A 72,089-nucleotide genomic window follows, 5' to 3' on the forward strand; every position below is an offset into this window, starting at 1 on the left:
CCATTACCTCTGGAGTAGAATATAAACGATCCCCTCCAAGTGTGCAGAGTATGGCAAGGGGCCTGCAGGGGTCTAAAACTCTTCACTGCAAGCACAACATAATTCAAGGCCTGACTGATAAATAAACAATGGAAAGCATAGGATGTTGTTGAGCATTACCTCATATTCCCTGCCCTTGGAGCGCAGCCCCATATTGCAGTCCAATCATTAGAGGAAGTCTCCTGGCTGGAGTTGAAAAATGTCGACAAAGAAGGTAAGTTCAGAGCTTTTATCTTCTGTTTGGCAAGATACCAACGTATTATTGAGTGTGCAAGCTGCTTGAGCCCAATTTCTATATAAACATGTTGAACTCCCTGTAATTAAAACGTTTTATTGCAAAAGTAGGATTTTTAGTTGAACTTGAACTCATCTGTCTGCTCAATATGTTACTTCTGGAGTGATAGAAGTCTCGTACAGAATAAATATAAACGTACAATGCCATAACCCAGTGGGCAAGCAGTCAGAACTGAAGAACAAGTGGGACCTTTTCAAATCTGGGTCTAATTTTCCATGATGAAGATAAAAAAAAGTCTGATTTAGTATCCTTATACCACATGTGTCAAACTCAAGGCCCGGGGGCCAAATGTGGCCCGCCATGTTATTGTATGAGGCCCGCGTGAGCATAGACGTTTTTAATTTCTTAAAATAAAATGTTTCTTTAGTTGATTACATATTATTTATGTGTAGCTGTTGTTGTAATTATTCAATGTTTGCAGGTCTTAATGTGTGTATGCAGACAAATTGTTGTCATCAAACCACCAGTTTGATGGAAGGCTGTGTGCAGCCTTTTTTTGTCAAGTTTTACACATGTAATACATGTTCTTTCTAGCTCAGTAGTTTTGTGTTGTTTTTCTTTATTCATTTGGACAGTTTGAACCTTCATTAACGGAGTTATGTGGGTTTTAATAAATGGACAAAATTTGGACAAAATTTAAAAGGATTTATGCTAGAGTAACAAGCAAACATATGTTTTCAATGCAACTGTAATTGTCACTTTACAAAGTTAGAATAAATAAATAATGAGTTTTTTAACATTAAGCAGTACTTACATTTATATCACATTTAGTTACATGTACACGTTGTATCTGGCCCTTTGAGGACAGCCACTATGCTGATGTGGCCCTCGATGAAAATTAATTTGACACCTCTGCCTTATATCTTGTTTTCCCACTTTTACAGCAACAATCTTCATTTTTTCACCTCACACTTGTGTCCAGTTTACCTTAAATTAGACAGTAAGATGAGTGAATGGCTGTTTGGGGAGCAGTGTAACAAACATGAAACTGCAACCATGAAGTAGCAAGTAAAGACATGATTTTCTTTCACTATAATGGACTCACTATAGATTAAAAACTTAAGAAAGGTATTTGGTGCATGTCTTTGTGCATGACTTTTTAGGCAGAGTGATTTTGGGGAAATTTTCCAATGTCACGGTAGGGGTTGAGGGAGTACCCAGGTGCAGAGAGGAGGAGGCAGGAGGTTCCAGGGGAACAAGATAATAACTTAAAAAAAACAACTAAAAAACAAAACCACTGCTGAGGAGGCTTGAGAAACTCAAAAACACTTGAATGGGGAAGTAGCAAGCTATGGACCAGCACAGGAGGAAGGGAAAGACAGAACTTAGATACATACAGACAAACGAGACACAGGTGACAACAATTAGGTCAGAGGGAACCAAAAGTAAAACTCAATACTACAACAAAACAGGAAACCGTTCAAAATAAAACAGGAAACTGAAACTCAAAACATGACCGCATAAAAAAGAACAAAACACAAAAGCAAGAAAAGTAAACCGTAACATCCAATGTGAGTGAGTTGTAGCTAATGCCAACACCAGACTGTTAAAAAATTATTTTTTCTGAAACTAAGGATATTGCTTTGACAATCAGATTCATCCATTTTTAAACTCGCTCATTTAATCTGCAGGGCCTTTTAATAAACTGTGAAAGAGAGTGAACCTCTGCAATTTAAAGACTTTCAGGTACAAAATGAGGAAGATTTCCAAGAGGTACTATCATATTTTAAAGCGATGCCTGCATAAATAGGAAAAACATTTTTAGTCCATGTTGTTAAAAAGTAAATTATATTGCATCTTTCTTTCTTTACCATCCATATTCTTCCATTCTTCTGGGAATTCAGGTCACAGAGAAAACCACAGTTTTATTGGTAAATTGAAACATTCATCCTTTTACATTTTCTTTGCAGCATAGGCTGCTAAATAATTGCAACCAAAAGAGTTCAACTGTGCAGGCAGTGTGACCTTTACTTTCTTATGAGGAGTTATTAAAGCAACAAAATGGTTGCTCTGTCTCTTTCCCCGCATTTATCTACTCAAACAATTATTAAAAAATGTGTTTTCTTTACCTTGAATGCACTTACCATAATAAACATCTAAAGTTGAATCAAGAAGCAAATACATTTTATTTGAATGACACCGTTCGTACGCAAAGACAAGTGATGATACCTTATGGCTGCCTGAGAAGCTTGGTTAGAACCTAAGACATGACAAGAAAATAAAGACTTTTGTTTTCATTCTTACTATTTACATTTACAACAAAAAAACAGTTTTTATTAAGCTGTGTTAACCTTAACTTCTGTGTTTACATCAATACTGGCATTTCCAAGATGGAAAGCAGTGAGTGACACTGGTATTAATACTATCAGCCATGGCAATAGTTACCTTTGTGAGTTGAAAAACATTCTCTGGTTTAAATGTTTTTTTTTTTTTTCTTGAGGCCCTTAATCAACATTTTTTCTTTTTGCGTAAGTATATAAGACATTCATGTGTTTGACAATGACAGACTGTTTCCAAAAATCTTTAAAGTCCCACTCCAATAATTTTTTTATCTATTGTAAAATTGTTCCCAGATATCTATTAATGATGATTATGATGCCTTTAGCCAAAATGAATAATTTTTTAGGGCATAGCTTCTGCAGAGCAGCATTGGTTCATCCGAAATTTACCTCTGGGTTGTGGGCGAGACTGTTGGTGGGGAGAAAGCCTGTCCTCATTTCCCATCATCCCTTTGATAACACTGTCTTCTGCTAGCTCACAGTCCTCACACCCCCAACCTAACAGTAGCGTATGCAAGAAAAATGACAAGCGAGTATAGTTTTGAGCAAGATACCAGCTCAGACAAGGAAAACAGAGATGTGCATGAATCTATTTGTCTGTAAGTGGATGCATTGGAATGGAGCAGAGCTGGGAGGTTGTGGCTTATTGCCATAGTAGCTTCTGGGTCACATGTAAAAACTTTTTCAATTACATTTTTTTGTCTGTTCCATATTCACAACAATTTTTAATTAAAGAAATACAAAAAAAAATAGCATTTTAAGCTTAATTTTTTTTATTTCTGTTCTCCATTATGAGAAAAATGCAACAAGAACATTTTAGAAAAACCAAAAACCTGATTTTCATTGGAGTGGGTCTTTAATGTACATAGTGTTTGGTAAGCAATAAAAAACGTTTTTAACCTCTGTGGTAAAAAAACTTTTCTTTAAATGGAAAAGTTTTGGATATTGTTTAAAGAGGAATAAACTCTCTTAAAATAAGATGCTTTATTTGGAAACTCCTCTAAAGGCCGGTACACACCGGGACGAATGTTCGCCAGGCGTTATTCGCCAGCGTTTTTCGCCACGTTTTTTGTGTTCACACCCAGGCGATTTTCGCTGACGATGAGCCGAGCGAACATGCAATGTCATTCTCTGACATTAGATGGCGCTTAATGTAAAACAGAAATACCCCTGTACACAAGGTGGTGCTGAGCAACTTTGCGCTTCTTAAAGTCGCTTTTCACTCAGAAGAAGAGAGCAAGTTGAGAGCTTGGTTCGGGGATATTTTAGAATGTCCGTCATTATTTCTTCGTGGCAGTGTAGACGTTACTTGGCGTCTATCTTCTTCGCCGTGACGTATGTGTGCTGAGCAAGACAGTTTTGTGTTTGAGCGCCCCCAAGTTGTGTTTTACTGTAACTTCAGAAGCTCCAGACACGTGTGCAAAAGCGCCATTCTCATTGGTCGCATAGTTTTCGACGCGGCGCGTCAAACCAAAAAAACAAACCCGAGGCGTTTTTTAAAAAGTGACGCTTTGACGCATGGCGTTTTTTCGCGTTGGTGTGCACACTCACATTGGTGCCCTTTGTTTAGTCACGAGGCGTTAAACGTCGGCGAATATCGCGGGCGAAATTCGTCCCGGTGTGAACGGGCCTTAACTCCAACCTTTGTTTGAAACTTACTTTGATATAATCTGAATTAACATTTTCTATGTAAAACTTTCGAAGAGATTTTGAGAGCAGAAATTATTTTCCAGTTAGGCTTTTACACCTGAGCTTAAAACTGAAGAATCAAAAACCTCTTGGCTGAACTACTCTGCTAGTTGGGGTCTTTTTGTAGTATGTTCCTGTCAGCACTTGTCCATCAAAACCCATTTAAAGCCTCTGTGACAGCTTTTATCTCACAAATGAACTCATTCTTACACTAGAAATAATAGGTGGAAATGTATGACCATTATATTATAATAAAGGTATTTATGAACCTTCAATCTCTCAGCCTCACTATGAGATACCTTTGAAAATTTGAAATCAGCTCCTGAGGCTGGATGTGGGGGAGGGAGGGAAGGAGAAAAAGGAAGAGAAGAAGAGAAACTGAGAAATGGCAAGGGAGAGGTGTGGGAGTTGTTTCTTTTTTGCCATGGGTTACATTTATAATTATTTCGCGGGCAAAAAATAGTCAATAGTACTTTTTTTTGCAATTAAGGTAGGAGGAATGTGTAGTACAAAATACAGCACTGAAAAGCTAAAAAGAAAAGTTTGAAAAGAGCAATAAATGTAGTCAGAAATCCAGATGTTGTTGATGAAGAACTGACTGTTGGGGTCTGTAGAAGGGTGGTGATCTTGAGAGGGGGTGAGTGAGTCCATCCACTGACCTTCACTTATGATGAGTAAGCAGAGCCTGAGGAGTGGGCAAAGATGGCCAGGGCCACCTTCTCCAGGGCCTTCTCTGCCTTTTGATGACTCTGTCTAATCACTAGAGCAAGTGAAAAAGACGTGATCACAGCCACAACACTGAAGAGGGGAGGATCTCCAATTGCTTTATTCTCCTCCAAGTCTGTCCTTTAAAGTAGTGGAAATCAGTTTCTTAATGCTATTCATCTTTTATTCCAGCAGACTGTGTCCTGAGAGGAGAAAATCTCTAATTCCTTTTAAAGTTAGTCAAAAGTCGGGAAGTGAGAGGCGAGCAGGCTGGACAAGGTCTCATTATACTCAAGCTTTGCCTCAGGTTACACTGTTAAACAAGGTGCAAAAAAATATCTTGCTACTAAGTTAAAAACCAAATTTCTGTTAATACTCTGTGTGAAGCTACTAATAAGACTCATATTTTTCCAAACTTAAACCCACTCATCAGAAATTGAGATAGAATGAAAAAAAACAGCTCTAATCCTTGCATTTGCTTTGGTTTTTAGTTCATTATTGTAAAAAAAAAAAAGCAATTATATTTCGAACTTTCTTTTTGCAGACGTCATTGAATGTCTTCATAAAACATTGATTTCTGTCTCTTGTTTGTAACACATTTTTGTGGGAACAAAACTAATATTAATTAATTCTGTTCAGATGACAAAATGTATTTAGGTAAGTAGGATCCAAGCCATGGCAGTTTCCCTGAATTTTTGGACATCATTCTGTCCAAAACCAAAACTTTGCTATCTCTATGACCACATAAGAAACCTTTGTGCAGTCCTACAGTACCAACTTTCCCTTACTAATGTCTCTATTTACCCACACTGTGATTTTAATGGGAAAAAGTTTAATCTTAGACATTCAGGGTATATTCAGCCGGGAAAAGTCTGTTGGTCTGGACCAAACCCGCTTAATTTGATCCGGATCAAATCCTGAACTGCTTGGTCTGTATCCAGAATGCCTTTCAACCTGACATTTCTATTATGAACCAAAGCTTGCGAACAAAACTAACTGACTAAAGGTCTTTTCAGTCATTGGTCAGGAATTACGATGCCAAAGCATTAAGAGGCAGAAATAATGGAACTGCTACACTTTGCAATCCTTGTCAGTATAATTCACATATTTTATATCAATGTTGATATTATATCAACATCAGGTACAACATTTTTTACTTGCTACTTTGGACTTGCTACTGAGAAGACATCGAGAGGTACGCTGATGAGTGTTTATGACACATAGATTGTCGGAAAAACAGTATGAGAAGTGATGTGTATCACGTAGAAGGCTGTTTTAGTGAGCCTGTATTCATCCAACCCCCTTTCAACAAGTTGCTGTGTACCATTGTTGCTCCGTTACTCTGTTTACATCCCGTAATGCCCGGCTACACTGGCCGTTTTGGTTCAGTTGTTCCGCTCCGAGCACGGAGTGTGTTCAGACTAAGGAAACTCAGAGCGAACCGGGGCTCAGTTGAAACAAATCCAGAACACTTGGAAAGATGGGTCTCAGAGCGGTTCCTGTTCCCAGACCACGGTTTCCTTGAGTGTACTCAAACCGAACATTGGTTCTGGATGATCGGGGTGCATGAACTCTCATTCACTTTAACCCATCCAATAGTGTCCAGTCTGAATACACCTGTAGAAAGAAATGTGATACAAATTGGCAACTTTTCTTTTAATGTGTAAAATCCAAGGATGAACAAATTATTTAAAGACTAGAGAAGGATCCCTGTTGATGGCTACCAACTGTATCGCAAATGCCTAACAAAACAAAGAAAGGAATAATTGGTTATTCATGACAACAAAGGACTGGTGTGCGAGACTGCAGTTGCACCTCTGGTCTTTTAACTTTTAGCTTTAAAGGGAATCTGGGGCAAAGAGGCCCAAAAGGGAGACATATAGCATAAACGGCAGATAGCCAAAGAAAGTGGAGATTCTGCCAAAAGGAACGGAGACAAGATGACAGGGCTCTGTGTGGGATTTCACTTTGGATTTTGGCCCTGCAGGAATATGTGGAAACACAACTGACAGAACTTGCTTGGAGAAGTCAACTCCATTCAATATAAGCAGTGTCCTGTGTAGTCTCCGATGCACCAACATAAACCTCCAAGGTAGAACACCGCTTGATAGTTTGCTTTACTTCTCTGGTTAAAAAGAGCTAAGAAATACCAAGACGTGAAAAAATGTGATTTCACAAAGGTCAAACTGATAAAAAAATGTGAGAAATCCGGAAAGTCCCGCATCATTTTCACACCCTGTAGATGTATGGAAAGTCTGTGCAGCACAGTAAAAAGAGCAGATGACAATTTTAGCCGAGATTTATTTCACATTTTTTTTGCTACATTCCTCTTAAAACTAGGGAGCGTAGGCCAGTAATCTTAGAAATACTTTATATACGTCATATCAACTTGATCATCAGAGAAAAAAAAAAGCGATCTTGTGGTTGGGTAGAACAATAACTTTTAATCTGTTCAGTCATGTCTTAGGCAACAAATTAGCTTTAAAAAATGTAAAAAACACAAACACATATACAATGAAAATGTACAAGACTCAAGGTAAGGTTATGATCCAATTAAATAAGTCCCAATGTTGCACATGAAGTTGAGGTTCATACCCCCCAATGAGGCAAATGGTGTAAAACATTACAAAATAATATCTTTTACTGCCTTAATCAGGAATTTAAACTTTGATGAAACTATTATCTTTTTTTTATTTCATGGCACAAAACATTAAAATAATCTCAACTAATGCAAAACCACTTCATTTGTATCACAATATAAACAATATTAACTGGAAATTCTTTTTGAAATGCATCATTGAAATCAAATTTTTATGACAATTGCAACACTATTTTATTTTAGATTAAATACTTGAAAACCAATTGGGCCAGTTTGTCGGTTTGACAACCAAATCAATCCACCAATAACAACCTAGTCAACGTACAACATCAGCAATAAAAGACTTAATTTATGTTTGTAAATTAGAAATTATATTCAACCTAATGTAGGCTCCAAGTTTTAAAATAAACTTTGTTTGGGTATCCAGCTCTTATAAATCCTTCGGAATTGGTTTAATGGGGGCTAGACAATCACAAATGTCCTTGCAATCTCAAACTTCTCAAATGTCTTGTATCTTCTCATGTCAAAAATCTCCTCTTGCACTTTATTGTTATTCCCTAGATGGTTCTTAAGTTTAAGAAAACTAGAACATCAACAAGGAAATGAAGAAAAATAGTCCACAGAGGTCTGTAGCGTCATACGTTTGACCGCGACAGAAGAGTCTAGTGCCTCCTACAGCTCGGGAGGGTTTTAGTCCAGCTGCTCCTGCTTTATCCTGTTTGAATTAGGGCCTCGCTGATTTGTTCTCCTCAGTTCCCTCCGCAGGACGTACTCGCTGAATTGGGATGAGTCCACGCCTCCACCGCAGGAGCCGGCGATCTCAAAGCCACGTTGTTGGAGACGCTCTAGAACCTGAGGATGAGACAGAAGGGAGAACCTGTGAGTAGGAAATAAAAGGAGGAGCAGAAGCCACTGCAACAAACCATACTTTCTTCTTCTGTTGCATGCATTGATTGTCACCGTTTTACTAAAATGATGACTCTGAAGGATAACCTTTTGTTTAGCATCTCCAGACTGGGAAACTGGGGATTGTACCAAACACCTCCAACACATGCTGTGGCTTGAGTGCTATGTCTGGAGCTGGAAACAGCTTTGAATGTAAGCTGCAGCAGCATATGCTTACTGTGTGATGGGATTTTGGATACGATTTTCACAAGACTTCCACGAAACCAAGAGGCTCTCACGCAGGTGAATGCTCTGTTCTCGTTGTTTTTTTGGGTGTACATGTGTGTTTTTCCATGTGCGTGTCTAGCTGTTCCTGATCTTGCAGCCTTGCAGACATCTACTAACGTGTCTGGGGGGGCTGTAGGATCACATTCCATCGAAGAGGCCCCAGGGAGCAGTGAGGCTTTTCTTTCTGCCACTTGGCTCAATATGGGCTGCTCTGCGAACACCCCTCTCCACAGATTCCCCCCGGGGTCCAAGCCTCCACCAAAACTACAAAGGTCCCCCAACTGCTGGCAGCTCTCTATGCTCCCCTTCCTTCTCTCAAACTCCCCCCGTCCTGCCTCCATTAGCCGCAGATACAGCATTCACCGGCGGCGTGCTTTAATAACCAAACAGGATTATGGGCTCTGCCTGAGGACAACCTGCCAGGGAGCATGCTCACTCTTTGCTTGCTCTCCACGACTCACACACTTCAGAGGCCGGTTTTGTTTGTGTGTTTTTGGGAAGGAGGTGGAAATTTGACTTCAGATGGCAACACAATCCAAATCATTGTGAAATCTTTCTAAACAGGGTCTCTCCTAATCAGTTATTGATAGCTGTCTGAGGTTATTAACATCACTGAATTAGCAAAATATCAATATATTAACCAAAGTAGGGTCATTGCCAAAATGCATGCTGCTCAGAGCCTGGTTTAAGAGCCAGAGAGTGTTTATTGGTACAACACAATTTCTAGATAGTCATCAAGGAAAATTTTGCTGAAGGTACTCCCTTAAATGTTTGCTAATTTTCATTTAGGTGCAAATTACTGTTGATCATTTGGATTTTATGAAGATAGGAAGCAATAGATAAGAATAAGCATAAAGAAGTTTGATGTTATTCTAAATAATCATCGATTCAAAGACCCCTCGGGAGGCAGTATCTGTTTTTTTCACATTTTGTAGGGGTCCTTGTGGCTCATGTAGACTTCATTCACTCAATTCTCATCAACAGTGCATGAGCTAGGGACAAAACCAGCCCTTGCAGCTTATTTTGAGGACTGAAGCTTAGTGCGGACACACAGGCATGTGACGCACTTTAAGAACGCGCTATACGTGGGTTCTTTAAAGTGCGAGTAGCCCACTGTATTCACATTGGACAAGCAGGGAGGGGCTAGCACATGTCCTTCACCTACAGTTAGTAAAGGCTTGGTGAGAAATGTCAAAGTGGTGCAAATCTCGCAAATCTTTCTCCAGGCTTTTTCTTTCACAGCTCTATTCCGACATATAAAAGACTTGGTGTCATAATTTCACCCGGGCACAGACCGCAATTATTAATTTCTCCTCCGTGATCAATTTAATGAATTAATAGGGACACCATTCATACGTCACTACCAAATACTAGTCTCTGGTTGGTGAAAGATCACCCAACCTGCGTTCAGTGAATGCAAGAGCTTTGAATGCAGAACCCCGAAATGCACAAAGTGTTACATCCAATTTTCATTGGAAGTGGTTGCTTGAACATGAGTTGCTGAAGGCAGTGTGAACGTAACTTTACAAGATCTACTGCAATATATAGGCTGCTAAACTAGTTGTTAAAAATTCTGATCTTTCAGGACTCTGAGAACCTCTGTTTTCGCTTCAGACTTAGAAGACTGACAGACAATAAATGCAGGAGTCATCTGCAGGATCCTCAACACAGGAGAGAAAAAGCACAATCAATTACATAGTTTCAAAGGCATGTAAGTGATTTTGCAAATGGGACAATTTTTCTTTTTTCATAACCCACCTGGTAATTTCCCCTTAGTTAACATTCATGTCATCTTCCAAAATGGATTCAGGGCAACATAAACCCACAACTAAAAATGTTAGCACACATTTTTGCAATCATAAATGCCCACAAAAGAGAATAAAACAATGTTTACGCGCATGGATGAAAAAAAAAAAAAGAATCCAACGTCTGAGGCTGACCATCCATCAACTCTGATGTCAGAGTCTGAATTACTATTGCAGTCAGATCACAGGGAAGAAGTAAAAAGTGTGGTCGACTTGTGCGTTGATGCCTTGCTAAAGTGTTGCTTTGATGAACTTATCAAAGAGCTTCTACTCCTGCAGGGCTTTTCTGATGATTTTTGTTCATTTAAAAAAAAAATAAATAAATAAATAAAAAGACTGGAATCAGACGCAAGATCTCTGAAGACCATCACAAAACAGCAGATGAAAGACGCAAGATGAACAGATTACCAACCCTGTCAAACGACTTTGTGGATACATTTAACATATAAAAAGAGAGTAAAAATACACACTGTATACTTGTGTTCATAACTGGACACTTTCAGATTAAAGCTGCCGTGTGCATCCATTACCTGGACTGAGTTGAGATGGCAATAACCATTCAGAGGGAAGCGGATGACGTGTGTGGAGTCATGGTTCCAGCCTGCATTCACTGAGTTACACATGACATCTCCGATCTCTGGAAAAACATCTTCAATGAGGGCCTTGTCCCCGCTAAGTGTGATCCTCTCGCCCAGGTCGGGTGCAACACGCACCACCAAGCACTCGCAAGGACGGGACACCCGGCCCAGCTCCTGATCCTGACGCCAGCGCTCCAGCTCAGCCAGCATGGGCTGCAGCTGGAAGTATCGAGCCTCTTCGTACAACAGGCTGTAGTCCTGGAGAAAACGGTTCAGAAATGGTTTTACAACGCAAATAACACTTTGAAATAAATGTTCAGTGATGTATAATATATCAAATGTGTTAGTAACTATTAATTCATCCTTTTTCTAGAAAAAAGTTTTTCTTCCTCCAGTTTATTTACCGGTAACTGAAAGACAGGGTAATCAATTGTCATAGACCAGTGGACAAAGTGACTGGAATATAAAGGTGACATTTAAAAAGTCAAATGTTAACCTTTCTGTTGCCCCCTCAAAAAATATACAACTGGGACTAAAAAGTAGGCCTGCACAATAAATCACACACTTATCGTTAATGATTGCAATAAATAGTTACGTCAAATGTTTACATGTTAAAACAGTCTCTTGGCAGCTTTAAGTATTTAACGAATCACATAGAGCCCTTAACACATTGGATCAATCGAAAGAAGCCTTTTTATGTTAGTTACCCACCTCCTATGTAGACAAGGGTCATTTGGTGCATAATTTAAGTGATGCTGACTTTTGTTTTAATAAAACTGTTGCGCTGTAATGGAAACTATGTATTTGTTGTTTTTTGGTTGGCTATTTGCTCTTCTATCCCAAGTCACATTGTCATCACAACGTTGATCATTAATATTGCACATTGCAAGTTTTCCTCATATCGCCCTGCTAAAAAGTCAAACTATCCAACCTAAAACAAAAAGGCTTGAATTAAAACACTATTTAGTAAAACCTAAAAAAGTGAAATTGAAAAGGAGATTTATTTAAGTTGAAAGCATTTTTTTTTATTTGCAGACCAGCAACTTTACCATTTTCTTATACTTCTCTCAAAACCTACCAAAGTGAAAAATGGCTTCAAGTTGAGCCTGCGCTTATTTTAACTGGCATACTTTCCACTGATTGAGTTGTGCTGGACAGTCCATCAGATAATGCAGATGTTTGTTTTCTCCAAGGGTAAGTCATTACTGACTCAATGACACATACAAAATATAATAGAGAATGGCTAATGCAGTAAAAAACCATCGTGGACAGACATGGGGGCCAAAAACTGTGCATAGATGCATCAAAAATATATGTTTTTAGTAATGTCATATATCTAAATTTAGCATCTGGGAAACAATGGCAGGTAGGAACCGTAATTGCACACCCTGGTATCGTGTTATTAGTTTATAGTGCACAGACATGGTAACTGCTTTGGGTAACTTGAGGACATCTAGTGACCAAAGGCATTCCACGGCCTCAGCATTCATTGTGAGAGACGAGTTACAGGACTGCTGACTGCTGAGGAGACTTCACAGTTTCTGGGGATTCTCCTACTCACTTTGAAGTCCTCTGGAATGAGGAGCTTGGACGTCCTGAGGAAGTTGAGGATGTAACGGAACATGTGTCCATCCCTGTCAATGAAGTAGTGCTGCTTCAGGCTGTCCAGGACTATTGGTTCTGTGCCATCAAAGAGACGCCCGATTCTAGACAGAGAGAGCAGGGGTGGCAGGTCAAGCATGGGGGGAGAGGTATTGGAGGATAAATAATCCTTAAATGTTAAGTTTTATCTACTCTGCAAATGGCAGAAGTTTATGATGGATCTATGCTTTTTTTATTGTTTTACATCAAAGTCTGACATTGTAATTGAAAACATAAAAACAGACAATATTATTCAGCAGCCTATTTTAATTGGGCATGTTTGCAGCTCCTGACAGAAGCAGAAGACCCTTCTGCTGCTGTAATCTTTGCACCTCTAAACATTAGACTGATTACATTTTTCAACGACCATCCTTCTTCTGAAAATCTTAAAAGAAAAAAGAAACTATTTCACAGAATTTCTAGTCGCTTAAAATTACTTTCCTTTTTATTCTTCCAGATTCAAAGAAAGAAACAAAGGAATGAGACGCAGTGTTGGTCTGGAGAGGTCAAGGCAGCTGGTGCACGTTGCCTGAGGCAGGCTGCCATCACCCCCAGGCCTGAGCTGGGAGCGACAGTGCAGCCTCCCAGCCTCCAGATGGCTCCATGCCCTTCGGCACTTTACTGCTGCTGTGACATCTGTCAGAATAACCAAGTTGCTTTTGTCTGCGCGCTCTGCATTCTGCGGTTGCAGCTCCTACAAACAGTTTGGCCCCTAAAAATAACTGATCTTTTTATTTCATGGGGAATTGTCTTGTGACACACCTGAATGATTAGAAACCAACCTGACAACACTATCTAAAAAGTACATCAAAATTTCTTAATCACATGTGATGTGAAGAGTTGTGACATTTGACTGTTGCTTGATGACATTAAATGTTAAAGAGGTTGACATTAAACTATGAGAAAATCCTCATCAGCCAAGCGCTTCAGCCACAAAATGAAAAGACGGACTTACCTCGACTCTGGAAATTTTGTCAAGGTGGCCAGACTGCTGGTGTACATGTGCCCGCCTACATCAATGTGCACGGGGGCGTTGGACTTGGTGAGCTGTGCAGGTGCAGGGATGCCCTGGTTACTCAAGGGGGACACTGGTGACCGTGTGATCATGGGCCTGGACATGCTGGAGCGGTTATCCTAAAGACATAAAGGTATGGTTCACAGACAGGAAAGATACTGTGCTGCTTCTTCCGTGAATTAAAAAAAAAAGATGAAAACAAAAGAAAACAAATGAAAATGTAAAAATTTATATCTGCCAAGAAAGCCCAGAGTAAAAACTATATTTCCTGCAGGATGGAGCAGCCTGACCTTGACCTGGATGTTGCCACAATCCATAAGCATCTACTCCTGTGGGCCATGATCTCCGAAACCAAATTAATTTGGGGCATCAATCTCTCTTGGAGACGAGCAATAATGACTCTTGATTTGAATACCTTAATAGGATTTTTTTTGGGGGGGTAAGCTACATCATGTTAACCTACAAACACCATTAGGAGACAATTTTCGGAAGAAAACTACTGCATTCCCAAAAGTTTTAGCCCCCTACATGACTGGGATCGTGGAGAGAACTAACCCCTGACAGAGCTACGAGCTTCGACCACATATTCGACACAAATGATTGAGTTTAACAATAAAATAAAAGCTGTAGAAGGCTGTGCGCATTTGGGTTAAATGACGCAGGCGGATAATGTTTCTTTCTTTGGAAGTTCTTTGCGCTCCTTACCTGAGCCGGCATGACTGCGGTAGGAGAGGAATTCACCGAGTGGTCGTTCTGCTTCAGGGATGCTGCGGGGAGAGGCTCTCCTCTGACCGCAAACATCAGCGCGGGCTCCCTGCACTCCGCTGCCCGCATCGGCAGCCGTTTGAGGGACGCGTGCACGGACTCGTCCACAGAACTGACCGGACGCGGGCGCTTCTTCGCTTTCTGATGCGTTAAGTCCATGATATCCGTTTCCTCCATCGCGGCTCAGACGCTGATAAGAGATCGGACGAGGTCTGGGGTTGTTTCGTGAGAGATAAATAGACGCGAATAGGCGCGAGGAGCAGCGAGCGAGCACCGGGAGGAAGAGCGCCGGCGCCGTGGCTGTCACACGGAGCAGTTCCTTTGCAGTGGCGGGGAGAAGTCAAAGCCCCCGACAACATTAGCATTGTAGCGCCTGCGGCTCTTCTGGGCTGTCGCTGCTTCAGTGGCAGGTATGTGTGCCGCATTTTCGGAATAAAACGGATCCTGTCCTACAGTATAGTATGAGATGGTGGGAGTCGGACGCACATCTGGACCCTGCGCAGCTGGCCCTTTGGCCCCTTGGAACGGCGCGGTCACCCCCTCCTCTAATTTCTGCTCCCATTGTTCAGCAGCGTTTTTTTTTTTAATTCAGCCCTACTCTCAGTCAAGATTTCTAAAAAACAAACAGACCCCAAAGCTCAAACAATGATATCACTGTGTTTGACATGCTCAACTACATGGACATGAACGCACCATTTCACTCCCAACCTACTCACCTGATGCTTTCAGGAGCACAACCTTCCTCAGAAATTACAATATCCTTTGCCCCAGTACAATTTGAAATCTGCTTTGCAGTTGAAAGGGATTTAAAAATAAAGTGTATGCTTAAAAAAAACGTGTTTCAGACATCAAAATAATCTTTGTCAAATTTGTGACCCATATCCACATTTTCTTTGTCCTAATTTTGGCAGTTTTCTGAGCCTCTGGGCAAAACCGAGCCCTTCTGACACTTGCCACAACCCATGTCAGACCCCATTGGTCAAAGCTGGTACATGACAGTGAGACTAGGTTAGGCCCAGCTGTTGATTTCCGGACATAGCAGGTGAACACAACAGTCACCACCACGTGTCACATTTTGCCCAGGTTAGGCCAAAATTAGTCTTTTAGTACAAAAAGGTATACCTCAAGACATAGATCACTTTCAGTAACTTTTGTGGGTTTCTAGAAGAAGTAAGTTTAAAAATATTTTATTTTTTTCAAAGTAGTTGTGTAGAATTACACAAAAGCAGCACCTCCGGCGACTTGTGTATATGCATGAGGGTATAAAAACAGACCACAACACGTCCAACTGCACTTAAGACTACTTTCGCTGTGCTCTTCCGGGATAATTTTTCAGAAGAAAATGCAGGGAATCCACAAATTTTAATAACATTCAGATTAAAATTAATTAGTTCAACCACTGGCCTTAAAACATCCACATTTCTGCTTCTCATTGGCAGTGTTGGTTTCACACCTAGACACCCAATTAGCAATTAAGCTTGCCTTTGAGTGTAGGCCTCCAATGCAGTGTGTGATCCTGGTTTGATTTGCATGCCACTTGTGCACGCGCTGATAAGCACAGGCAGCAGCCATACATAGTTTTAAAATTCAACTCCAGAATCCCTCGCAGAAGGCAAAGGGGCCTGCAGGGCATAAGAGAGAGAAATCACATGGCTGCTCTTCAAAAGGGGACCTGTGTAAGGCAGCCGGCAAAGTGCGTGGGATCACACTCAGAATGCAGGTAATTTGTTCCCTGACTAATTTGTAGAGATGGTAGTGTGTGTGTGTGTGCGGAAGTGTGTGCCTGTGGAGAGAAAGTTCTGAAAACAGCTTGGTGGAATTGGATTTCCTCAAAGCCTTGTCATCGCAAAGGTGGATTGGGTGTAAAATCTGTCAGGCATTATGGAAAATTGCAAGAGAGAAAGAAGAGGAAGTGAGAAAGGACAGGTGGTTAGGTGGGCGTCATGTGGGTGTTGAGGGAATGATCTCTTCCATCACAACATCATTCAGAGCTGGTAGAAGTAGGAAAACATTTTCTTACGCTGGTGTCCACATCCTATAAGTGCTAACATTTGGAGAAGTCAGAACTTCAGCTGCATGTGTATGTGCAAACCCTCGCTGAAACGCCAGCAGGAGCCAGTCTGTCTGGTCTATTCCTGCTAAATTATCACCTGATCTCCTTGTTCATGTGCGGTGGCCCCGAAGTGCAAATCACTTAGCCCAAAAACATATATTAAAGATCACAATGACAGTTAAAAAAGGAAAAAAAAATGGTAACAAAACAAAAATTTCATTTCTGAAATTAGACAAGTTTTAGAAACAAAACTCAAGAGAGGGACATGGCTGCAGACAAGATGGAGTCTGACATCATCGGCCGGAAGTGGAAATTATACAATTGACCCTAATCGTAACCCCAACTGTGACCTTAACCTAAAAGAATGGTACAGGAAACTTGTATTAAAGCTTAAAACAGGAAAAGCTGTGACTGTTAGGGTTTCCAGTAAAAAAGTTTTTTTTTTTGAGAATTTTCTGCACCCAGGTCCTCTCGAGACACAAGAAACAAAATATAAATGAAATGGGGGTAAACTTGATGCAGAGAGCAGTTTATGTCTGATCGGAAGATCGCATGTTCGGTTCCGCCCATGTATAGAGGGGTCCTTGGGCAAGACACTGAACCCCATGTTGCTCCAGCTGCTTACAGGTTGGTGCCACTCTGTGAATGTGTGTGTGCATGGCTGAACTTTAGGTCTTCCAAAAAGGTATTAAAGTGCGAATGGGTCTTGAATATCAATATTTATAAAAGTTTTACGATTAGTACAGAGCAAATCCAGTATTGCTTCATGCCAATAACTTTCAGTTAAAATATGGACAAACGTCATTATCCAATCAGCGATGTCTCATGGTACCTATACCATTTCTTGTCTCTTCTTTAGTATTGTTTTAAACAATTTGTGTTTGTTTTGTTTTTTTTAAATGGCGGCATCTTTAATATGTTTTTGCGTCAAGTGATATATGTTGGTCTGATTTGCACTTCGGGGCCACAAATGCCTCGTGTGGCATTTTCCTTTCACTGAAGAACACAAATCTAAACCAGATATTAAGGCTGTTGAAGTCACTCCTTACATCCTTCTCCCCCCCCCCCCCCCCCCCCATGTTTTTTTAAACAAAGATCACAAATTTAAAATTTCAATGAAAAAAATCTAGAAATGCAAGACCACAATCCTGAAAAAAATAATGAATCAGTCTATGGAAGCAACTAAAAGTTGCACAGTAACTTTTCAGTTGTCTCTCCCACAATTCAGCTCTTTGGTGCTTTCAATACATCCTACAACATGGAATTAGCATTTTAGATCAGTGCATTAACATTCAGTTTTCAGGCAAGCAGACTGGTATTTACATAATCTGGATGGGCTGTCTCTGCTCTATTGCCTGTGGCTATTTGTTTCAAATGTCCCCACGCAGGCAGCCACAGACTTTGGCGAACTTCAGTCATCTCCTGTTGTAAAGGCTACAAAATAACAGGTAGTTTAGTGTCACCACAATCTGGCCTGAGGAGGTTTTCAAGGCTGGTTTACCGGACATTTAGGAGTCGGGAAATTGAGTTGAAGTTTCTCCAAAGCCAGAATATCTAAGGCAAAAAACAAAAAACACTCCTAAAAAGTCCCAAAGTTTCTGTTGAATCTGAATTATATTTTATGTAAAAAAAGTGCATTTTAAATGATAGACACATTTAAAAGGCTTAGCGATACCATAAGTTCAACTTTAAAAAAAAACTATTTACACCAGGACTAAAAAAAAGCAGAGGACTGTCCCTTACTTTTTTTTTCTGGTTGAGACTGTTTCAAAATAATCTTGTGGGGCTTCTGCAGCTGTGCATCAGCATGACATCACAGATAAGGAAGTGCGATTCGCTTGGAAGTTTTTTTTTATCCACTTGGAAACTGCTGCAGGCCGTTGGACACAGTGCTGAATGCTTACTGGCACACACCAAAACTGTCCCAAGGCGCGGGAGTGGTGGGACCCCGATATGAAATATAATAACAGCGTTTGGCCTCGAGCGGTCCGGGTTTATAAGTGCTGGCTGTATGCGAAAAACACCCCCTCCCTCTCCCCTCCTTCCCTTCTTTTTAAGTTGTCCTTCATCAGTGGTTTGACGTGGGAACAAGAGCGGCAGCTTTCACACCGTCGAGTCGAGACGAGATGGTTTTTGTTACAGCGCCATCAGGTGATCAGAGCATAAAAACCAACATCCATGCTGACCTTTTTTTTATTCTGCTCGGAGGGGAGGATTGCACTAGATGACCCAAACTTTGCCATTATTTTATAACAGTTTAAAATTTGAGACTAAAAAAAAAAATTAAAAAAAACTAAACTAAACGACAGGACAAAAACAGAAAGTTTGAAATGTGAACTGGAGTGGGATTCTTCCACAGTTGAGTCCATGTTGTAACTCTGAGGCGCATAAGACAAGTCCATCCATCCTGACTTTCTACTAGATTGCGCATCGTGCGTCCAAGAGGCAGAGCGCGGAGAACTAACTCCTATTCCAGCCTCACATAAATACAAAACTGTTAAACACGTCGCTTACATTTAAGGATGATTCACAAATTCTGCATTGACGTGCGTATCCTGTCATACAGACGAAGAAATACGCCCGCGGCGAAATGACTCCACAATCAATGGCGTCTTTCAGTAGATGATCCGGGCCAGCCAGGAAATGGAAATTGTTCACGAGAGTTAAAATAAATACATACATAAAACCCAACAGAAACGACTAACGCACGTTTAAGTAAGTTCTAACAAAGTTAAAAAAGCAACGGAGACTGTGGCGTTTCTCGCAGCTTCTACGCGCCAGGAGCGAATTCACGCGGGGCATGTGGAGTGCCTGCTCGAAGACATCGCAGTCTAATCCGCTGGTCTCGTAACGCAGAGACACCACCGACCACTCCATCCGTGCCGCGCGTACATTTGTACTGTAACCCCGTTACAATAGTCAGGAAATGGTTAATATTTTTAAAGAACTGAGCCGCTCGAACCGCTTGGCACATGCGTAAAAGCTGCTGCGCCTTGATGTCCCAGTCCATCCAACCTCGGAAACGAGAGCCAAACCGAATAAATCTTTTCTTACCTGAAACATGGAGCGTCCTAAAGTGTTTTTTGTCCACCTTTTGCCTCCGATTTGGCCCACGATCTGCTTCTGCTCCCAAACCAGAGAGAAATGCAATAGCTTGGCTAAGGTAGACAGAACAAAATACAGAGAATACTTGCTCCAGGGCTCCGAAACCCCTCAAGGCAAAGATCAGGATACAATTAGCTCATGTCTCTGCCCGAGTCTAAACCAATCTGCAGCAAACAACTGCGAACGAAAGAGGAGATCTTAGTGGCAGAGCTTCAGATTTAGAGTTCATGTATTTTTTTGTATAAAATCAAAGAAATATATTTTTCTTATTTCCCCCCTCACTTGCCTCTTGCCTCCTTGCAGAGAAGCAGATTTTAATCGTTATGATTAGTTTTGATGTAACGTTACCCCAGGCGATTTCTACAAATGGATGGAGTGTTTCTTTGCAAGGGAGGAAAGGCGGCAGATGATGATAATTATATAGATTGTTGGTGGAGTCTTTTGACCCCCCCCCCCCTTTTTTTTACTTGTCCTCTCAGACATCAAACCTGTCTAGTCTGCTCATTTTGCCGCACACAACGTGCGCAACGGACAACTTGTTGATGAAAGTTATTAAACAAATGTATATAGCGACATTTGCCCTGTTTCTTTGCAGTCTTTTCAGCCTCTTTTCTCCCTCTGGACAACCTACAAAGTGACGTAGTTGTATAAATAAGCACTTGCAGCTTGCCTTGCCTCAATCAAGTCTGAATCAGTGCCTGAGGGTGATGTGCGAGCTCATTTCAAATGTTCAACCATGCATGATTTTAGAAAGATTGAGGCACTTCTGAGGCTTTTAGTGTTACTTGGGGACGCGCATAGTACCAAATCTAATCTTAAAAGTTCTTGTTTCTTTTCAGCACTTGCTGTAGAGTTTGCTTAGCCAAACTTTACACCAGAATTTTCCACTCACTGCAAAACTGACGGTTATATTACTTTACATTCTTAACAGTCAGTGAACCCCTGCCAAAGAAACGGTAGGGATAGGCTGAAAATGCTCTCCCGCCCCCTACTGTTGAGAGGATCAAGTTGTAAGCAATAATGTAATTTTACCCGACATGAAAGGCAGAGGTGCATGTGAAAGAGATGAAAAACATTCATGTGAAACAAACATTCACCAACAGATTCTGTGTAAATAAATAAGTGTTTTTTTTAAGCAGGAATGTTTCAGCAGGAGACCGCTGAGTGATGCATGCCATCACACAAAATCTGTCTCTTCATCAAAGCAATGTGCATATCTGGTGATAAACAAGATGGCTTTTGAAGACCGGGTCAGTTATCCTTTTGGATCCGGCATTAAAGGATGCACTTTTTAACCATCGTGTCCCACAAGAAAACAAAGAGAGGATTACAGTGTAACAAAGTTATTCGCCCCAGAGTTTCCTTTCTGCTGCATTTTACACCAAGGTTCAGCAAAGGAAGGACACACACATTTCTGTATGCCTGTAGTCTAAAAACTATGGGGGGGATGGAGAGCTCCCAGCTTTAAAACCCCATCCGTTTTCCATTTTGGGCAGAAATGGAACCCAAATGTAGTCCTCTCACTAAAGCATTTAAAATATGCGTCAGATGCTTAAACTGACAAGAGAGGCTTACTAAAGTCTGCTGTTGGCTCCCCAAAGGCTGTTGCTCCACAATGTGAATGTGCAGAGTTTAACTTGGATTAGACCAAATTTACAATGACTACAACAGGCAATGCTGTGGTTGGCTGAAAGTGTTTTTTCTTTTTTTTTTTGAGGGCAAATTATCCAGATTAGTTACAGATGTGAGCTTGCCCTGCCTATACAGATAGAGTCACGTGAATTGCACCATAGCCGCTGTAAATACCGCTGTCAAAGCAGAAAATTAAGTGAGAAATTCAGGAAAACTACGGAAAAGAAAGGAGAAATAAGAAAAACGTTGTTTTATGTCACATTGTTTTTCAGAAATAATGCTCTTCTTTTGTATGGAGCCCTGGATATTACATAAAAAAAGTCCCCACAAATGTTAATCTGTGGCAAAAAATTAGCATAACGTGGCCACAATTTAGTACTTTGGTGCTACAAATGATCATTTTATTAGCATTATGTGGGAACAAATTAGCTTTTTGTGAGCACAAATAAGAATTTTGTTAGCATTTTGTGTGCATAAATTATTTCTTGGCCACAAATGAGCATGTATTCAGAAGTCCATTGGTCCAAGTTGAGTTCTCTTAATTTGGTTTGGATCAAGTCCTAAACCTTGCCCTTGGTCTGTATTCAGACTATTCTGTTTCTAAACCAAAGGTTGTAAACAAAACGACTCATTGGCCAGGAACTACGAGGGCGGGGCAAAGCAACGAAAAAAAATATGGAAGTCCTGGTCTGTGAAATCCTCATTGGGATCCTCCTTCTCTGTTTATATCCTGGAATGCCCGGCTACAGTGGCCATTTGGTCCAGTTATTCTGCTCTGAGCACAGAGCTTGTTCAGACTGAGAAAACCTTAGAGCTAACCAAAGCTCAGTCCAATTGGAAGCAAACCAAGACCACCTCGAAAGATGGCTCTGTCTCCTGGTCCCAAACCTCCGTCTACTTGGGTGTATTCAAACTGTAAAGATTGTTGCGGATTGTCGGTGAAACGAACTTTGCTTCACTTTACTCTTAATTCAGTTTAAAGGAACCAAATGTGTCCAGTCTGAATACACCCTTAGAATTTTAATAGCATTTTGTGCGCACAAATTTAAATTTCATGGACACAAATTAGTAGTAGGAATTGAAAATTCTAAAATACTAATTGTAGGCCACATAATACTCATTTGTGGTCACGAAATACTATTTTGAAGCCACAAAATGCAAGTAAAATTCTAATTTATGGTCACAAATTATTAATTTAAGGGAGCAATTTACTATTTTTTCTTTTTTGACACCATGTCCAGGGCTCCATACTTTTGTCTTATTTTGAAAGGAAACCCAACAATTCCTCCTTTTGTAAAATACATTTTCTATCTTAAAATGATACATTTTCATCCTTTTTTGTTTTTGTTTTTGGATGTGCAGTGTTTAAGGGTTTTCCAGTCAAAAAGGTGGTGTGTGTTAGTAGCTTATATTGATTTATGTCAGCTCACGATTTATGCCGACCTCACTCAGTTGCTCAGTGGACTCAGTGACTCTTCTTCACTTGCGACTTTGCTGCAGTAGACTTCACAATTATCAAGCACCTGCCACTAACAGTCAAATTGCTCATTGTTTGTTTACCTCATGCAGAAATGTAATAGAGTTCAGTAAATAAAAAGCATAGTTATGATTATTATTTAAAGGGAGTGTGGTCAAGAAGTTTTCCACATCAATTAATATCCTTTCTGAAAGGATTTTTCCCTTACCAGACACTCCTCATTCCTTTTTTTTTTTTTTGGTTGACTTAAGAACATCAAATCATGTATTTATGAAACTCTCCTTTCGTTTGGTCACATTGCTGCAAGAAAAGGGCAGGTCAGCCTCAAACTTCACGCAGATCTATCTGAAAAGAAAATCTAGTTTCAAGAAAGTTTCAGACACAAGGGCGTTTAACATTTTCCAGAAATGCACTATGTAAAATAAAAAAATATATAGTTCTTTGTTAACACCTATAATAGACTTTCAATGAACCTGAACATGTGAAACCAAATTCTACAAAACTAAGTTTGGCAAGAAGCACCTTCAAATTGTTCATTCTTGTGTCACATAATGTAACTAAATGATGCAAATAATCACTGTACATTGGGACAGCTGCTCTTTGCAAGTTACTGTCGACATGGAGATGTTGCTGTAGCCTCAGACCACGGTAATAACTGCTCCTATGCTCGCTGCTCTGATGGCCTTTGGTTATGTAAGAGAGTGGGATGGATAAGGCAAAGTGCTGAAGCCGTTCCAGATCCTGACTCAGTTTGCCCTGCAGGGTTGCACAGTTTTAGGCCAGAACCGTTCATCAAATATTATCTTTGGCACAATGAAATGTAGCTCTGGAGAATGTCTCTGCTGCTGTCGTGTTGTCCAAGTCATGCCATCATGGCCTCCGAGGAGAAGACAGTAATTCTTCGAGAGAAGAGCTCCTTTATTCAGTTAATAGTAAAAAACAAGCTCATGGTTTATGTGTCAGTGTCTTTCTGGAGCAGACTAAACTCAGTTGAGACTAGACTCAGGAGGAAAATAAATGTACTTTTGAAATACTTGACCAAAAATGTTACATTTGAAGTGTTGTGAAGTTCCCTGTTTGGTCTTGTTGTTCTCCACTTGTTGGCATCTCTATGAGGCCCAAACGCAACCATCCCACCCACACTGGACAGAGGAGTCGGTGACACTACTGTGGGGGGGAACAGAGAAGAAAGGAGGGGGCTGCTTGGGTAATGCTGGGAGGCTCTAATAAAATGTAATCCTATTATATAGTTCCCACTAGAGGGCAACAATAATAAAGGTTTCCCTAATAACATGAGCAGACCAAACCCAAATGGAAAACAGCTCCTCAGGTCAAGTCCCACACTTGTACATATATCCTCTCATTAACCCAATTGCTGATGGGCCACATTACACCGACAGGCCTTTGAGATTTAGCCATGATGGCGAGGCAAGAGTTAAGTCAAACAAATGTGTTTCATCAAACTGCAGTTTGGGCTGCTCTGCATAAAGGAATTGGAGGGGGAGGAAGAGGAGGAGTGAGGGAATGTGTGCGGGTGGGAAGTTGGAAGCAGAGCCTGGAGGAAACCAATCAGAACGTCTCCACCCGCCCTCCCCGTGTCAAAGCCACCGGGGTCTCAGGTGTGTGTTACATGAGCTAATACCTCCCAAACTTGATTGTTTGTGTCAGAGTAATCAGAGTTTGGTAAATTACCAATTTGGAAATGATAGTCCTATCACTGGTAAACAAAATCACAATATGGTACCCCCCAAACGGGAAATGATGAGACTTGATAGCTTGGTGAACCCCAGAAATATTGCAGTGTTTAATTTCTCTTTGTGAGCTGAAGTGAAAGAAAGATTTGTTTGTAAAGTTGTGGAAGAGTTGGAACATCAGGAGGACGGATCCTTATGAACAAGCTTGCAAAGGAGGCTTGAGTGAAATTCTGCAAAAAAAAATCTCAACTTTCATTTCTCTGCTGGAAAAGGACAAAAAACATAATCTCATCTTTTCATAATTTGATAACATAATGAATGAGTTATTTCCCTTCCTTGCTATCTCACAAAAATGCTGCAAAAATATTCATCATAAGTGACAAGGTGAGTGAGAATATCAATCATATTCTCAAGACAGCTTGAGTTATTAAGTGAGCCAGTGTAACAGTATTACAAAACCCAGAATAACAAAGTTATTTATCTCTCTCTGTGTGCATGTGGAGATGTGTGCATGAGTGTTTATGTGGATGACAGCATCAGATGGAGAGTGTCGCATGCCTTCCTGTTCCTGTACCGCCCTCCAACCCCAGAGCCGCAGACTCAAGGCGGTTTCCAGAATCAAACAATTTCACGCAGCTACTGGAGGAGGAAATGAACTGAGCCCAGAGCAATAATAAAATTATACAAATGTTATTACAGACTTGCCTGCTACTGTCCTACTTTAATTCAAATTTGGGCACTCCAGGCGGTGCTGGTGGCAGAGACCTTCCTGAATAAATCAACATTAGCTTACGTCTAAATTATTAAGGAAGTGGGAGACTTTCTTGTTTATAGTATGAATTATTAAACAAGTGTTTAACGCTGTTTTTCTTCATGAATCCCCAAATATTAATTGCTAATGACATTTAAGGTGTATGCTGTGTCTTTTTGCCCTCTTTGCTGTTTGCTGAAAATGAGGAATTTGAGAATTCAACTCGCAGGTCTGCTCTTTTCCAGACAAACAAACTTCGAAGTGCAAATAAATCTTTGAAACTATCATAAAGCCGCGATTAGTTTTCTCATTGAACGTAAGCAAGGCGACATCAATGATTATAATGTGTTTTCTCTGTAACACCTTGCTAAAATGTCATCCAAGACAGTGACAAACAGACAGCTGAGAAATCTGTGCTTATTATCCTGCCAGCTCCTATTTGTTTCCCATAATCAGGATGTCTGCAGCAACATTTAGGAAGTTTGTCAGAGGACTCGCATCTGATTAGCAGAATACAAGGTCTTATGGTTTAAACAAGACTGAGGAAACAATGAAGGACAGACATCTTCCTATGATGAAATCTATTCATGATCTTCAGGTGACAGGTCATTTAATCTGTCTGAGCCTGTAATCCAGATCAAATCTTTAAAGACAAAAATCTCTCATGCATCACTACCATGAATATTTGTTTTAATTAAAAAACACTTTTTCAAGAAATAAGTATAAAAAAACACAAAAATGTATTTACAACTCTTTATTTAATAGCAAATTGAGGCAATGCCACACTGAATTAATGACCTGGTTAAATTTCAAATTGAATTACCACACCAAGGCTTATGAAAAAAAAAAAACTGACATTTGTCCACCCAGGCCTAAATCTTCACATCTGAGGCTCACGGCTGCCCTCGTCTGGATGAAACCAAACAAGGAAATCTCTTTATTAATGCAGGAGATTCACTCTTTGGCCAGCAGGCGAGGCAGTTGCTACATGTGAGAGCGCACAAAAGGTGGTGTGTCAGACAGAATATAGTCTGTGTGGGTATAAACACAATGTTGATTTAGCGTCTAAATTATAGCACTCAAGCCTTGAAAACATTAAGCATACAGCTTGCAGTAGAATCTTTCACAGAAAACAATATAGAGGTATTGTGAAAGACATAAAGTGTAAACATTCTTTTACAGATTACCTTTTATTTCTAAAGTAAAATTTTCCACTATGTTACTATCCAGAATTAGTTATTTTTTTGAAAATAATTAATATAAATCCAGATGTAAAATACCTAGCCCATCATCAGTATAAATCTGCCTGTTGTTTCACAGTCAAAACAAAACAACAACAAAAAGAATATTTTTTACGATGCATTTTATGTTGCAGAGAAAATCTAAAGCTCTTCTGTTGATGCATTTTAGAACATGCAGACACAAAGAAGAAAACTAGCATCTAATTTCTAATCTGTCCAAACAAGAAATAAGACATAGTCCTAATGGAAAAAAAAAAAAAATTAAATACTTGAAGAAAGTGTAAAGAACATTACAAAATATCTGTGAAAATGTGTTAAAAATTCTAAATTAACATTGCTAAAGTGGAATAAAGCAAAGACTGTACAGCTATAAAGGAGTGATTGGATCCCAATGAAAGGCATAAACAGCAGAGTTTGCATTAAATTAATGGCCTCGCTGATGCACTGAAAATGGAGAATGCTGCCATACAACTGTGTTATCACAGCTTGTCAGAGCTGTCTTACATTTCTTGGGATGTATACTGTGCTTAATGATCACATGGACAATTTTTCTTTCTAACACATGCACAGAAGGCAGACTAAATGTGACACTAATCCCAAATTAACAAGGCTACGTTCTCTTCTTCTTCACGTCTCCAATTCAGAGTGATGACCCCATGTAATTGGTTGACCCCACACATATTTCTTAATACCAGTCTGCCGTCCTACATGATATAGAATAATGCACAGACTTGTTCTCAGAGAGCCATGAGGAGATTTTGTCTGGATTAAATGTTGTACAGATTTGACACAGACAAAAAAATAAAAAATAACAAACATGCTCTGCTCCAAAGGTTGTCTCTTTTCACTACAAGTTGGTCTCCATCTCCAGTGCATGTGATAGTCATACCGAAGACAGCACTTCTCCCGTTGAGTCATGGAACAGCTCTTTTTTCTCCGCTTTTTCCAGATCGATGTTGTGTCCGGAGACAGACTTGACTCCAAGGTCTTCAGTTTCCACTTCTTTGTAAGTCCCTGATGGGGTCTTCTTGAAGATTTGCTGCATTCTCTTCTTTATCTCAGGGTCGGGGCAGTACAGGTACTCATAAAAACCTGCAGCCAGCAGCCCTCCAAGAATGGGACCTAGCCAATACACCTACAAAACAAAGGAGAGGCTTTGGTTAATGGATCATTGCAAACATCAGGGATCCAACGAATGACTTTCCTCACAATTTTGTTTAAAAGGTATAACATACTGTTTGGTTTTCAACTGAGAATTGTGGCATCCCAGGTAAACATAAAAATAAATTTAAGCCTTAATAAATGTAGGCCTTGTATGGCCTTCAGGTGCTAGCCGCCCTCGTCACCCCCTTTTACCTGCCCTTACTGGCTGAGCAACTGCTTCAGGCCCTTCACTTTTCTCTTCTGCCTCTAACAGCCTGGTCAGAGCTGCTCATTACAAATTCATGAAAAAACTCTTTTTCAAAATGGCGGATTTTTTGAGGGTTTTTTATTTTTTATTTTGGTCACTTAAGGGTGATGACCAGGTCTACGTAATTCTTAGAAGAATTAGCAAAAGTACATATTTGAATTTTCTTGGCAACAGAGGTTTTTTGTAAACCACGCCCACATGCCTAATATAGTCATATCGCATGTGATATTGTTTTGTTTAGCTTGAGCTAGGCATTCAAGTTTTAAAATTTCACAATATTTCAATAAAAATATGAAAGCAAAAGGGAAACGCCACTTGGAGGAGTTTGCAACGCTTACGTGGTTCAAGATCAATTAACTTCAACAATCCCAGTGATGCTCAGGGAGTTAGGAGGCAATAGATGCCAATCCCTTAAGGGGGAGTTTAAATTTGGAGGTGGACCTAAAGGTGTTTTTGTTTCTTCAAAATTCAAAATTGCCGCCTCTTCCCGGGGTCAAAGGTCAACAAAATATTGTGCAAAATTGTAAAAATCGTGACACTTTGGCACAAGACAGCCTCCGAACCGTAGGTCCTCTTACCATGTTGGATATTCACAATGTCAAAAATCATTTTCACCGGGTACTAGGTGCATGCAAATTCTGGTGAGTTTTTGGGAATGTGGCAGGTCAACATTTTTGCTCAAAGGCACTTTTAAACGACATTATGCGTAGAAAAAATTATAACACAACCTATGATGTAACGGGCTCTTCTTTTGGACAAGTCAAAACACATGACACCTACAGCCATGACAGACAGAAAAAAAAAAGAAAACTTTATTAAGTTTTTCTCACCCAATGGTTCTCAAAGTTAAGTGTGACCACGGCTGGCCCAAAAGAGCGAGCGGGGTTCATGCTGGCTCCGGTATAAGGAATCTACAGAAAACAATAGCATTGTTTCAATCACCAATATATAAGAATCAGTGCTTCTTTTTGACTCACTTTTATCTACTGATAATTCATAAACGCTATAGCATAAATGTACGCTCTCCACCTGTGTGAAACAGACCAGGCTTACAGGGTAGTATGAGAGATGACTTCTTTTTCTCTGAGCATTTGGTCTGCAGGGTTTAGGACGCCCCGAGAGAATGGTTGCCATGCGATAGCAGCCTCTGGTACAGATTCTCACACGTGGGTGTGAATCAGTAAGAAGCATACTGAATCACACATGGAGGAATAGATGCTTAATGCACCTGTTCTCTCTTAGCTAAAGAAGATTGCTTTCAGAGACGTTCTTGTTTAGCACTTTTTTATTCCTGAGAACAATGTTATCCGGAATCATCTTTTTTATATTAAAAAATGATTTTGTGCAAGATTTTAATTTGGATTTTTAATTAAGCTCTTTAAGCTGCATTTATAGCTTTATTTAGCAACATTTTGAACAGGTACTCACTCCAAATAAATGGCCTATAGCCACTGCTAGTCCAATGGCCAAGCTTGGAGATCCACTCAGATCTGTACGCTTGGAATCACAGGTGGCAAAGATGGTGAAGACCAGCTCAAAGGTGATGAGGAGCTCCACAAGAAGGGCATTTCCCAAAGCAACATTAGTGTTCACCTTGAAAATAGAACATTTCAACTGATTTAATGACTGAAAACCATTCATATAATATAGATTTTAGTTGGAACCCCTACCTTGGTCACACCAAGGGATCCTCTAACAGTGTCAGGTGTTACTAGGTACAAAATCCCGGCTCCAGTTATAGCTCCCAGGCATTGAGCTGCCACATAGAACAGAGCCTTTGCCAGGCTCAGCTTTCTGGTCACAACCATGGCTGCTGTGACAGCGGGATTGATGTGCCCGCCACTTATGTGGCCAAAACACTGCACCATAGTGGCTATGCTGAGACCAAAGCACAAGGAGATGAGGACCAAGTCAGCTGGGGGAGGTTTCTCCTCCCCTGCAGCCCAGTTAATAGTGGAGCCCAAACCGAGGAGGACAAAGATGACAGAGGCCAGGTATTCTCCAGAAACAGCCCTCCAGAATTCCTTGGTCCAGATCCCTTTAAAAGCCACCATTATGTTCTGAGAGATACAGCAGGACAGGAACCTGCTGGCCAAAAGAATAATGAGAAAAATGATTAGCTTACTTGTATATTCTTAGTGTGTGCACATTGCTAGGAATTTGCTGAACTCTATCAGAGCTGTTGCCTCTGGCCAAAACATTTATAACCTCATGTGAGATTTAAGCAAGTAACTTACTTTCACTGACAAAATGCCAAAGCGAACATTCTTAAGCATTGTGTATGAGGGCAAATGATCATCCTCTCAAGTCAAACTAGACAACAGCTAATTAATGGCAGGGTTTAATTTAAGTCAAAATGCTGGAAGAATCCAAAACTTTGCACCTCTGTTACTGAAGTGCATGACTAATAAAAATATCTAGTAAAATTTACTAAAAATTGAATGCATTAACACAGCAATAATCACTAGCACCAACTTACCAAAAGTAACGATGTGTTCTGTTTCCGTCTGCCTCCGTTGCATGTAATGAGTTATTTTCATTCATTAGTCCTGCAGATTTACTTCACTGAACTGACAGGGACTTGTCTCCCTTCATCACAGCTACTTGACTGGAAGTCCTCACAAAAACGCAGCAGGTTGCGTGAGTGCAGGAATCGGAGCGGAGAGAGTGCCTGTCAGATCAACGCGAGTCACTCTTTGTGTCCTGGGACTGCATCCAGTAGCTTTATTGGGTTACTACCCATGCATCCACTCATGGGAATAGAAGTGAGAGCTTAGGGGGAGGAGTAGAGAACATGTTTGCAGTTCAAATGTGACTGCACTGCAAGTCATACACACTGAGGGTTTTTGGTCAAATCATAAACGCATTTTAGAGAAAAAAAAACAAGTTGACAAGAAGTTATAGCATGCAAAAATTACTTGAAACCATGACCACACTTCAAAAAGTAAAGAAAGTAAAAGACCCTTGTAAAAAGAGCAATAGCAGATTTTTAATAATCTTTAAGAATTTAAGTATTTAATTTAACAATACATGTCTTGGTAATGAGAATTTTATTCTTCAAATAAGAATTCTTGATAAGACCATTTTTCTGACCCCATTGACAAGAGATCCTTATCAAAGGAAAACTGTTCAACCTTTAAGAATTTTTTACCTTTTTATTTTCAGGGAGGCTGTTTATGCGGGACAACTGGACTAGAAAGGCATTCATTGACTAAACTTACTCAACTTTAACACACTCAAAAAATAACTTTTTTGTGTACAGTACAAATTAATTAGTTACAAATGTGTCAAAAAAAGAAACAAATAAAAAAAACTTTGATAGAATGTTTCCTTTGTGTAATATAAAACTTGCTCAGCTGCTGCTATGTGTCCAATCAACACTGCAGCGATTCATTCCATTTCAATTAAAAAACAGCCAAAGGCCAAAGGTCAGCCAAATGTCACACAGGTGATGCACTTTAAATATGGTGAAAAAAGGGGTTTTAATATTTGATATTTCTTAGAAGCTATCAGTTTATTTTGTTTTGTTTAAAAAAAATCTTAACAATGTTCTAAACTTCTTGGATTTTTATTTTGCTCTCTGACATGTTTTTTTTTTATTTCAAACGGCCTGCAAAATTAAAAGGATAGATGGTTTAGTCAAGACTAGATGGCCATTATATGTGAAGAAATTGAAATTTCGTCATAATTGTGTTTCTAAAAATGGTAAAATTTTACATTCAAGGATAAAATTTAAGATATTTCTGACCGGAAATTTGGCCCCCAAACGTATTTACCTACAGAGTTTGTGACATGATCTTGTCCTGTTATTGGACAAACATATCTGAGCCCACGATTAAGGAGTATAGCTGTCTGAAAGCTTAGTGTTGACCTTTTCTGTTATTAACCATTTTGGATTCTGAAGGGGAAGTCCAGAACAGAAATTTCAAAGTACCTTCCTCCATCTCCCATTCATATTTCCACAAGTTTTTCTTTCTCTATTCACCTTCCCATCCATTGACCTTGTGTCACCAGAGAAACTGGTTTTCCACATCTTGCAGGTATTTCTGTTTGATTTAATCAGCTACAGATGCTCTGCAGCATGACTGCTGAGATGGAATTCAACCCCAGCCAACACATGCTTACTTTGTCCCTCTGCCCAACAACATCTCCAACCACTCCAGTCTGAGCACTGTCTCCTTTGGCTTCCACTTCCTTCCTGCAAAAACTTTAGGAGCTGCTCTCTACACAATTGTGTCCTGGGTTGTGATTTGGTCATCTTGGGAATTGTTTAACCTAGTTAAACCTCTCCGGTTAGACTTGTTACCGGGAGCCCTGGCTCCCCTCTTTCATGCAAAACCACACTAAGAGTAATGGTTAGTTTAACCAGGTAAGTCACTTGAAAATCAATTCTCATTAACGTTGAAAAAATATTATTTCACTAACCCAATCATGATGCATTGCTCTCCAAAATATTCCAAAACTTCGAACAGAATTCTTTGTGCTGCAGAGCCAAATGTATTTGTTACATTTAGAAAAGCTATTCATGCCATTTTTTCTTTTCTGTCTTTGCTGCCTGTAAATATTCTGGTCAGGGTATTATTGCATCTTTAAATCAGGATTAATATCCTAACAAGTTGGCAGAATCTCTCTCTTTTAAAATAAATATTCCTCCTGCTCTTTTTCCGGATTTAGGCCCAGTCTCAGTCCTCCACACTACTCTCATTAGCCACCGCAAAAATCTCAGCACAGTTGTTGCATTCTTATAAAAATTTTAAGAATCACCATTTAGCTAATGATGTTGCTGACCTGGTGTAGCTAACTGTTATCTCCACCTTTTAAGGAGTTAGTGGTCTTTTCATGGTCTACCAATCCAAAAAGGCAAACATCCACAGTTCAAGTTTATTGTGTGTGTTTTTTTTGTCTCCAAATTTATTCAAATTGTGTAGGAAGCACAGGCAACGGATCACTTAGTGTATTTACTGGAAGTTTAAACCTTCCGACCAACCAGTGAAGAGGGTCACAATAACTCAGGAGAAACCCAAGAACATTCCATTTCCAGAATCCACTGAATCCCATTTAGGGTCATGGGACTGCTAAGCACTCTGTGTTATACTTTATATGAAAAATGCTTTATAAATAAAGTTTGATTGATTGATTGATTGCTAGATCCAACCCTACTTTTGACTTACTCACTTATTTAACTGTTAGCCTAATTACTTACTTTGTAAGTAAGTAATTAAGTGAGAAAGTAAATCAATCAATAAATACCGGTAAATCCTTTCAAAGCAAACCATCAGATCTGGCTGCATTTATGTTTAAAGAGACAATATCTTAAAAAACATAAAAAATAAAAACTTACCATAACTTTTAATCTCTTGATGCCTGCATTTTTTGTAAAATATTTGCATTCAAACCACTAAACAAATACTTTTAAGAAATCAGAATTAATGGCTCATGCAAACAACATGTTAGTAACATTGCCTGAAAGGACAACGGTGCAAGTTGCCCTGTATTGATACATGTCACATGTTAATGTTTGGCAGTTACTCATGTCATTTCAGCTGTTTTTCTGTTGTGCATCAAAGACCAGAAGGTGAAGTGAAGGTGATATTGAGATGGTTTCAAGGCCAATTTAAAACCAAGACTCACATTTATTTTTCTGAACACTTAAGTCAAGTATTAAAGAAAATAAATAAATAAACAGAAACATTTAAGGTCAAGTATGTGCCTGCTTTTATTTGATGCTGTAATTGGGGTCCTAACTCTACACCTCCCATCACAGCCTTGTGATGGGAGGTGTAGAATGCACTATGTAGTGAATGCACTATGTGTCGCTATGATGCACGACTCAACAACTGTAAATGGTTTACTTGATACCTTAGACTTCCTGCAATGTATTTTCAGCTCTACTTTTTCAAAGAGGACAGCAACACGGCAACGTGAGCAGAGCAGATTGGAGAAGCTCGTTGATTTATGATGCCGTCTCACCACACAAAATCTGTTCCATTCACTTTCAGCTGCTGTGTCTGAAGGAAAGGGGAAGCTTGTCACTGCAAATAGCATTGTTGCAACAAATAAAACTCACCTACATTTAGATTTTGGCAGATTTATTAACACCTTAACACGTTCTGTGTTACACCTAAGTGTAACAGATGAATATATAAATCATGTTGTAAAATAAGCAAAAGAACACAAGGCTGCTCTATACTGGTTCTTGACATGTACAACATTTTTCCCAGCTGCACTGCTGGCTGCTGTTAACCTGGATCAGGTGTGTTCAGTCAGTTGCAAAAGTGAAAACACATGAGTCAGGAGTAAGCAAGTCATGGAGAGGCTGAAAAAAGGCTAGGGAGTGGTTGTGAAAAGGGTTCATGACTCAAAGCTTTAAGAATATTATAACAGAATAATTACAGTAACAAGATGTGATCCCATAACTTCAATGCAGGGAAGTCATTTTGATATTTTAACATCTAACTTTAGATGTAAAGACATATTGCTTTAGAGTAAGAAGAGACAGTGTTGACACCCATCATTCCTTCCACCATAGTGAGCATCTTGTTTCATGTCCAGCTTTGATACCTTTAAAATTAAAAATAGCACGGTTCGTTTAAAAAAAATCCAAACATGTGCATTGCATGATAAATATGCATGAATGGAGTTTTATTTACAATAGTAAACATGACCATGAGGCTCATTTCAGATTGAAATGTAAATCTCTATTCTAAACACAGTTAAATATTGATGGGCTACAGAAAAAGTCTAAAACTGTTTCTCGGTTTCATGAGGAATTCTTTTCCTGGATCTTTTCCTTCAGGCCCTACAGACATCAGAGGAGACTCCTCTTATACTCATTAAAATCTTGCCTTAATTCTTTGGATTTGCATACATTTCATTTGCAGTTAATGTTTGTTGACACAGTGTGTGTTGTGTTTGATTAGGAAGCTGCCCTCTAGATCATCCACCTTTGTTTTAAAGAAAGCTAGATAAAGTATTTCTTTTTTTAATAAAAACTCTTATGTAACTTTTTTTGGTGAATCTTCATAAGATTTGTTAATGTAAAGACGCTGACATACACGCTTGTTTGTTGTTTGGCTGCTCTCTTTGGGGGTCATCTTTCCTTTTTCTTCCCATTCTTTATCCTCTCCAATGTCTTCCTCATTTAATTCTTACTTTGCCTTCCGTTCCTCACCTGTACAGATCCATGTCATACAAATCCTTATCCACCCTTTATTTGGTTTTTGCCACCTCCACCTTCACCGTTGCTGCCTTTCCCAATAACAGTCAAACTTTTTTTAGCCAACACTTTCTTCTTAACAATCACCTCTTTCTGCTCGCTACACATACTCAGGATCACCTCATTCATCTCCCTCCAGAATTCCTCCCGCAGTTCAAATCCTAACATGGGGACAAAACCACAAACAACATTTGAGTTCACACCTTCAGACTCCTCACCATACCTTTTTCTCTTTACCTCACAAATTCCCAGCAAACTCCTGCTTCAGGATCACTTTTCCTCCTCCATTCCTCTTTCCATCCACATCATGATAAAACAGCTTCTGGTCTATAAGCCTTGCACCATTTTCATCTGGACGTGCCTTCCTCCTCACCTTTGACCTCTGATCAGCATCACCTGTGGTGATTAATGTTAACGTGGTATGGCTGTTCTTTGCTTGGGTTGAATAATCAATTTGACTTCAGTTTAAATTAGATGCGTTTACTTGACACCTTCACACTAAACTACTGAATTGTGCCCCCTTGTGGTTGCATTCACAATGTAAAAATACAATATTGTAACATTACACTCTCTTCACTGGCTGCCTGTCTTTTAGGATCATTTTTAAGACATTACTTTTGGTTTTTAAATGTTTGAATGGTCTGGCACCTCAGTATCTTTCTGAGCTTTTACATGTTTATCGTCCACGTCGAATCCTACGATTTAAAGATCAAATGCTTTTAATGGTTCCCAGGACTCAGCTTGTGACTCGGGAAGACAGAGCCTTTTCAGTGGCGGCTCCTAAACTCTGGAATATTCTCCCCTTTTCTGTGAGGTCTGCCAGAACTGTCAGTAATATTAAAACACTTTTAAAAACTCCTTTTTTTTCCCTCAGGCTTTTAACTCCAGTGAGCAGATGTAGTGGGCCAGCTTGTTAATTTTGTTATTGCTTTTATTGTTTTGTACATTTTATTGTTTAATTGATTATATGTCTTATTGTTTTTGTTTCTTAATGTATCATATTGTTTGTGATTGTATTTGATTTTATGCTAAGTAGTTTGGTTGCCTCTGCTATTATAAGTGCTGGACAAATAATAAATTGATTGATTAATTTGTTGACACTAACATACAAATTTTTGTATTTTTTCTTATTGTTTCAGACATCAAAGGTGTAATCTATATTTTTGATGTTCTTTAATCTGCTAACTAGTCACATAAGTATCAATAAAAATAAATACATAAATAAATGTTCAAAAAAACCAAGTGTTATGACTCGGGATGCAACGATTCACTTTAACTAAAGTTTGGTTTTGGTTTGATATATGATACAAAACAACAAAAAAAAAAAATCAGAATAAATCCTTTTTTCAATTGGGTAATAAGCAAGTACTGATGAAGAAAAACCTTTCCGTTGGCTTATACTAAGCCTGGTGTAATGTAACAAATCAATAAATAATAAATCTTTCTTAAATCAGCCTCATATATGTTTGATACTTTCAACACCAGTATGCAGTAGAGATGCATCGATTCACTTTCCCCATAATTCGGTTCAATAATGTGATACACAATTCGGTTTTAAACATAATCCTTAGTTATGACACAAGGTCTAACCTGCAGTCATAATCAAAACACAAGAACACACAATGAAACAAAAACAAAACAACAAACAGGCTCTCATTCAGGATGAACTTCAACCTAAATTTTTAGGAATCTTTGCCTCCTTCAATGTTTTATGAGCAGATCTCACAACCATGCTTTGTTAGACTCAACCTTTGTCTTTTGCGATCTCCACCTCAGAGTGAGGCGAATCCCAACAGTATTATCAAACCCATGGTGCCTCCAAGAGAGACAAATTAGAGGTCTTCTTTTGGATAATGGAATTTGTGATTTTTTTTTTAAGGAAATAAATGAATGAAAGAAACAATTCAGTTCTGCAAGCCTGTTTGACCTTTGACACCCACCGTCACTAAGTCGAGTAAGGCTTTTTTTCTTTTGCTGGCTGATTCAAAAAAAAATATGCCAATGGGTCAAGAACATTTGACTTACTTCCTGGGAGCAATTTTTTTTCTTTAGTTGTGTTTATTGAGAACTTTAAAGAGTTGCATTTATTAAATTTTTCTAGTCTCCTGAAATTTACATATAAGACTTGCTCCTCAGGTTGAGAGCCGCCACATTTCCATATTCCTTCCTGAGGTTGATGCAGTTATGAAAGTAACAAAGGTTGCAGTTCTTTAAATGACCACTGGAGGCTTGTGTGAATTCCCTCCCATGTTAAGTCATTCTTCCCATCAAAAGTGAACTAATTTGCATTTACATTTGAAAAAAAAACTACCATGTTTACTGTCATATATTTTCCATAATAACCAGTTAAACTAGACATTTTGATTTTATTAGATCTTAAATTTCTGCCTTGCTTCTGCCATCTAATTTATCTCTGTATAACAAGAGGGGCATTAAAGGACATAGAAAAGACTGCTCTGCCCGACAAACACAGCTTGAAGAGGTCCTACTGTTTGCTGCAGTGCGAAGAGGGAACATTCCATTTAAGCTTCATTACTCCTATTCAGTCACAGCATATTCAGATTTTCTACTTGGTCTAAGCTGATCAACAGCGTCACTGCAAAAACAATAATCTGGGTCAGCTCAGATAGTGTTTGGGAGACAATTTGAAAACATGCAGAAGGAATGGCACAGTTTAACATTTTTAGGTGTTATAAATGTTTGAATTAACTTTTTACACAGCTCAAATACATGAGGGACAGGAAGGTAAAGCAGGTATGTCATTATTCGCCTATATTTAACTGTTTCATAGTGTTTTTCAATGAACACATGACAACAGAGAGGTTTTGGGATGCAAACAAAGGCGGTTTAAATATTGACAAAAAAATAAATAAAATAAATTATGAGGTGGTTGATCATTACTTTTATTGGTCACCCCATGAACCAGTATTTGTCTAAAACATTTAAATTTGCTAATTCAGTTCAATTGAATTAAAACTGTATTAAGCTCAAAGGGGAAATGAGAATTCACAACTGATAAAAGATTCAAAGAGTTGATTAATGATTGATTTGTTAAAGACTAATGAACAGTGCAGGTGGACTTTCACTGTAAGAATGAATGAGTTCCAACAGCAGAACCATTGTTGTTCTCTTTTATCATTACATGCACTGGAGCGGTTTGCTCTAGTTTACTTTACAGGGCACTAAAATGCAAATTCATGTGGAAAAATGCAGCCATGGACATCTTTGGGGGCTCTACCAACATTCACAGGGCCACATTTGAGTTTACAACACACAAGTGGTTGTGCTCTGCCTCATGCAGAGCTGCAGTGTTTCTGAAAAATGTTTAAAAAGTGGTTTATTTCTCAAAAATGCATTTAAAGCAATCATGTCACACTTCAACTCCCTCATGTTTTAAGCCGTGACAAAAAATTACATCGTCTTCATCGCTGGTCTTCATCTGCTGAAGATTTAATTTTTTTGACCCTATTTTCTCCCTCTCTATTTGTTCCACTTTCTGTCTCATTTAATTCTTTTCACTTCAAAGAGGTTCAGACAGGAATTTTCCACTCCTCTTTTTTTCCAGTGGATCCCAGAAAAAGGAGAAAAAAAGTTTTAATGCAGACAAAGAAGGTTTCTGATGCAAAAAGTTAAACAGCTAATATTTTACCACCTTCAACTTACACACTTTTTTTTTAAATCACAACCACTCAGTTGGAAAATTGCAAAACTGCACATGAACTTTCCACCACCCACATTTTCATTATGTCTCTGACCTCTTTTATACAAGACGGGGTATAACAGAGCGCCTCTCAGAGGGTCACGTCTCCAGTGACAAACATTTGATCAAGATTGTGTCTCTGCAAAAATGTTCCACAGCTCTGCTCTCCGTTTGTAATCCATCAACCAGAAAGCAAAGACCATAAATGTCTTGTTTTCATAGCAACTATGCCATGTTGAGAGGTTTTATACTCATCTCCTTCTGTCTTTAAAACCAGCAAAGAAAAAGACAACAAGGGTTTAAAGTTGTATTGTGCACATAGACCAGTTTCTAAGGATTCAATTGGAAAAATTGACAAGGATGAAAAATAAAAAAACATGTAACTGATGAAGAAATAACCATTGAATAATAAGAAAAGGAAACTCCAATACCCATGTACACACACCTACATAAATAAACACATATGACACACATGATCATATACTTATAAAGCTCTTTACTGTCTTCTCAGAAGGCCTAAAGTGCTTTACATTCACAGTCCCATTCATCCATTCACACACACTCACACACTGATGGCTGATCTGCTGCCAAACACTGGTGCCAACCTATAACCACCAGGAGCAAGGTGGGGTTCGTTGTCTTGCAGGAACTGAATTTACAATTTTACGATCAGAAGTCGACCGCTCTACCTCTGCCCCACGGCCCACCCCCAAATGGATCCCCACACAACTCAGATACTGTATGTCACAGTTTATCTGTGTTTTTATATATATACACAGTGGTGGACTAAAGTCTTGGTACCCCTCAGTTAAAGAAAGAAAGTCCACAATGCTCACTGAAATGACTTGAAACGTTCAAAAGTAACAATAAATTAAAATTTGTTGAAAATTAAATAATCAAAATCAGCCATTACTTTTGAGTTGTTGATTAACAGAATTATTTAAAAAAACAAACTAATGAAATAGGGCTGGACAAAAATGATGGTACCTCCTTAAAAGACTGAGAACTAATTGGCCAGGGATCATGATGAACTCATGTCCTTTAATTAATATATATATATATATATATATATATATATATATATATATATATATATATATATATATATATATATATATATATATATATATATATATATATATATATATATATATCACTGTATAAATATGGCGTTTGTGTAATCACGGTACTTCGTGCAAAATTCGTATTGCTCTTTTTTAAAGTATTGAACATGAATTCCCACAAACTTCTATGCAATAGGAAAAATATAGTAACTAGATGGTAGACAATGATGTGATACCAATATGATGACATGATAACTGGTCATAGACATGAAGGAGGCCAAACAAAGATAATCCTTGGTTGATTTACAGTAAGTGAAGAACAAACTGGGAGTGAGAGGGTTAAACTGGCTCTGTGTTCCTAATCTCTCTTCACACCAAACGTCTCCCTTCACTGTGAACAGAGGGCCGGTGGTTGTTAAGTCTCAGCACATAAGAGGGTCAGACTGCTGTTGAAACTGTCAGATTGAGAGACAAGGTGTAGTACAGTTAAATGACTGTGGTGGGTGGTGGATGCCCTGCAGTATGACATGCTGGGACAATCACAGGCTCTCTCTATCCTGATCCACTGCAGTCGCTGCACTGAATCAAATGTGCAGCAGCCTGTTTCACATGGAAGTATCCTTAACCAACAGACCTGGAGGAAAAGTGTAGATTTTTTTGTCTCAACTTCTGTGGAGGTGTGATGTTTCTTTTTTTTTTTTTTAAGTTCCTTTTTTTAAGCGAATATCGATATTCTGAGCAACAATCTGCAAATGTCTGTTATTTAACATGGTGGAAATGGGGATATTTAAGATTAACAATGCAGAGTTCACAAGTTTAAAAATGTTCATTTCAAAAACATAGATATTTAAAATACCTTTGTGTTGTTCTGATCTATGCAAACAAAGTAAACGTTCTTTTAAATCTTAAAGATTTGTCAGAATTAACCTTGTGTAAACTTTGATTGCTCACGCTAGTGTTACACTGACAGCCTCTGAACTGAGCAGCATGATGGCTGGATCACTATCACGAGCATTGAGCTTGACTCTCTGCTCATTGATCCCGGCCTGCATGCTCTTGGGATAAATAAGATCAGCTCATAACTCATAGACTAATCTGCGAATACTGTGTGAGATCCTGAGATGCAGAAAAAAAATCAACTGAAGTTGCCAACAATGTGAAGGATACACATATTCCATAAACTATGAACCATACAACACCCACATAAAAGAGGTGTGTGTTTCTCATGTATCAGCACATCAAGAGAGAACGGGGGCTCCTGGAGGCAAAAGAGGGAAGCACTTATAATTGATTTTAGGGCAGAAGGTGACCAATGATGAAAACGTCAGAGAAAAATTAAAGATGGCTAAAGACATAACACTTTTTAGCAAAAGCTTTCTGACCAGTTATTATGGCTGGAATGACAAACAAAAATGTTTTTATTTTTTATAATACAAAGTAGACGATTTCCAGTAGTAGATACACATTTTTTTATCGATTGTTGAATTCAAATGAACACATTTTGATGATTATTTTCCTTATTATGTTTGTTTGTTTGCAGCATCCCAAGGATAATGGGTTTATCAAAACACAACAAAAACACATTTTGTGTTTGTGCATCTCCACAGACACACTAAACACTTGTGAGCCAGCATTTGAAATTGGGCATTTTAAGTCTGCACTTATTATGTCATTTGCAGTTTCTTTTAGGTCTATAAGAGGATTTTCAGACGCTGAACATTTGGCCATTCTGAACGCAATTTATCTGCTGTTAATCCAGAATGTTGTGTATGAATTATCTTTTTGCGAATAATAAAGGCTACAGTCACTCTTGAATAACTCCACTTAAGGTTGGAAATGAACGGAAAATAAATGTAAAATCTTTAGGAAAGTATTTTTTTTTTTGGATGAGCCAACACGTAAACAAATCATCCATTTTCTTAACCCAATAAATTGCTTTTGGGGTCACAGGGTTGCTGAAGCCTGTCCTTGTTACTGATGGGCAAAGGTGGGGTACACCCTGGACAGGTCACCAATCTGTCACAGGGCACACAAGCACGCCCACTTTACAGTAACCAATCAACCTTTGAAGCATGCTTTTGGACTGTGGGAGGAAGCCAGAGCACCTGGAGAAAACCCAAACATGGACAGGGAAAACATGCAAACTCCACACAGGAAGGTCCCATCTAATTATTCTATATTTTCTATAATTGGCTTAAAAAATTGTTTTAAAACATAATTAAACCTCCTGCTAGATTTCCTTGTTCATATAAAATGTTTTTAAAAAGAGACAAATTACGAATTTGAGTGAAAATTTTAAATATGCATGAAAAAAGTCTATAATCTTTGGGGTATGGGCTCTGAGCCGATGATGTCTTGTATGGATCAGTGAGCCCCAGAGCCTGGAGCCATGGTGTTAAGAGGCCAGGCAAAGTATGGTTCAGGTGGAGAACAGGGTTGAGGCCCAGCGAACCTTCTAGCATACAGAGAGAGACAACTATCCATGAATTTAAAGGTACGAATTTGATTGGCTCAGAAGAAACGCAGGCTATGTGGTTTTTTGGTAAAACCTTGTGCTATCCTAGGCACTTTAACATTGGGAGTTGGGTCATCTAGACCCACTAGACAGTGCGCTGAACCTTTTTTCTTCAATGATTTGTGAACCTCACTGGTGTCCATGGATTACATGGAATCTTTCCACCTCTATCATGGTGGGGAGAACGCGTCAATGTAAAGGTGGGGTCATCTAAGATAGCACAAGGGTTAAATTGAAGGCCTAAAGGATAATGGCGGGTAGAGTGACGGAACAACCCAGCATACCCCCAAGTGAGGTAAATTTTTATTTTAGAAACTGCGCCAAAGCTTCACTACTTCACTTATTTTCACTATCACACTAAATCTTTTACTTACTTACTGTAAAAACCTGCAATCTAACCTTAATTAACAACAATATTTAACGTGCCAGTGGCAAAAGATAATATCCATAATAAAATGGCAACAAATGTTTATACATATTTAAGTAGTTTTTTTTTATTTTAGTCATTTATTTTCCGCATAACAGTTTGGTACACACAGACATGCAAAAAAAAAAATACAAAACATTATTTTGACTGAATGCTATAGGTGATGATGTCGCTTTCAGAGCATCCAGAAGGGTCGGGGTAGTTTTCCATCAAGGCGGTCTGTCAATATTTATTGTTCCGCTTGTTCCACCAAGAAGAGAACTGATTTCTGAAATTGTTGCAGCTGCTAAATGCAGTCACATGATGGCGCCAGTGTGCTTTCAAACACATTTACCCCAGCTATACCGTTGAATCCTGCATGAGCCCCACAGCTTTACAGTCTTTGTAACAGTCTTAATGGTGGATGTACTGACAAAGCATGAACTCCTCACCAGCCTTTGGAAGCTGTTTATGATCTGTTTTATTTCTCTTAAAATGACATTTTGCTTCCTACAAAGGCACATTCATATTGTACGATGACTGTTTGTGTACATTTTTATGTTTTTGGTTTGTTTTTGCCCTTTTGTGCGTTTACTGAACTGTAATCATGAACGCACCACGCTGAACCTATTGGGCAATTTTAAGATCATGCACAGTTTAAAATGTTATGAAGGTTACTGCAAAAGCAAAATGGAAGGTTCTTCCAAACGTGTAAACCTCAAAAGCGTTTTGTTCTTTTACAAATTTTAAATTCTATCTCTTTCCCAAAGAGCTTTACAGTGTTTCATGTCCTGTGTTTTTGCGATCAGGCTTTGCAATGGATATTTGTGCACACAGTGGGGTTTGCTGCCTATGGCTACATGCTGCTGAGAAACGGAGGAGGTTGCACTGTGAATCAGAAGTGGTGAAACTGTTAAAATAGTCTGTTTTTTGTTTAAAAGAAAAAAAGAGAAAGCATGTTGTGTTCAAAGAAAGGTAGGGGGAGTTGGCACAGTGGACTTGTTGCCTGGTCTAAGTAGATATGACAGGTTTTCACCCAAGAGAACACTTGGTGTGACACATAAGAGGCTCGCCGGGCCATTTGTCACATGGTCCTGCAACTTAAGAAAACACACATGTTAGGGTCGCACACATGGCCAGTACTGGCCTAATTCTGCCTACGAGAAAGCACACACATACAGCAAACATACAAACAAACACTTTTATGTCAGGAGAAAGTCAGCTTTTTTTTTTTTTTTTTTTTTACCAAAAGAGGAGTTTGAAGGTAAGTAAAATCTCAAAGAAGGTGTAAGTGCAAAGCTTTAAAAAAGAAAAGTCTTAAAAAATACAGTGAAGTCCCACACAGCCTTTCAGTTTCCTTGCATCCAAACTTTTTTTTTCCCTTCACGTTTCAAGATATTAACAATGTTTATACATTACACCATTAACTAAATATGCAGGAGATATCTATTTGGAAGAGCATAGCTAGAGGAATTCTCTGCACTGTCACTATGTTGTAATAAAAATAATAATAATCATATTTGACACTGCCACATCCTCCAGAAACAACTTCAGCTGTCAGGCCTCTTTTGCGGTGCTCTCATCCCTGAAGCCTTTTTGTTTAATTTTCAGCCTCTAGCTGCCGTCAGCCTCCCTTCAGACTGAGCAAAAGTGATGTTATATTTTTGAATGAATAATGGGATAATATGCATGAAATCAGGGATGATTGTCTCTGTTACACGAACCGCAACCTTCCAGTTAAATTCCGAGCACAGCGTCTCACGTGATGCCGGTGTCTACCTGATCTACAAAGGGAAATTCAATGGAAGAAGCAGAGCTGTGGAGCATATCCCATTATTGAACAAGCCAAAGGCCAGCCCCTGTAGGAGAAAAACCATCTTTTCATGCACTGTAGTCGCAAGCTATTGTATATAGGCATAAATTTATGAGCCTAAAACTGCTTCTTGGGCAATAAACAGTGAGGGAAAGAGGAGAGTATAGATCACAGCGTTCTACGTATAAATCCATGGGATGCAAACTCCCTTTTATGTGAGCAGTGTTCTTAGCCTGGAAACACTGACAGAACAGTCATTTGGAATGAAAATCAGTGGCAGAAAGTGAACCGTAGGGTTCTTGATGTGTGCGATGTGGGAGCATGTGAAGGGCAGACACAATGCTGACTTTGGCTTAAAGCCTCTGGCATCCTGACTTTTCCCACATGGCAATGCATTATGGCAACACTTTCCAGTCCCTGCATAGTACAAGAGAAAATGTCACAACAAATGAGAGTTAGTGTGTACTGTGATCTGATTGAAAAGTTTGAGGGTAAAAGTGTAGCCTCGATTCTGCACAGAAAAAAACAAAACAAACCATCCTTAACACGGTGAAATGCTCACATAAAAAAACAAAAAAAGCAGAAGGTGACAAAATCTCTGAAGCACAAATTGTTTTAAGCGCCGTACTCGCTGTGCATGGATAATTAAGTGCCTTTGTTCATGTGCCATCTTCTCTGATATAATTCAATCCATAGTCACTAAGTAGCACATGCTTATCACTGAGCCTGTCACTTAAAATCATTAGCATAAGCGCCGATGATGCAGCACAAACTTTGACAGCCTTCTTTGCCTTCTTGTTTTTCTCAAACTTAGCCACGCTCTTCGATCAAAGTGACTCCTTCTAACTCAACTGCCTTCAGAACCATCACTGCAATAATGAGAAAAATATTCAGGATTACTCTGGTAAACAGAAAACCCTCAGCCATGTCACACAATGTTCTAAGTCTGACTTCTAAGCAGCTTTGAGTGTGTGATAGTCAGTAAATTCAATTATTAGTTTGTAGCAACTTTCAATAAAATACAGATCTTTTAAGATTTGTTTGGAGTGCATCATGCTTTATTTTGTTTGTCTACGTTGCAATTGTTTGGTGCAAGAGCTGAGAGAGGATTTTCCTCCAAAACGAGTGATATCATTTTAATACTATATTGATACAATGATTTCCTGAGAAAATAATCTACGAATTAAGTCCAGAGAAACACAACTGCAGACTGTGCTTAAAGGAATATGTCATGCAAAAGCATTATTTGAGCTTTTAAGTGTTTTATAATTCTAATTCCTCACCAAACACAACGCCAAAGTGTTATTTTGATCAGATATCCGAGTATTCTTCTAAAAACCTGCGCTCACCTCCCAATCCAGGAAAATGAGCGGGTTCTCACATTGTTTTTTTTTTTTTTCTAATTTGTCCTGTCCAACAGCTAGGCAGGCAGATGAGAGCTGAGGGCCTCTTGTGTTGGACATATTTTACTTTAACAAGAGGGGTTATTAATCTTCAGACAAACCAAAGGTATGTCTGAATAAACCCCTTTTGTAATTGAGGCCAAACTTTATTAATTTCAATCATGTCTGAAAATCTTTGGTGTTGGACCGGACGGAAAAGGAAAGAGGGGAAGAAGAGAGAGGGACGTTAGAGAGAGGGGGGGGTAGGAGGGTGATAATAGGAAGGGAAGGGGGGTAAGACCATGAAGCAGCATAAAGCAACAAGTTTACTGGTTGTTAATCATTATGGTAAGGTTCAAATGTAGTACAAAAAGGGCGGGGCCTATCCACACACACACTCAAATGTTATAAACACACCTGCTAGCTGCAAAAATGTCCACCTGTCGACATGTACACAAAACAGATAGTGTTCACACGCATACTTATGCCTTAAAACCAACTAGTGTGAAATATTTCAGTCATTCAATCATGCAAACTGTTAGTGCAAAGGTGAGCTAACACCTGTGCTCAGGTGAGTGTTTATGTTCTTCTAAAATGGATGGTGGAACGTGACAAGAAGGAGGGAGAGTGCCCAGCCATCCCCACCCCAAGACCCCCACCGCAGCAGCAGCGGCAGCCGAAATCCCCCCAACGCCACACGGGAACCGGCAGGGAACAACCGCCGCCCGGGCGACCAAGCCCGCCACCCAGGCCAGGGCCAGCAGGACCGCCGCAAGGCCCCCAGAGCCAGAGAGCAGGGAGGCACGGAGGGAAAGAGAGCGCCGCCCCAGCCCAACCAGGAGAGCAGCCCCCCCGCTGCGCCGGGAGCGCCCAACGCAGGGCCCCACCGGAGAAGGACGCCCACAGCCCCAGACGAGTACCCCACCACCACCCAGGAGTTCCGGGCATCCCCCCGCCCCCACCCCAGGTACGAGCCAGGACCCCCCAAGGGAGACCCGCTCCGCACTCCAGGCAGCCATCCGCCCGGCCCACAGTTGGTCCAGGGAGGAGCAAGGCAGGGGCCCGCCGCCCCCGCCCAGGAGGGGGAACCCCGGGGAAAAAAGAGGGCCCACAAGGGATGTTATAAATACGGCCCGACCAGGCTCGGCCATGTTGGAAGTTTGGCGGGGCCCAGCGCTCAGGGGCAAGGACCAGGACCCACCCCCCAGGGACACGAACACCCCCGGCTCAGGTGTAATATGAACCCCCCCACCGTGCGGAGAGAGCACCGCCGGGCCCAGGGAGCCGGCACCCAAGGGACACGGCCGCCATCGCCAAGGGGCCCGCACCCCCCACCAGGGAAGGGGTAGGGGACAGATGGACCCAGGTCCCACCTTCCTTGCAAAATGTGTGTGCGTGGATGTGTGTTTGAAAGGGTGTGTGTGTGCATGTGTGTGTGTTTATGTTGGAATGTATATGTTGAAGGGGGAGGGGTGTTTGTACTAAGGGGGGTGCAGTTAAAATTGGCAAGTAGGGCACTAAGGGGACATCTCCTGATTACTCACAGTGATGTCCCCTCACCCTCCCCACCAAGTGGCCCTAAATGTCTAAGGGTTCTCACATTGTGACGTAGACCAGTGAGAACCGTCCCTTCCAGGAAGAGCATGTGCTGCCAGCACCGCTCCCAGGCTAACACACACACACCCACTTTTTTGCGGAGCTTGCGGGTGATCATCAAAAACGCTTACATTTTAAATGCACAGTATGCAAATCTGTCTTTGCAAAACTTCGGATGGTGTTTGTTTTTTGTGGGCGAATTGCAGACAAACTGCCGAGGCCGGCTCTAAGTTGACGTCATGAAATGGGCGGCACCCACAAGAAGCAAAGGCGGAGCCTCAGAGATCAAATCAGCTTACTTCCAGGTAGGAAAATGAGCTGTGAAAATAACTCATATTTAATAAAACGTGCGTTCTTTAGGGTGTCAAAGTTAATATATTATCATGCAAGTGGAAATAGTTTACTCTGAAAGGCTTAAAAAAGCACGATATAGACCCCTTAAAAGGAAGTTTGTTTCCTGTCAGAGTTTCACAGCTGGGCTTTGTTAATTACCAAGCTTGTGTCATGTTGTTAACAGTCTTAACGTGTGTTTGCACGGTCTGAAGAATATGTGAGATATTTCTCCACAGTCATCCTTCATAATGCACGTATAGAAAAAGGTTGCTGATAGGACACATCAGTCATGTGTTTATTCCCAAGTGTTGAAACTTGCTATAATGTCCTGACTTTGAAAAGGTTGAACTTTTTTTATGCGAAAACTCAAAACACCCCAGAGTAACTAGAGACAAGGCAATCAGAAATCAAACCGATTTGTTGCCATGGCGCAAAGTGGGTAAAGGATCCACTTTCTTCAGGGAAACATTATCAGAGACGTGCTGAAAATTCATTGGTGTCCTCTTGTTAGGTTGTTTTATCGTGACACTGTTTATGTAGGTTTGCACCCGTCTTGTTTTCTAGTGTCAGCTTCTCACAAGCAGAAAGCCATTGAAAAGCTGTGAAAATGTGTCCAAGTTGCACTCAGGGGTCCCATGATGAGCTGGAAAGCTGATTTAAGGAAAAGCAGAATAATTACTCCCACCAAGGGGGAACACGTTTTTATTTATATATTTTTATTCCAACAAGCAATTTCACTGAGAAGGTGCCAGGAATCCCCCCTTCCCCCCTCTCTTTTTGCATTTAAACTTTAAAAAATGCCTTCTTTTATTTATTCTTTACTCTTTGAATTTTCAGCCATAAACTAAGTTGCATGTTAGAATAATAACCACTTGAGTTCACAAGTCAGGCAGACACAGTGTCCTTGAGCTGCGTGCATTCACACACTGAAGGTCTTGCATTAGTCTCCAGAGACTATGGGTGACTAAAGATTAACTTCATCCCTGAACATTATGAGGTATGTCAGTATTATAATGAGAATGTCCCGTCAAATTTCTTTTGACCTTTAGCTTGAATATTCCCTCTGTGTGTGTACTTTACAAAAAAATCAATACATATATCATGGTGCCATTTATATATATATTTTGTGCACAATTGCCAGTGGCCACAATTTGTGCTTCCCCCGGCACAAGTCAGGAACCTGTTAATATCTCTAAAAACATATACCGTAAGTTATGCTATAATTTATTGTGCAAACTGAGAATTCTATCAAGTCTACAAAGTCAGTAAGAAAAACTTTAAATTTAAACAGTTGAATGTATCTTAATCCTGATATCTCTCGTCTAACTTCCCTTTCGAACATTACATTGGACAGAAATGCAAAGAAGTCAGCCGATTTTCTTTCCTCATTTCTGTCCAATGGGTAACACGTGTTTCTTTCCCTCTTACATGAGGGAATGCATCTCCATACATGGTCCACAAATCATTACATAAAAATTTTTTACTAACGTTTTGGCTATATGGTCCAATATTTTCTACCTAAATTGATACAATCAGGGGGTCTATTATCTGAGGCTCTGGAGAAAATGCTAAACAAACAAACAAAAAAATAGGTCTGTAGTTTTGGTTAATTTATTTTACCGGTAGTTATAGTTAGTTACTTACCAAGGTTGTGGTGAAATAAGTTTTGTTCTTTTTTTATTTTTAACGGGTCAGATAATTGAGCAAAGTGAGAGTAAAAGTTTATTTTACTGTCAGACAGGTTTAGAATAATCTGAAAGAATATTTGCTCTTATAGTCGTTGCCTTTTAAATGCAAAGTTCTTAAAGTATACAGTTGCATTTATGAGTGTAGATTAAAAAAATAAATCGACGCCAATGTTATCATGTTTATATTCAATAGTAAAAGGAGAAAAGGGCTGACGGTGCATCAAAGCCAAATACAGAAAATGTCACGTTTAACTGTCTTGCATTTTTTTTATTCAAGCAAATGTGCTGCAGCAGGAGGATCTTATTTGACACAAGGTCTATTTTATTTTGAAAAGAAATGTGCATTTGCTGCTGCAAAAAGCACAAGTTACATGCCATTATGCCCTACATGCCCCTTTCACAAAGGTGCCCCACATTTTCGTGATCATGTTCCACTTTTTTGCAACAACACTGTATCCAAGCAGGTTTGGAGTAAAACACATTAGCATGCAATGTGCACAACCAACTCCCTGCAGACTCCCCCCCCCCCAACATTTGGCTTGTGAAGGCCTTTCTTTGGGCCCAGACAAAAGTTTCTGAAATGGAAAAAAGAAATGTTTTAATTCTGAGATGATACAAACATTAATGTATTATCTGAAGACTAAGGGTTTATTACAGAGGTAGTGTCTGAAGTACCAATAAGGGAACCTCCTGACAAAAAGTAATATCGCTGTTTGTATCAGCTGGAAGTAAATTGAAAAAAGAAGCAGGGAAACAGACCAAAATGAGAAAGAGGGAGCAATCTATGGCTGCCACGAACGTACAAAACATTTCTTTCTCTGGCGGGGATGTTGGCTACATGCAGGAGGGTGTGTGTGTTGTGAAAATAACAGCTGCATCAAATATTCCATCTGGCTGTTTATACATTTATCTCCAACTGATTTTATACAGAAAAATGTCAATGGTAAACTTTTACATTTACATCTTGTTATCAGCAACATACTTTTTGGGGAGCTCTTCAGCAAATAATCTCTGTTAAAAGCAACCAATAACAGCAATGAGGATGCAGGAGTCCTCCAGTCTCACGTAACTTACAGATATCTCAGTAATACATTTACTTTCATGCAAAGCTTCTTTCTGAGTGCACCATAAATAATTTGATTATTTGTAGTTATTTATTCAATTTTAACTCATTTATAAATTTTCACTTAACAACAAGAACTCAAAAATGCCTTTGGTGAACTACTGGTCTAGAAAATGCTTGTAAAAAGAAAAAATAACCTCTATTAAAATATTTTAATACAAAGGTCAAGAGAAACTGTACTCTACTATTGTCTGTATGTAAGCCATACACATTACTTCATTGTGCTCATATTTCATGCTCTTTTTCAGAATACTGTAGTTAATGCAAAAAAGTCTCAAATGTTACCTTTTCCATCACATTTATCATGACCTCATATTCATGTTGTAACTAAAAAAGAAAGCCAACCATTCAACACTGTATGCTTAGTTTGCATTTAGGTAACTATTTCCTGCAAAGAGAGATGAAAATTGAAAAACAATGAACAAGTTACACAACATAGCTGGAAAATTCGGGGGGGGGGGGTGAAATTGAATGGCTGTCAACAGAATTCTGGGGGATTTGACAGATGACTTTGCATTGCGAAAAGCCTGGTGAGTGGGGCCATAAAGTAATTTGAACTTTAGTTATGGCATTGGCACTGACAGCTGTGCTTTCAACACCTGTGCTCTCATATGTGTCGTGCAGTGCCACCAAATACCATTTTAATCTGTTAAAGTGCTCCCAGAACAGACTTTTCCACATATGCCGGTCTGTTTACCCCAATGTTTCCTTCAGCTCATCTCAAGCTGCTAATTGTTTTAAGGTTGCATTAAAGTACCTGTTAACTCATCAACCTTGCGTTGTTCTGATATTTATTTATAGTCCTCTATGCCACTGGGCCACAGCTGGCTAATTTGCTTCTCCTCCTAAATCTGGGATGTTGAATGGCATCTGGCAGAAGGCTGGCAAAAAACCTTTGTGGTCAAATGCATAAAAAAGTATTTTTCTGATCAACTCAAGCTAGAAGTCAGTGATTTTGATGCGTGTTCTGTCAGTGGAACTTAAATTTTCACGTTTCTCAGTGTTCATCAACACATATTCATTCGAGGAGCAGAGACCATTTGTCCTGTGGAGGAGGAAACGACCAGATGAGTGATGTGGCCAGATGGTAATCTTTCTTGTTATGTAACCTCATCTATTATTTTTGGCTATTGTAAATTATTTTAGATTGCCCCAGACTCCCTGAAATACCGTACATGCTTCTGACAGTTGGTTTTATGATGGAGCGTCGGGCCTGTGCTGCTACCGTGAATGGGACCTCCACCTGTTCTTCCTGCTGTAGCTGGAGCTGATGCACATTACAAAACAAGGAAATGGCTATAGCTTGTGATTTAACGCCCTTAAATACTCACACCAATCATCTTTTGATCTATTTCTATGTCATGCTTTTTTTTAAGCCTTTCAGAGTAAACTACAGTACAGACCAAAAGTTTGGACACACCTTCTCATTCAAATGAATGGTAAGGTGTGTCCAAACTTTTGGTCTGTAATGTAAATCCATATAATTTAATTTTGGGACACAAAAGAACACATTTTTAATGAAATACAAGTTATTTTCCTGAGTTTGTTTTCTACCTGGGAGTAAGACGACTCGATCTCTGAGGCACCAGCTTTCGCTCTGTGTGGGTGCCGCTTATTTCATGACGTCAGCCTAGAGTCAGCTTCAGCAGCGTGTCTGCGTCTCGCCCTTAAAAACAAAATACATCCGAATTTTTGCAAAGATGGATGTACGTCCTATGCATTTCAAATGAAAGCATTTTTGGTGATCCCCGCTAGCTCCGTGAAGAAAATGGATGTTTCTGTTAGTCTGGGTGTGGTGCTGACAGTGCAGTCTCTTCCTGGAAGGGGCTGTTCTCACCGGTCTAAAACACAACGTTTTTGTGGATTTGGAGGGGCTGGTGCTCACAGAGGGTGGAAGAATTAACATTATAATAAATTTAAAAGCTCAAAAAATGATTTAACATGAAATAAATTGGCCATTTAAAAGTGTACCCAGTGGTCTTTTAGTTACAATAGTAGCATAAGTAAAAGGAAAAACAAAAAAGCCGTCATTTTATGGGACATGGTTTCTGCAGAGCGACTGTTGAAATTCACCTCTGAGTTGTAGGTAGGAAGGTTGGCGTTGAGCTACCTCCTTTCCCTCCCCGTTGCTGAGAAGCAGAGAGCTTGCGGCCCACCCACCGTAATTTCTGCATCACAGATTAGCTTTTTTTCTAACAGCGTTTTTTTCATCTGCTCCTGATTCACAACTATTTGAAGGAAGAAATACTCAGACATACAATGTAGAGCTTAATTTTTTAAAACAAATGTCTTCTATCATCAGAAAAATAAACATGTTAACACAATTTCTATGGGAGTGGTTCTTCACTGCGTGACAACCTTAAATATTTAAATTACCAAAGACTTCTGTGGGAGTCTTTATTTTGTGTGGAGGTGATTTTTCTGGTTTGGCTTTTTTGTTGTTCCATCTGTTGAAATGTGCACAGTTTTCTGGTTCATTTGAGTTCCTTTTCCTTTTCTTTTTCGCATGTCTGCTGATTTGCTCCAGGTGTGTCATTTGCCAAACACCTGAGGCTCATTTTCCTCATCAGTTCACTTTTTTATTTAAGCTGGGTGTCTCCCCCCTGTCTTTATTTAGTACTTCATTTGTCTCTTTCATAAAAGCCCAAAAAAATATTAAAGCAACATTTGATGTTCTTTTGGATGAGTAATTTGGGGAAATAAATGATCAAGCTGTCAGAACACCTGCGTTTGAATCCTCCTTCAGCTCAGCCTGTGATCTTCTCATCTGAGTTATTGTTGAAATGTCCATTCATGAGTAGAGTCACGGTAATTGTTGGACCCCATCCCAGCTCTCAAAGGAGCATGGTGGGGTGGAAACCCTGGGCAGGATGCCAGTCCATCACGGGGCTGCAGACCAACACTTATGCTCACTTCCGAGGGCCAGTTTGGAGTCAACACTCAATGTATGAAATGTGTTAATTATTCATTTTTCAAGATAAGGCAGCTACTATTTAGTTTCCAGGGTTTGTTTCTCACTTTGGGCATTTCACAGCTTAGAAAGCAAGAAGATAGGGAAGTTTTGGTGCAGACTCATCAGAATGCAAAGTCTTCTGACAGCAAGTCAGGAGCTAAGGTGGAGCTTGGCTGAACTCCCTGGGAGAAAGCAAGAGGTCAGGACAAAAAAGACAGCTTTGCATCTGAGACAGTGGGGAATTCATGGATGACCACGTAAGGATCTTTATCATCTTGTTACATTTTCAGGCATTGTTAGTGGAATACATGATTAGGAAAGAGTTGGTGCTGCATAGAGAGAGGACGGTTCCGCTTAAGACTAAACCAACTTCAGTGAAATAGTAGTCTGTAAATGGTAATGAGGTAGTTTGCGTTCCTCGTTATCCAGCCCTCCACAGCAAGTCTGAATCAAACAAGTTTTATTATATATCCTCTTTAAATCAAATTATCAATTTAACCACAGTCTTTTAGAGCACAAGGTCTTGTCGTTCTGGTTAAGTGTAATTTTCTTTCTGCTGAAAAAAATTGAAACTGCAGACTGCAATTACAGAGCGTGATTAAAGAAGACCTGACAATATTAAATTAGCACCACACAATAGACTGACTTGTTGAAATCTGCCAATTGTAAAAAAGTAGGAAGTGTTTTCTCTGCGCTGTGCTTTCATTTTACAGTATTAAGTATTTGGCAAAAAACTGTGGGCAGTTAAACTTCATATCTTTTATTATAACGTATTCAAACAACCCTTTTGTTGCCTTGATGACACAGATTCATGGTACAACTTAAAGAAAGACGAGTTTTGTCAGTTGGACTGTATAAAAGCATCATTTTATAATGACCCACTGATGAAAATGGTGTTTTTGGTGTTTTTAACATGTTCTTGTAACAGTTTTCTGATGATGGAGGCCATATTTAAAGACAATTAAGCTCATAATTGCATCTCGCAGTATCTCTTTATGTAAATCATTGTGAATCAGGAGCTGATGAAAAAATTCATCCAATATTGCTCGCCATTTTTGTTGCAATACTAATATAAACGTGGATTTTGTAAGTTAGAGTGATAGAGTGTGAACAAAGGCATGATGGGAATTCAGGGCAGGCTTACTCTCGGCCAACAGTCCTGCCCACAGCTCAGAGGCAAATTTACTGATACTATGATCTAGAAAATGTTTTTAATTTTGCCTGAAAACTGCAAAGACCACTGGGAATGCTTTTAAAATAGATCAAAAAGATGATTGGAGTGGTTAAACCTTCATAAAATGCTCTATTTTAAATAAAATTGGGCTAAAATCTGAATTTTCTGTGTTTCAGAGGGGGATTTTGCAAAACTGTCCATCATGACTTCACACAGAGACTAAATTAATCCAGACAGAAGTCTGTTGTATTCTCACTGAACAAATAAACAGTTGCACGACTAACAGATGTATTCACAGTTTCTTTTATAATGTTTTACAGTAGAAAAATCCTTTTTGTGCAAATAGGACTTTTACTACGGACCAACTCTTTTCTGTTGTGTGTCTGTAGGCTGTTTGCGCTTCTGTGTACATATTTGGGATTGGTTACAGTATAACTTTTTAAAAAAAATGGATGTTCGTGTAAAATGATAGAAGATTAGGATCAGTTCAAAAGCAGAGCAAACTCCCTGCTTGCATGGCAGACCCATGGGTTTATGCAGTTTATGTTAAATTGTCTCCCTGCCGTGACTGTGCAGCAACATAACCTTTATCCTCTCTGCAAAGCTTCCCACAGAGCAGCAGTGATGACATTCCCTCCATGGTTTCTTCTCATTTGTTTTGAGCTGACAGAGTGGAAAGTGGTGTGATGCTTTGCCGCTGAGGTCCATCCATTTAAAGATTTGACTTCTTGTCTGATTTTGGATGCCCCTCTGCATGTCACAGTGGTACTGAACTGTGTTTGTCAGCAATCTGTTAGCTTTAACAAATCTTCTTGTTCGATTGTCACCTTTCCCGGCTTCTTGCATGCTTTGCTCACGGTGCTACCGTGACTAAACCGAAGATGCTGTTATGACAATTTGATAGTGCGCTTTACTGATATTTTTAATTAGTAAATGATCAAAAAAATACACCACAATTGGACTTGGTTAGATCACTTCTTGGGCAAATTAGTCAATTATTAAACCTGTTAGGTCTGTTTGCCTGCTGTACACTCATGCATTATTCATAGCATGACTCACTGTCTGGTGATGAGCGTTTGTGAAATTTGTCCTTAAAGTATTCATATGCAGAACATATTTTTGGTAAAAATCCATAGAAAATGACAGAAACTTTCTCATTTTTATGACTTTCTGAACAAAATCTAGCAGATTTTGAAGCTAAAAAGAGTTCAAAGGTCATGTCATTGTTAAGAACAATACTTAAGTTTAAGATATAAATACATTTTAATAGAAAAACTAATGGTTCTAATTATGTATTTTCTTGAAATATTTCAGATAAATCATTTTCACTAAGGTCTTTGAAACCAGTAAAGAAAAATGTTGACAATTTAGAGTCAATGCCAAAGCTTTGTAAATACTCTTAACTCCTTCAACTCTATACATAAAAATCTGCCGTCATGAACTTTTCTCATCACATGTGAACGGACCTAAAAGGTATAGTGCCTGCAAGATGACAAGAATTACACAGAAGGTCATTTATTTATTTTTTGAGAAACTGACAAAATAACTGAACTGAGAGAAAACTTAAAACCAAAATAAAGATCTGACCTACCTGTCTAACAGGGTAATGAGGATGGTAAGGAATGATAAGCGAAGCAACTATTTTTTTTTTTGCTATTTTGAAAGGATAAAAGAATATAATGTGTTTATTTTACAAGAAAATGTGTTTTTTCGTGCAGCCTTGAGATCAGATAATCTTCCTAATGCATTTCTTTTCATGCTATCAGAAACTTCCACACCAAAGCCTCCATCCTGCTACGGTGATGGGCTTGAGCTGGTCAGATGTGAAGAGAATAACAGCTGTGTGGTATCTGCGCCTGATGTCAGGAGCGGGCCTTGAAACAGGAGTGGGCTGACTCAGTCACTGACGCCGCCGACGCTGACATCCAAACAAAGAGACAGCGGAAATAAGCCATGGCATGGAATCAACAAACAGCTGTCAACGATCCCTGCGTTACACTGATGGGCTCCACGCAGCTTAAACGGGAAAGGACAGATGGACACGCTCCATTTGGGTGACAGACTGCACAGCCCTGGGAAAGGTGTGGGGACGGACAGCTTCTTTACAGAGGAAATCTGTTTGACACTTTTAAGTCTTGATGCTAAAACACATTAGGCAGATGGGGGGGGAGGAATTGTAGCCCTGCCATTAGTTAAAAATATCAAAAAAAATAATGTGTAGACTCCAGAGATTTCAATTGGATTGGTGAATGCATTTTACTTTGTCATAAGAAAAGCGTCAATCATGATTTAAACTCATCAGGATCTTTGGTTTCAACACACGACGAGTAATTGAATGTCACTGTTGGTTTAGAAATTGCAAAATTTGATTCTCAGTATTCTTTGCTCATTTAATAAAAATATAATCAAAACAAATGTTGTTTATCGTTGAAGAAGCTATTCCCTGATAATGCTGCCACAGTTATTGCAGGCTGTCTTGGCTGCAAAAACAAAATGTTATTTTATACCCCCTGCACTCATCATCGCTTACAATTTATTTACTTGACATTGAGGAGTCCTACTCGTTTCGTCTGTTAAGTCTTGATCAAATCTAATCTCGGTTTTCATATGAGAAAGAATTCAGGTATCCTTGAACACACTTTACTACTTGTGTGTGTCACCAAAACTTTAAAAACAGAACTACATGTGTTACGGTGTCCTAGCTCTATATCTTCCCTTAGAACAGAGATCAGCAACCTTTAGCACTTAGAAGCGCATTTGGGTCAATTCAACACTGACTACAACCCAGCAAGAGTCACAAAGTCTGACTTCACCCTTTTGAAAAACAAAAAAACATAGATTTGTATCTATGTTATGGTTTCTTTTATGATAAATATATATTAAAAAACTGTTTTTGGTATAAATAAAATATAATCATAAAGATAAAATAGTTTTTTTTTTTAAACTATGAAAATGTTTAAATAGTATATTCACAATACTTCCTTTCAAAATGCATCTCAATGCAGCAGCTGTGGTGTTAATCATTTAATCACTGGATGCGTAAAGCAAACATGTTTTTATTTTGCTAATATTGTTCTTGCATTTTACTGATATATTTATTTTTTTGTAATCTTGTTAACACACTGTAAAGCGCTTTAAACTGCAATGCATGAAAAGTGTTTTTTAAAAATAAATAAAGCTTGATTGATTGCTTGTTATCGCACTGATATGGTTACTGCTTTTAATCTCGTTGTGCATGCTGACAGTAAAAATAAAGGCTGATCTTATACTCATCTCATCTCATCTTAATTTATCTTAACTTGTCTTCACTGAAATCGTTTAAAATATAGAATATGATGACACACATAAATCTGTCAAAATGTTTGACTTGCACTGTCCTGTAACTGTTTTTTATGAGTTGAATACATTTTGAGTTATTTTACATTACTTTCTTTCTACTTTACTGCTCACTAACTTTTTTATTTACAGTTACTTTTTTAAATCACAAGGTTTATTTTAGGCTACACGGTGGTGCAGTGGTTAGTGCTCTTGCCTCACAGCAAGAAGGCCCATGGTTCAAGTCCCAGCTGGGGGCCCTGAAACAGAACATCAATGGGGGACCTTTCTGTGTGGAGTTTGCATGTTCTCCCCATGGGTTTTCTCCGGGGACTCCAGCTTCCTCTCACTGTCCAAAAACATGCTTCATAGGTTAATTGGTCACTCCAAATTGTCCCAAGGTGTGTGATTTGTGTGACCCTGCAACAGACTGGCGACCTGTCCAGGGTGTCCCCTGCCTGCCTTCACCCATAAGTGGCCGGCATAGGCTCCGGCAGCACCTTGACCCCGAAGGGGATAAACAGAAGAGAATGAATTAGCTTTATTTTATTTTTTTAGCCAGAGTCACAATGGAGGTGTTAAAGAGCCACATGTGGGTCTGGAACCACAGGTTGCAGACAATTGCCTAAGATGAACCTTTTTTTTAATTTACTTTTTATCAGTGACAGATTTTTTTTCAGCTGAAATTATTTCACTTTTCTAACAGCCTATATGGTACAACATCCATACTCCAATCGGCTGTATGTGACAAAGATGTAATCTGTTAATCAGACAAAGTGGGATACTAGCTCGATCACTGGGTTTTTCTCACTTGTCTCACTGCAGTAAGTGATGATGGTGGTTAATTTTGAAGTCAGCAGAGACAGTTTGTTGACCAGCTGTCTGCATTTTTGCTGCATTGTGTGAACAAATACAGGCCATCAATTCCCAGAACATATTTGTCGTTTTAATATTTCAGGACTAATAGACAATTGAAAAAGGTAAACAGCATAAAAAACAGTTATTTTGCCTGCAAGATTAAAGGAAGACCATGGCAGCAGCTGTTTTACTTCAGCCTTGGTGACAACAGGGTTTCATTGGAACAGCATGCAGATGGACAATATTGTGTTAATCAGGATTTTTGTGTGAAACTGCAAGACAAATGCATGTAACATGAAATAGGCCAAATAAAACATGACTGTTAAATGAAAACAAGGGAAATCATTATTTTTCTTCAAGACGAAGGCATGCTGTCTGCTAATGTGGCTAACCTTGAGTGACTGAGCGCAAAAACAGTAGTGTTTTGAAACGTTGCACAACTGGAGGTGGATCGAGATCGGTGATTGCTTTTCAAAGGCGGAGTTCATCCTATGATTCTGAACGGTGCTAATTAATGAGCCACCCTCCAGGAAACAGCGTCGTTTTGACCTATTCCTGTTTGTGGAATCGCATTTAATCTGTTCCTGTCTGCAGATTTGAAACATGTCATTCAGTTTGTGTTTTGCTCCCAGGAAAGATTGGCAGACGGAGGGAACGCTGGGCATCCTCCCTTCCACATCAAAACGACAGTGGCTTTCATTAACCGTTCAAAGCAGAGCGAATATTTTTAAGAAAACAACCATTTCTACTGCTTGTTTGTCAAACCAGTAATTTGTTCATTTGTCGTGGCATGGGGGAATTGTCTTTTTTTTGTTTGAACTTCTTGCCTGCCTGAGTGACATGCTTCCAGCAACCCAGGCGTTTTGTAACAGTTTGTAACAGACAGCGAACCCCGAGGCATTTCCTTGGGTGCTGAACTATTTAATACAAACGAGGAATAGGCTCTGGAATTCTTTTCATTGTCAGCCTCATTTAAATAATTTGCGATTATTTTAAATAATACAACATTGAAAAAAAGATATTTTGTTTCATAAAAACACATACATTTTATGATTAGGGAGTACAAGTGAAGTTTTTTTTGTTTAAATTTCAGATTGAAGGGCTGCTTTTTTTAAAAATAAAAACTTTAGTGCTTTCTTGTTTTTGTTCAAGGACTCTGCTGGCAAGGTTGAATCAGAAAAGAATTGGCATTACCTTTTAAAGCTTCCAACATCAAAACAAACTTTTCAAGCACCTTGTGGTAACGTGTCAATTGAATTAGTTTTTTTGAATCATCTATGTTAAAAGTTAAAGTATCCACCCACTCAGTGGTGGTTTCGACAGATGTAATGAACCTTAACAGCCCAAAAACTAGATTGCATTTTCAGAATTAAATTATTAAATTTGCTGTGTTTTAATTGCTGCATGTTTTTTTTAACAGTTTAGAATAAAAAACTAGTCCTTTGCACTATTTTGTTACAGTTTTGACATTTTTCTAATCAGTTACAGCTTTCTACTTCTTCTTTTTCTGTGTTCCACATTTCGTGCAAATAGACAATTCAACATTTAAAAAACATTTAAAATCATTTTAATTGAGTGATCATTGAAATAAAAATGCAAAAAAAAGAAAGAAATTAATTTGAAGTAAGCTTCAAGTTACACTGCAGATGTAAAGTCTTGAAAAGAAACTAATCAAATGCAGCTGAAAACAGGTGGGTCTTTAACCAGGATTTAAACTGTTTCAGCTGATCTGAGGCTTTCTGGAAGTCTGTTCCAGATATGTGGAGCATAGAAGCTGATTACAGCTTCTCCATGTTTGGTTTGGACTCTAGGCACTTACAAAAGACAGGATCCAGATGACCGGAGAGGTCTGATTGGTGCATACTGGGTCAGGAGTTCAATCGTGTATTTTGGTGCTAAACCCTTAAAAGCTTTATAAATCAATAACATATAACGTCAATAATCCTCATTGTAAAGACTTCAAAACTGGACTGATGTGGTCTGCTTTTTTGGTTCTTCTGGGAACCCAAGCCGCAGAGTTCTGAATAAGCTGCAGTTTCCTGATTGATTTTTTTTTTGATAGACCTGAAAAAACACTGTTACAAAAGTCAGGTTGACTAAAGATGAACACATGTACTAGTTTTTCTAGGTCGTGATTAGACATCACATCCTCAATCCTTGAAATATTTTTAGTTGGCTGATCTTGTGACTAGCTTAATGTATTTATCAAACTTTAGGTCTGTGTTCATTACTAAACCCACTTACCCTTGACTGTTTTAGGGTAACATTTTCACCCTACACGCTCACTTAGCAGTCCATGACCTTGATATTTTGTGCAGGCCACCTGCATGTCCTCAAACAGGTTAGATAGATAGATAGATAGATAGATAGATAGATAGATAGATAGATAGATAGATAGATAGATAGATAGATAGATAGATAGATAGATAGATAGATAGATAGATAGATAGATAGATAGATAGATAGATAGATAGATAGATAGATAGATAGATAGATAGATAGATAGATAGATAGATAGATAGATAGATAGATAGATAGATAGATAGATAGATAGATAGATAGATAGATAGATAGATAGATAGATAGATAGAAACTTTATGAATCTCCCAAAGGAGAAATTCAGGTGTCCGGTGGCAAAACACACAACCACACACAATAAACAACTGTCAAAAGACAGTTCCCAAAATAATATCAGTTCATATCAGGCAGGTCCATTAAACAGCCTGATAGCTGTAGGGACAAATGAGTTCTTAAAGCGCTCTGTCCTGCAGCGCAGTGAAAGGAGCCTTTTACTCCATGAGCTCCTCTGACCAGACATCGTGTTGTGCAAGGGATGTCTGGGATTGTCCAGGATGCTCTGAGTCAAGGCCCTCATCCTGCAGCACAGATCCCAGAGAGTCCACCCTCCTCCCGATCACAGATGCACATCTCTTAATCAGTTTGTCCAATCGAGTGCAATCCCGTGTGGACATACTGCCACCCCAGCATACAACCCCATAGAAGACAGCACTCGCCACAACCGACTGATAAAAGAGGAGCAACATGTCAGTACATACATCAAAGGACCTCAGCTTTCTCAGGAAGAACAGCCCTTTCAGTTTGACCCTTTCAGTCATATCCACCCATTGTGACTAAGACTTGTGACTCATAACAAACACAGCTTAATGAAAAAAAGGCTCACAAATGATCTTACTTAATTCACTTTCAAGCAGTTTAAAGCATTCCAATGTCATGCAGAAATGGTTCTATCTTTTACCTTTAACAAATTAAAATATTTGAAAGATTGTAAATTTGTTTGGGCTTTTGAACTTCAGACATGTTTAGCTTTATTTTCTTAAAGAATTGCACAATATATGAGAGCACAATCGGTCATAAAGCCTATCGTCAAAAGATATTTGTGAATAAAGGTTCTACTTATTCTTTAACTGTTTCACAACCAAACCGTATAAAGCAGGATCATTAAAGAGGCCTTTAAAAAACAAATGCTATATGAAAAACCTAATTGGAACCTCAAGCTAAGACTCAAAAATCTCCAATTAAAGAAGTATGTGGTTCAATTTTGGCACAGATCAAACTTTTGATTATATCTTATGAACGTGTTAGTTGCAAAGTGTTCCTCTTGATCCCATTAAATCAGATTCAAGAAGTCCTAAATCTGCTGGAAGCCTCAAGATATTCAAAACCAGTCAATGAAAACTACTTTATAGGTCATTTTGCAACTCTGTAAACTATTAGATAGAATGTATTTTTATAGAAACCTTTAACATCATGAACTACACTATGAAGTAAAAAAAAAAAAAAAGCATCTGCAGCAGTTGATAGACACTTGCTGTCCTAGTTTGCTTGTATGATACTTGAAGAAGCAAGTAGAAAAATAATGATCAAAGTGAGAGTAAGCACCTGCTCCTTCTTTAACTGTATGATTATCAGCGTGGGGGAATGTGTAAAATTAATCATTTTGTTTTGCTTGCTTTTATTTTATTCAAACCGTCAAAGTCAGCTGCTGGTTTGCTAGAAAATAAATGGATTTTCCAATAAAAGTTTTGTAAGCTGTAAAAGTGACACTTTTAAGTTTGTCTTGCAAGAGCAAAACTGTGCAGCTAGATAAATAAATCTTCTGGCTGTGCGGTGGCAACGGAAAACTGCATTTTCCAGCTCAATTTATTGCTAAAAATTAGAATTATTGCAAAATGCAATTACTAAAGATGCCCCTGAATAAAATGCCAGTGATGGATGAAGTTGATGACATCAATAAATCACTCTAACAATGGTCAAACATCCATAAATTCAAGAAAAAGTACATAGAAACATTTGTCACACAACAGAGAGATAAGAGGATCTGGGTGTTCAAACAAATTCCAAATAGTAGGATGTGTGAATTTGGAAAAACATATTTTTTCTGATGATAATCCATGACATATTTATAATAAAGGTTACTGATATGGCGTAAAAATATTCTGATAAAAAATAAATAAGCTATACTGATTCCTGATCTTACTGATCTGTTACATGTCATGGGATGCAAACAAATGTTTATAGAAATGATCTGAAAGTATGAAAGTATATTCAAAGGGTAATCAATGAGAACTCAATTTTGTTACTTGTTGTTTAAAAAGTGTCGATTTGGAACCAAAATATGTCACTTTTCACTGTTTCTTTATCTCTTTATCACTTTTGAGAATAGAGACTGTCAGTCGGGGTCATTTGTGGCCCCCCTTGTGTCAAGCTTAATAGACCACTGGGAATATTTTTATGAAAAAAGAAAAAAAAAAACGTCATAGAAGGTCCTTTTAAAAACCCACTGCAATGAAAATTGTGGTTTTTGTGTTTTTTTCTTGTAAAATTTTTCTCATGATGGAGGACAATAAGCATCTTTGCGTCTCATAATATTTTTATATATTGCGCCTCATTTAATAGATTTTCCCTCTCAAATTACACTCAAATCCATAAGAGGGTATTAAAAATACATAATAAAAAATAATCAAAGTATTTTGGCAGTGTGTGTGCTTTGATGCTGCTCCCGACACATAGGTGACCGCCAATCATTTGCGCGGATTACGCCCAATGCTGGAAAAAATAAACTAAACATTTTATGTACGTGCAGGCTGTCACCCTCATGGTCAAAATGGCTTAATTCAGAGTATAAAGATGAACACGGGACGGTTCTGGAAGAATAGGAAGATTCTTACTTTTTTACTGAACGGAATGGCAAGTCTCTATGTTTCTTTTTATGAGCTTTTGGAAGCAGTAAAATTGTTCTCTTCCTGATCTGACACAAATTGTTTCCTTTATTAATATGTTGAAGCTTTTCAAAGTGCACAATCAAAATGGCAATCATTCCACTTTCCTTCTTTGCGGAGCTCTCAGCAGAAGGCTCCAATCCAAATGAATAAAGCGCAGAACGTGACACTGTTGCGCAACTGGACGGAAACTTTACATTGCGGTTTGAGGACTTGCAGCAGAAACGGCCGCAGATCACTTTTGTCATCGATCGTTTAATGCAGAAACTGACTGCCTGAGATCCCCGCTTGTCACTGATGAGGCAGCAAGTGAACCGTGGATGATTGAGCTGAAATCTATTTTGAAAGAAGGCCCTGTTACATTTTGGAGAACTGTGCCAACAGAAAAATACCCGCTCTCAAGCTGCTGTTGATGTTCTCCTCAATATATGTCTGTGAGTCCCTGTTTATTACCTTGAAACAAACACGTGAAATCAAGGCATCGGTTCGTTCTGACTGACAGTTACGTAAAGGAACTGCTCAGAGAGGAGAGGCCTGATCTATAGAGGAATCATGTAGAGGATTACTAGAAACAAGAGATGCCAGAAATTCCACTGAGGTCATCATTCCATCATGAGGTCATCACTCTTGCTGGAGTGAATTTTTCACTCCAGCAAAGTAAAAAAATTCTGAGATGTAGTTTGGAAAACACACCTGACTGAGCATGCTTGTGTGAATAGTGGGGCGACCTGGGGCTTAGCCCCGTCAGCCCCTAAGACTCATGGGAAGTGGGGAATCTTGGGTGTAAAACCATGAGTGGGGTTGTGAGCAGAAGTTAGTTCCATGCGGTTGGCACTTAGTGAGTGTGATCAAAGAAATGGCTCTCTGATTGGAAAGAAGGAGCATGGAAAGCTCTTCAATGCATCCAGTTATCCGGCATCTCAGCGCTTGGTTCCCTCCTACAGTGATGTACGCACTGAGCCATTATAATATTATAATATTACAATAATAATTATCAGCTTTTCAAAAAGTCAATCATTAAATTTTAAATGAAAAAAAATACTAAAGCAAATATTTTGAATGAAGATTTAAATTAAATTTATGCTACAGACATCTGAAATGTAATGTATTTCATGTGTTTATTGTGATTATGAGTTACTTAGAAACCAGAATGCTGCTCTGTCCAGATGTTTAAGTATTTGTTGGTGTAAGGGTCATTGAAAGAGGAATGTTGAGATACAAAGAATTACCAGTTAAATACTGTTAGATGAATGGTGAAATATTCAGTTTTTATAATCGTAAATGTGCCTCACCAGCCATTAGCCTCACTAGACGTCACTGAGTAGTTGTGTGTGTCAGAGAGAGGCAAAGAAAAGAGTGAGAAAGAGTGTGTGTGCGTGCGTGTGTGTGTATGTATGAGATGAGAGAGAGGTGCCTGTGTGTGTGGAGGGGGTATCTGACCTCCAGGGTAGTCGCTGTGTTAACTCTGGCTAAGCTGCATTTGATGTGTGTACAGTATTGACGGTGGACACTTTCCTTGAAATAAACACAAGGACAATACTTGCTGTTATATTGTAGGAAGGGGAGTGTTTTATGGAAAATAATACAGCTTTAATGGCCTGTTTGTGTGTGTACGTCTCGGCAGGCCAGTGTGTGGTGTGGCTCTTTGACTCTCACAGTGAAAAAATTCGGCTCTTGGTGTCAAACTTGTTCGCCACCCCTGACATATGTGAAGAAAAAAAGGATTGAAACTGTGTTTCTGTGTATTTATATTTTCAAATTGCTGTGAATCAGGAGCAGACAAAGTTTGAAAAAAGCTGGTAGTTGCTACATACAAACTACAATTGGCAGGCCATAAGCTCAATGTTCTGCTGCATTTGGATGCTCCACCCACAGACATATAGAACCTTTAACATCTCAGTTTTCCTTGTTTGAACTGACGTCTGACTCAAAACTGTTTGATTGGAAAGCTCAAATATTGCTCGCAATTTTTGTTGTACTATAATGTTAGGTTAGGGATGTGACGGACTGTAAGCCAGCTGGAGAGAGTGTAAACAAAGGGATGATGGGAAGTCAGGGGAGACTTACTCCATGCAAATGGTCCCACCGACAACAGAAGCAAATTTCTGATGAACAACTGCCGCTCCACAGAAACTCCCAGAATAGGACAACGCTTTTTGGATTTTGCCTAAAAACTGCAAAATCCTAATTAAAAGACCACTGGGAACACTTTTACGATAGACACTAGTGTCACGTGGGATGTAAGGATTAATTTTACCAATGATTCGATTCATATCATAATTTGTGTTTGCTCATACAATTCATAGTGGAGATGGGCTCGTTGAATGATCCGATTCACGAACCTAAAATCGATCCAGGACATCTTCAGTCATAAATTCAGAGATAAATACCTGGGTACTGAACATTGCTGGTAAAATTTTTGTCACATTCCTTGTATTTATTGCAAGCTAATCAAGTGTAAGTTAGATATGTCCACAAACAAACAAGTTAACAAGAAATAATGGCAAATGACCTGTTCCCAGATGAGCTGAAGAAAATGGATGGATGGGCATTTTAGATGGACGCTGTGGAATCTACATCAGTTTTTATTTTGTTTGTTTTTTAACAAAATTGACCTTTAAAGTGTCTCACAGCAATTTCAGTAACAGGAATCAGCGGGGTGTCAACATGTGTATATTAACTCGTATTTTTTATGGATATCAAGCTATGTTAAAGATCAACTGCCTCAAATGCTCCACATTGGAGGCAATTAAATGAGGAATCAGACTGCCTAACACTTTAACTGTTCTAATTATTCTCAAACTTCTCGATGTGTGATCTTCCGTGGAAACATGCACGGAATCCAGAAGTGAATAAAATCTTAAAGGAGCTCATCCTCTTCAGGGGGATGGAGCCCTAACGAGCTCAACCGCCTTTGAGTTGCCTGGAGACAGAAGCAGGGTTATAAAAGCATTAAAAAGGGAAATCAAGTCCTCGTGAACACAGCGCAAAAAAAAAAAAAAAAAAAGAAAAAGAAAACAGGCTGCAGAGATGCTGTGGGTGGCGGTTACAGAGAGTGTGGGGCTGCTAAGGACAAATGTTGGAGAAGACTGAGGATCTGGGATCAAAAGCATAATCGACAATCAGTAAGGCAGCGACATTTAGTCAAAGCTGATTTAATGCCATATACAGACCTAAATCTTTGGAAAGCATTTCCTATAAGATACTGTCGCGGGAGTCCGAGGCTTAACAATGACATTTTGAAGCACAGTAGTACCATGCACTCCATTTCCTCCCCTAATTACAGAGTGAATTACAGCAGTGTTTATTAATATATAGTGTCAGGCGTTGTCAAGAGTTATATTTCTACCACTAATCTCATTAACCTTTTTCAACTCTTCTCAGTCTTCTCTTTCCTTTTCCCTAACAAGCACAATTACTGTCTTGCAGCTACTATTGCAGTCAAATTGCAGTTTACATCAAAGTCCTGCCCACTAATTCTTAAAGTATACAACAACTATTAAAAAAGACTTGCAAAAACACATCTGTAATGAATTATAGAATTATAATTTCCTGTCCAACCCTTGAAATTACTAAGCATTATTTAAAAGCTACAATATACTAATTAGCTGGTCCCAGTCCTGTATAAATCCACAGTTTAATAGGATTTTGCCACAATTTGTTGTTGACCCTGCTTTATGTTTGAATCTGTATAAGTTAATAAAAGGTTAAATAAATATACAGGAGCACCAGTAGCATCTGAAAGCCTCTATGTTGTGATTAGCACTCTATAAACATCAAGGTGCTGCATTCACAATTCCCAACCTTCACAAAGGCTTTTTACATCAGGCTTTTTAGTGAAAACGTTAACAAGGTTTTTTAAAGTTCATCATTAAAAAAGAAAACAGGATTGAGTTTCACAGTATTTTTGGACCTTTTTATGAGTGAGCAACTGCAAAAAGAAATACAGCTACATCAATCTTCATTGGAGAACTTTGTAGAATTTAAGCAAAGATGGAAAAGGTGGATACAAAATAAAAACATTAAAGGTATACATTGTTTTTTTTTTCTTATATGTTGATCAGAAAACTTTGATTGTCTGACGATGACCAAAATGTCAGATTTAATGGTAGTTTTTATTTATCTGGTTGGAAAATGCTAAAAGACAATTTTCTTCTAAAAAGGCTTCTGAAAAAGCCCCAAAAATGGCACTGGTGTTTTTTGAAGCCAACATATTTTTTATTCCAAAGTTAAATGGGCTGACGTTTGGTGAAAGTATAGAAACCAGGATAGAATGAACACCAATCGTCTCTCTAATATGTTAGGTGTCTCTGAGAAACTCTGAAGGTTCTTCAACGAACAAAACGTCTCTATCAGTGTCAACGATAAACTGAGACAAAAACTGTTCCATCCAGAGCAGTAAGAAGACCACCACTTTGTACATTTGATGATCTTAACAACCCCTCCAAGACAGGATGGAACAACACAGAAGAGCCAGAACATCAGACCAGGACTCAGCAGTTCACCTGAAAGACCTTGGACATCCACTCAAAGACAAAAGTCACATTCTGAACAAAAGTTCTAAAATTTTTAAATTTCTTGAAGACGTTTTGCCTCTCATCCGAGCGGCTTCTTCAGTTCTGTCCGACTGGTGTTGAGCTAGATATAAATGTACTCTTAGAGTCTGTCCTTTCATTCTGGACAAATAGTGCAAAGGATGAGTCAAGGAAGTCAAAATGGAGAAAACTTCTCTCAAGGGGGTGAGAAATTTGGTCTGAGACATTTTCCTGTCTACACAGCAAATTCTACCGGATTGATTCAACTCCACTGGAGTCAATTTCAACACTTATAAAGTGTCTATATGAGTCCACACCTCAAAGTGTCAATAAGTCTTGCAAGTGTTGAGCCTTTTCCACTAAAATTGAGTTGTTTGTTTACATCTGTTTACATGACATGTAGTTTTTTAACTTTTTTGCCATACTTTTGGTCAATTTCTCCTCTGTGAAATGAATAAAGTTAAATTCATTTAGCACATAAAATAACTGGAATACAAAGCAGATAAAACTAAAGATGGTGTTGTTGTACGTAGTATTTTATGAGCAGCAAAACATCTTCTGAGACTGAATCCAAATTCATCCCCTACCCCTCTGGCTCCTCCCTATTGCTTAAAATCCAGGCATTTGAAGCTGTAGTGGTGTCTGTGTTTTTTTAGGGAGGAGCCATGGTGACTTAAGGCTGGAGAAACACTTTTCTTCATGTGGTTGTGCTCTGAAGCACGGAGGTTTACATTTAAATGTAAAAATTGAGTTTTTGGTTTTTGTATGACTTTTAAAAAAACAATACTGCTATGTATTTTCCGAGCACTGGCAGCTAAGCACTAACGTAGCTCACTGGTTACTTTTGATGACATCGTCAAGTGGTAGTGATGTCCAACTACATGTTTGAATAGTGTAGCAGAAGGGCTTCATCCAGACGGAACTGGGGGACGGCTGCGGGCGCGAGACGAGCCAGAGATGAGGTCCACGATCAGGTACAGGAGCACAGACGAACCAACTGGAATCTGGAAATCACTCCCGCTCCCCTGGAGGGAGGTGGAAAACAAGGACAACACATAAATCGCACTGTACCAAACAAAGGCAAGAAGATCCAAATGATACATAAAAGTTCAAGAATAAAGGAGAGTAGAAGTAGATGAGAATAGATGACAGAACCCCAATGCACCATACTTTCCCCAACTTCTAACTTCTAGCAGCCAACAACTAATTGTCATTGAAAAACACATTAATAGAAAATTGAATGTCCTATAGCACATATTGCAGATGGTAATAATAATGACAATAATAGAAAATCTACATTTTTACATTATCAATATGGATACAATATAGTATTAATCTAAGCAGGGGGAATAGCCTGCCCCGGCCCAGTTTATGAAACTATTTTCCCTCTGCTTAGGGCGCAGAGATATGTGTTTAATGGATGTAATGAAAATTATAATTATTCCCCCAAACTTCATCACAGTAGGTTAGTGTAATCTAAGCAGTACTATGACCTTTTGTAAAATTATTTCAAATGAGAATCATCTTAAACTGTGATAAATGTTGAAAACTCAAGCAAAGAACTTAACTTTTTTGATTTTGATGACCAAAAAGATAAGAAACACTTTTGAAAAATTGTAGTAATGCAAAAAAGCATGTATGAAAGGTTCTGCATTTAGAATATTCTAGCATTTAAACACTTTACTCACAAATGTTTTCCTCTTTTCCTCAGCTCTGAGTAAACCTTCTGTCCTTAAATTGCATTTTTAAAATCTGGACTCTAAGATATGTTATGGCACTAACATGCATTGTGGTTCCATTGTAGAGTAACCCAATTAGTTTATTTTCTGAAAATATATCATGGTAAAAAAATAAAAGAAACAAAAAAATACAAATATTCTGCTGGAATAGGACGATAATCATTTCTGGATAAGAACTGTCACTCTACAATATGATGTAATCTGACTGTGTTATATTTAGAAAGTTCTCAGAAACATATAAACAGGAATATATCTATTGCTGTAACCCATGTAAGCAAGATCGTCAGAACGAATACCCGGAATACTCATCATTTGGATTAGAATCTGCAGGTAAACACGTGGAAGATTGTTACTATATTTTTAAAAATTCTATTGTAAACTCTTATGTCTCACATTTATTCTGAATAATAGGTTTTTAAGACACAGAATGGAGGAGACTTTTGTGTATCAATGCTGGAAGTTCACATTTCTGCAATGTTTGATTATTGTTACATCAGTCCAAAAAAGCTGCATTGTTGGTGCTGTAGCCTTTGTGCTTCATCACAGAGGTGTGCGCACAATGCAGGGCACCAAACAGTCCATGTTCCTTTGGCAGAACCAGGCCCATAAGAACATCACAAGGCGGCCTCCATGTGCCAACACCCATATAAGATGGATGTAAATTGTTCAGGACTCCAAGGGAATGAAATCTGCCAAGAAAAGACGGAGATGTGGATGTAGGCCAGCAAAAGGATGGACTGGGATCATGTGTGTCCAAAGATGAACAGCCCAGCACGGCCAACTTTGTGTCACAATTTACATAACTCTAATCCTGTCACAGTGGATTTACAATTTTCCAACTAAACAGAGGACAAAAGTATGCACATTTCAGGACTGAAGGCAAGCAAACAAGATTTTGTGTTTGTTTAAAATACTCAATTCTGTTGACTGGTAAAACTTAATAAATGGCCTTAAAGAAAGCAAACCGTTACTCCTGTTTTCAAGGCGTCCTCATTTAAAATGATCTTTTTTGGAAAATTGGTTAAATAAAAGTGTATTGAAAGAATAGTACAATAGTGAAATAAAAGTATGGCATTATTTCTGAGCAGACTTTAATTAACCTTGGAGTTGTTGTTTAAGTGAAGCTGCTCCACAGAGAAACGCCCTATAGATGAGAATTTGTTGCTTTTCAAGCATAACATGGTGACAAAGCAGTATGGAATGATTGAGGAAATAATAATGCTGCACATTAGTGTAGTGGTTCGCACTCCTGCTTTACAGTGAGAAGTCTTTGGTTCAAATCCCAGCTCAGACCTTTCTCTGTGGAGTTTGAACATCCTCCCCTTGAATGTGTGGGTCTCCTCCTACACTCCAAAAACATGCTTCATTAGTTAATTGGTGATATCATATTGCTTCTAGCTGCAAAGGACTGGCAACCTGTTTGGTGTGTAGCCTGCCTTAGCCCAACAGTTGCTGAGTTGACTCCATCATCCCCATGACCCTGAAAGAGATA

General features: G+C 39.0%; 2 protein-coding genes and 2 long non-coding RNA genes across 9 annotated transcripts; 2 read left to right on the forward strand and 2 right to left on the reverse strand.

The window, feature by feature from the left end:
* Positions 1 to 7,428: 7,428 nt before the first annotated feature.
* Positions 7,429 to 21,337, reverse strand: kctd1 (potassium channel tetramerization domain containing 1). Of its 5 annotated transcripts, none has more exons than XM_023965116.1 (6): positions 19,691 to 20,117; positions 16,066 to 16,205; positions 13,759 to 13,937; positions 12,724 to 12,868; positions 11,115 to 11,420; positions 7,429 to 8,458 (listed from the first exon to the last, which is right to left on the reverse strand). In XM_023965116.1, exons 2-6 carry the CDS (start codon positions 16,153 to 16,155, stop codon positions 8,297 to 8,299), a joined length of 882 nt encoding a protein of 293 aa, XP_023820884.1. In that variant the 5' UTR covers positions 16,156 to 16,205; positions 19,691 to 20,117; the 3' UTR covers positions 7,429 to 8,296. The 5 variants fall into 5 exon arrangements, with proteins under 5 accessions (XP_023820884.1, XP_020566781.1, XP_023820885.1 ...); XM_020711122.2 differs by lacking the exon at positions 19,691 to 20,117 and adding an exon at positions 17,960 to 19,618; XM_023965117.1 differs by lacking the exons at positions 16,066 to 16,205; positions 19,691 to 20,117 and adding an exon at positions 21,317 to 21,337.
* On the forward strand, positions 16,197 to 26,797 carry LOC110016902. Its single transcript, XR_002292206.1, has 2 exons — positions 16,197 to 16,303; positions 25,048 to 26,797. It is a non-coding gene; the product is annotated as an uncharacterized LOC110016902 (long non-coding RNA).
* Positions 26,035 to 30,679, reverse strand: aqp4 (aquaporin 4). Of its 2 annotated transcripts, none has more exons than XM_004079363.4 (5): positions 30,427 to 30,679; positions 29,618 to 30,032; positions 29,376 to 29,540; positions 28,778 to 28,858; positions 26,035 to 27,671 (listed from the first exon to the last, which is right to left on the reverse strand). In XM_004079363.4, the coding sequence occupies exons 1-5, from the start codon at positions 30,489 to 30,491 to the stop codon at positions 27,420 to 27,422; spliced, it is 978 nt and encodes a 325-aa protein (XP_004079411.1). In that variant the 5' UTR covers positions 30,492 to 30,679; the 3' UTR covers positions 26,035 to 27,419. The 2 variants fall into 2 exon arrangements, with proteins under 2 accessions (XP_004079411.1, XP_011485193.1); XM_011486891.3 differs by having other exon boundaries at positions 29,618 to 30,035; positions 30,427 to 30,677.
* Positions 30,680 to 53,194: 22,515 nt separating this feature from the next.
* On the forward strand, positions 53,195 to 58,156 carry LOC110016903. Its single transcript, XR_002292207.1, has 3 exons — positions 53,195 to 53,728; positions 53,818 to 53,993; positions 56,677 to 58,156. It is a non-coding gene; the product is annotated as an uncharacterized LOC110016903 (long non-coding RNA).
* The last annotated feature ends 13,933 nt before the right edge of the window (positions 58,157 to 72,089 follow it).

Source organism: Oryzias latipes, chromosome 17, assembly GCF_002234675.1.
Source record: "Oryzias latipes chromosome 17, ASM223467v1".
Taxonomy (NCBI): domain Eukaryota; kingdom Metazoa; phylum Chordata; class Actinopteri; order Beloniformes; family Adrianichthyidae; genus Oryzias; species Oryzias latipes.

Bases quoted from the DNA above. Each gene is read 5' to 3' on its own strand.
- kctd1 (XM_004079268.4), bottom strand. From the start codon at position 14,760: ATGGAGGAAACGGATATCATGGACTTAACGCATCAGAAAGCGAAGAAG. The intron at 12,869-13,758 runs GTAAGTCCGTCT...CTCTCTGTCTAG, and splicing joins ACAAAATTTCCAGAGTCGAG to AATCGGGCGTCTCTTTGATG. The intron at 11,421-12,723 runs GTGAGTAGGAGA...CGTTTTCTCCAG, and splicing joins TCATTCCAGAGGACTTCAAA to GACTACAGCCTGTTGTACGA.
- aqp4 (XM_011486891.3), bottom strand. From the start codon at position 30,491: ATGAATGAAAATAACTCATTACATGCAACGGAGGCAGACGGAAACAGA. The intron at 30,036-30,426 runs GTAAGTTGGTGC...TCTTTTGGCCAG, and splicing joins AGAACACATCGTTACTTTTG to CAGGTTCCTGTCCTGCTGTA. The intron at 27,672-28,777 runs GTGAGAAAAACT...TTTGTTTTGTAG, and splicing joins TTAACTTTGAGAACCATTGG to GTGTATTGGCTAGGTCCCAT.